General features: G+C 41.3%; 2 protein-coding genes across 4 annotated transcripts in view; both read left to right on the forward strand.

Annotated features, from left to right (window-relative positions):
- Positions 1 to 909: 909 nt before the first annotated feature.
- Positions 910 to 52,615, forward strand: phgdh (phosphoglycerate dehydrogenase). 2 transcript variants are annotated; one of them, XM_048534380.2, is made up of 13 exons: positions 910 to 1,042; positions 1,659 to 1,761; positions 8,066 to 8,217; positions 9,024 to 9,089; positions 13,733 to 13,787; positions 17,311 to 17,409; positions 22,316 to 22,448; positions 32,158 to 32,306; positions 39,562 to 39,714; positions 40,039 to 40,177; positions 40,848 to 40,975; positions 43,976 to 44,201; positions 51,845 to 52,615. In XM_048534380.2, the coding sequence occupies exons 2-13, from the start codon at positions 1,729 to 1,731 to the stop codon at positions 51,997 to 51,999; spliced, it is 1,488 nt and encodes a 495-aa protein (XP_048390337.1). In that variant the 5' UTR covers positions 910 to 1,042; positions 1,659 to 1,728; the 3' UTR covers positions 52,000 to 52,615. The 2 variants fall into 2 exon arrangements, with proteins under 2 accessions (XP_048390337.1, XP_048390336.1); XM_048534379.2 differs by lacking the exon at positions 910 to 1,042 and having other exon boundaries at positions 1,569 to 1,761.
- A 17,739-nt stretch (positions 52,616 to 70,354) lies between these two features.
- klhl23 (kelch-like family member 23) overlaps positions 70,355 to 72,089 on the forward strand; it is a 13,681-nt gene continuing 11,946 nt past the window's right edge. For both annotated transcript variants that reach the window (XR_007247958.2, XM_048534857.2), the window contains exon 1: positions 70,355 to 71,701. Coding sequence is in view for 1 of the 2 variants with exons in the window: in XM_048534857.2 (XP_048390814.1) it covers positions 70,432 to 71,701 (1,270 nt within the window). In the remaining variant the exon portion in view is untranslated. The remainder of the gene's footprint in view (positions 71,702 to 72,089) is intronic.

Genomic DNA, 72,089 nt, shown 5'->3' on the forward strand with positions numbered 1-72,089 from the left:
GCTTTGTGGGAGGATGATAAATCTTTGGAATTTTGTGCCACAGAGTGCTGTCCTGGGTGGGTTATTAAGTACAATCAAGGCTGGGACAGACATTTTTAATCTTGAAGGAATCAAATGTTGTGTGGATAAAGCAGGAAAGTGGAGTTCAGGATTGTCATAACAGATGATGGATCAATCATGACTTCATGAAATGGCAGAGGCGCTGAATGCCTACTTCTGCCTCTTTGTTTTATGGTCTGATAGTATTCTTCGAAAGATTGAATGACCTCCTTCAGTACCAGATATGACTTTATGCTGAACTCTTAGTAATAATAAATCTGAATCAGCATCCATAACAGAAATTTTAGACATAAGATTTATTTTAATCATGACGAAATTTTCAACTTTTATCCTGATGGACAGCAAAGAACTTGAAGTGGTAATTTTTCTTCAGAATTGAAGGCACCCAGCCAAAAATTGTCCATCAAGTTAACGATCAATAGAATGGGAAGTGGCCTGTCTTCAGAAACCTATTACAAGTTTTCCATCAGCGCAAATGCAAGCTGAGCAAATTCGAATAGTTTTAATTTATGCAAGATTATCGCCATGATGCAGTTCACTTTATGAACTGGTTTTAAAGCATGCTGTACATTGGAGATTATTTATTACATCCACGGTGCAACATATGCTTTTTGTTACGCAAATCATTAAATAAATCAGGAAGGAATTTGGAAAACTGGCCACAGTTTAGGACTAATGTTATTACGTAGGGGATTATACACACAGATCTTTTGTTGTCTGTTTTCTACCACTAAATATTCAACTTGCAGACAAGTAGTTGCACAGAACTTCAGTTCCAGTCGACACAGCGAATGCTGCTGGTTAATGCGGTTGAAGCGTATGCCTGTACTTTGTCTGAAAAGCCTTGAATACGTAAATTATGCACTATTCTTGCATTGGGAGGGACAATCCCTTACTACTTTAGTTTCTTTTGTTTTTTTTTTAATACTTAAAAGTATTCATTGTAGATGATACGCTTGATATTCCACTCTACTCCATAAGGGTACGTTTATGTTACTAAAATTTCTGCAAATGGCTTAACCAGAACGTCTGCAAAAATTCGCGGCTACAATTTTTTTAAATGCAGAACTGCGTCGTAACGTTGCATTGTTAAGTATGGCCTGTCCTTGCACAAACATTCAAATAAAGTAGAACGAGATTCCGTATGAGGTTAATCGCTTCAGTATTTTACACGTTTGGTATTACTGCGTAGAGAATCTGCTTTATTGAACTTGCAGTATCAAGTTCTTCTCGAATAATTAAGAATAAAAAAACTCGTTATTCTTACATCACTTTCACAAAACGTTGATGGATGAAAATGCGTTAACCGAGGAAATATTTCATTTTCACTATCCCTAATCATTCCGAAATATTGCCCACTCGTTTTACAAACAACTTTCGAGGTATTAACATATTCAGTCCGATTTGCTGATTTACGTGTACGAGCTTTTTATTTAAGGGGAGGAAGATTTGATACAATTGCCAGAGGGTGGGGTTAGGCAGCGTATTAAAAATCAGAAGGGTAGGCACGTGCTCAGTTCAGCTTCGGCGAACTCGAAGTTTGAAAGGAACTAGTCGGGAAGAAAGATGGCTTTATCCGTCTGTAATTTCCTCATCAGTGAACGCGTAGATGCCAGCTGCAAGAAGATTCTAGAAGAAAATGGCATCAAAGTGGTCCAGAGGGAAACAATGACCAAGAATGAGCTCCTGGCTGAAATTAAGGTAGGATTCAAAGTTCTAAAAAAATTGTTAGAGTCTTTATGGTGAAGTCTGTCAGGTATTTGCAGTCAGGATGATGTGTGTAAACAGCGTGATTTCAATTGAGGGGCGGGATATTACGATAGATTTGGCTCTTGATACGGCTCAATTGATTGAAAGTTAATAGTACAGGAGAATACCATCTCTTTCATCCTCAGTTATGACAATAATAAATAAAGTCAGCTTGAGCTGGGTTGTGGGAGTAGCCAGCAACGTTGAATCTTCGGAACAGTTGCTCCTAAACATTGTTTGTTGATTTTTTTTCTATATTTTGTCATTATGTGTGAACTGCAGTTGTATTATACCTGATATCGCGGCGCCGTCTCCTGGATCACCAACCCACCATCACCCTCCTCTTTTTCTGATGCAACATTGCCGAAAGGTTTCCGAGCCCAAACCAACAGAGATCACTCGGGCTGGCGTCGAACCGTAAAGATACGATGTGCGTTAGCCACAGTTCGCCAAGATTTTTCCAAAAGTAATTTAAGAATCCCCTGCCCTCGAATGCCTCGAATTTTGAAATGGCTTCAGCGAGGTTTTACTATGAACGGGGGAAATTTTTAGTTTATTCCCTCGATCTTAATTTGATTATTGTTCATCATTTGAATCCAAATCAAAGCAAAACCTTGACCCCCATGTTTGAAACTTCAAGTTGATAGATTTTTCTCGCAAAAATACAGTCCACAGTTACAAAAGTTATCACATTGAAGACTGTGTGCATTTCTCATTCCATTTTCGAAAAATGGAGTACTAATATAACTTACACATGTTGCATAACTTACTGTCGATCCCACAAGGAACAATGGTAGTAAAATGTGAGGCTGGGTGAACAGGTCCAGCAGCGTCTCGAGCCTGGACCCTCCATCAGAGAGGGGATGGGTGAGCGTTCTGGAATAAATAGGGAGTGAGGGGGAGGCGGACCAAAGATGGAGAGAAAAGAAGATAGGTGGAGAGGAGAGTATAGGTGGGGAGGTAGGGAGGGGATAGGTCAGTCCAGGGAAGACGGACAGGTCAAGGAGGTGGGATGGGGTTAGCAGGTAGGAGATGGAGGTGTGGCTTGGAGTGGGAGGAAGGGATGGGTGAGAGGAAGAACTGGTTAGGGAGGCAGAGACAGGTTGGACTGGTTTTGGGATGGAGTGGGTGGAGGGGAAGAGCTGGGCTGGTTGTGTGGTGCAGTGGGGGGAGGGGGCAAACTGGGCAGGTTTTGGGATGCGGTGGAGGAAGGGGAGATTTTGAAGCTGGTGAAGTCCACATTGATACCATTGGGCTGCAGGGTTCCCAAGCGGAATATGAGTTGCTGTTCCTGCAACCTTCGGGTGGCATCATTGTGGCACTGCAGGAGGCCCATGATGGACATGTCATCTAAAGAATGGGAGGGGGAGTGGAAATAGTTTGCAACTGGGAGGTGCAGTTATTTATTGCGAACTGAGCGGAGGTGTTCTGCAAAGCGGTCCCCAAGCGTCCGCTTGGTTTCCCCAATGTAGAGGAAGCCACACTGGGTACAGTGGATGCAGTATACCACATTGGCAGATGTGCAGGTGAACCTCTGCTTAATGTGGAAAGTGATCTTGGGGCCTGGGATAGGGGTGAGGGAGGAGGTGTGGCGGCAAGTGTTGCATTTCCTGCAGTTGCAGGGGAAGGTGCAGGGTGTGGTGGGGTTGGAGGGCAGTGTGGAGCGAACAAGGGAGTCACAGAGAGAGTGGTCTCTCCGGAAAGCAGACGGGTGGGGATGGAAAAATGTCTTGGGTGGCGGGGTCAGATTGTAGATGGCGGAAGTGTCGGAGGATGATGCGTTGTATCCGGAGGTTGGTGGGGTGGTGTGTGAGAACGAGGGGGATCCTCTTTGGGCGGTTGTGGCGGGGGCGGGGTGTGAGGGATGTGTTGCGGGAAATGCGGGAGACGCGGTCAAGGGCTTTCTCGACCACTGTGGCGGGGGGGGGAAGTTGCGGTCCTTGAAAAATTTGGACAACTGGGATGTGTGGGAGTGGAATGCCTCATCGTGGGAGCAGATGCGGCGGAGGCGGAGGAATTGGGAAGAGGGGATGGAATTTTTGCAGGAGGGTGGGTGGGAGGAGGTGTATTCTAGGTAGCTGTGGGAGTCGGTGGGCTTGAAATGGACATCAGTTACAAGCTGGTTGCCTGAAATGGAGACTGAGGAGTCCAGGAAGGTGAGGGATGTGCTGGAGATCAGTCGGTGGGCTTGAAATGGACATCAGTTACAAGCTTGGGGACTGCTTTGTAGAACACCTCCACTCGGTTCACAATAAACAACTACACCTCCCAGTCGCAAGCCATTTCCACTCCCCCTCCCATTCTTTAGATGACATGTCCATCATGGGCCTCCTGCAGTGCCACAATGATGCCACCCGAAGGTTGCAGGGACAGCAACTCATATTCCGCTTGGGAACCCTGCAGCCCAATGGTATCAATGTGGACTTCACCAGCTTCAAAATCTCCCCTTCCCCCACCGCATCCCAAAACCAGCCCAGTTCGTCCCCTCCCCCCACTGCACCACACAATCAGCCCAGCTCTTCCCCTCCACCCACTGCATCCCAAAACCAGTCCAACCTGTCTCTGCCTCCCTAACCTGTTCTTCCTCTCACCCATCCCTTCCTCCCACTCCAAGCCGCACCTCCATCTCTTACCTACTAACCTCATCCCACCACCTTGACCTGTCCGTCTTCCCTGGACTGACCTATCCCCTCCCTACCTCCCCACCTATACTCTCCTCTCCACCTATCTTCTCTTCTCTCCATCTTCGGTCCGCCTCCCTCTCTCTCCCTATTTATTCCAGAACCCTCACCCCATCCCCTCTCTGATGAAGGGTCCAGGCCCGAAACGTCAGCTTTTGTGCTCCTGAGATGCTGCTGGACGTGCTCTGTTCATCCAGCCTCACATTTTATTATCTTGGATTCTCCAGCATCTGCAGTTCCCATTATCACTCACGCCACAAGGAACAATGCCTGCTTTCCTTTCATGTTTCAGACTATAAACTTTATTCTCTTTCTTTAAAATGCTGTTTTACCTTTGTTTGCACTATATGGCTTGATAAAGTGAGCCGGTGAATTTATACTGAAAAAAATTGCTCATGTTTACGAGGGTTAAATTATTTTTTACCCTCTTACAAAAAGAAAACAAGTTCTCCACCTCCTTGCCAGAAGTTATTGAAGGGTCACCCTACTGTTTCTCACTTTCTTCCTTGTTAGCTTTTTTCCATTTTCTTTCCATTTCTATTTTTAAACTCATTTAACTTCTGGCTAACTGAGCAATGAATAGATACGTTGTAATGTTCTCTGTTCAAATGGGTATAATACATACTGGGTGGCCCGATGGCTAGCAGTATTTTGGCTAGTAATGGTTAGTACTACTACCTCACAGCACCAGGGACCTGGGCTTGATTCCAGCCTTGAATGATTGCTTGTGTGGAACCTAAGAACTGGGAGCAGGCGTTGGCCATCTGGCCCTACAAGCCTGCTCTGCCATTCAGTAAAATCATGGTTGATCATTTTGTGGCCTCAGGTCCACTTACATGCACTCTCACCATAACCCTTAATTCCTTTGCTTTTAAAAAATTATCTGCCTTAACTATAAAAACATTCGATGAGGAAGCCTCAACTACTTCAATAAGCAGTGAATTCCACAGAATCACATCCGTTTAGCTGAAGTTCCCCTCGATTTCAGTCGGAAATCTGCACCCCCTAATTTTTGAGGCTATGCCGTCTTGTACTAGTTTCACTCCCCAGTGGAAACATCTTCCTTGCTTCTGTCATTTCTATTCCCCTCATAATTGTATGTTTCTGTAAGAGTTCCCCCTCATTCTTCTAAATTCCAATGTGTATAATCCCAGTTTACTTGGTCTGTCCTTTATAAGCCAACCTACTCAAGTCCGCGATCAACCTCGTGAATCTGTGCAACCCCTCCAGTGCCAGTACATCCTTTCTAAAGTAAGGAGACCAAGACTGCATGTAGTACTCCAGGTGTGGCCTCACCAGCACTTTATGCAGCTGTTATATAACCTCCCTGCTTTTAAACTCGATCCCTCTAGCAATGAAGCAATAACAAAATTCCATTTGCTGCCTTAATCACCTGTTGCCCCTGCAAACCAACCTTTTGCAGTTCATGCACTTGGACACCCAGGTCCCTCTGTACGGCATCATGCTGCAATTTTTTACTGTTCAAATAATCCTTTTTTACTATTATTCCGACCGAAATGGATGACTTCACAACATTGTACTCCATCGGCCAGACCTTTGCCGCTCAAACTATGTAATATCCTCCTGCAAGCTTTGAGTCCTGTGCACGCTTTGCCCTACCACTCAAATTAGTGCCAGCCACAAACTTTGATAACTACCGGAAGCAGAGCTGGGCAAAGCAGTTGCAGATGGAATTCAACCTGGAAAAGTGTGAAGTGATTCATTTTGGAAGGTCGAATTTGTATGCAGAATACAGGGTTAATGGCAGGATTCTTGGCAGTGTGGAGAAATGGAGGGATCTTGGTGCCCATGCCCAAATATCCCTCAAAGTTGCTACCCGAGTTGATAGGGTTGATGAGAAGGCATATGGTGTGTTGGCTTTCGATGGCAGGGGAATTGAGTTTTAAGAGCCGCGAGGTTATGCTGCAGCTCTATAAAACCCCGGTTAGACCACACTTGGAATATTGTGTTCACTTCTTGTCACCTCATTATAGGAAAGATGTGGAAGCTTCAGAGACGGTGCAGAGGAGATTTACCAGGATGCTGCCTGGACTGGAAGACAGGTCTTATGAGTAAAGGTTGAGGGAGCTAAGGCTGTTTTCGTTGGAGCAAAGAATGATGAGAGGTGATTTGATAGAGGTGTACAAGATGATGAGAGGCATGGATACAGTGGATAGCCAGAGTCTTTTTCCCCAGGGTGGAAATGACTACAACAGGGGGGCTTAATTTTAAGGTGATTGCAGGAAAGTATAGGCGAGATGGCAGAGGTAGGTTCTTTGCAGAGTGGTGAGTGCGTGGAATGCGCTGCCAGCAGTGGTAGTGGAGTCAGCTGCATCGGTGCATTTAAGCGACCCTTTGATAGGCACGTGGATGATAGTAAGATGTAGGATATACAGGGTAGTTTGATCTTAGAGTAGGATAATAGGTTGGCACAACATTGTGGGCCGAAGGGCCTGTAATGTACTATACCATTCTAAGTTCTTTGTACAGGTGGTCACCAACTCCAAATCATCAATGTAAATTGTAAACAATTGTGGCCCCAACACTGATCCCTGAGGCACACCACTAGTCACTGATCACCAACCAGAAAAGCACTCATTTATCCCTCTTCTTTGCTTCTTGTTAGTTAACCAATCCTATCCATGCTAATATATTACCTGTAATGCCTTGCTCCTTTATCTTCTGCAGTAGCCTTTTGTTCGACACTTTGTCGAATGCCATTTGGAAATCTAGATAGACCCCTTCCACTGTGCCCCCTTTGCCCACTGCACTTGCTAATGTCTTCAGAATTCCAGTAAATTAGTTAAACATGACCTGCCCTTCATGAACGCATGCAACGTCTGCCCAATGGGACAATGTATAGATGTCTTGCTATTTCTTCCTAAATAGATTCAAGCATTTTCCCCACTATAGGAGTTACGTTAACCGGCCTATTATTTGCTCTATAATCTTTTGTCTACCTGCTTTTCTAAACAGTGGCGTCGCATTTGCTGCGGAGTTTGCACGTTTTTCCTGGGTCTGCACTCTGGTATCCTCCCACAGTCCAAAGATGTGCAGGTTAAATGGATTAGCCTGACTAAATGTGGGGTTACAGGGAAAATGAGAGTCTGGGTGGGATGCTGTTCTGATGCTTGGTGCTGACTTAGTGGGCTGCACTGTAGGGATTCCATGATTCTTTGTCTGGAGTGGTTAGGGCTTGAAAGTGTCTGTGTAGGTTTCCACTGGGAGCTCCAGGCTCCTCCCACAATCTAAAGGTGAGTGGGCTAGGTGGATTAACCGTGCTAAATTGCCCATAGAGTCCAGCTATGTGCGGGTTAGGTAGACTAGCTGTGCAAAATGTAGGTTTATAGGCTAGGGGGTGGATCGGATGGGATGCTGTTTGGAGGGATAGTGTGAACTCGATGGGCCGAATGGCCTGCTCCACCCCCCATTGTAGGGATTCTGATTCTAAGTATATATCTTAAATTATTATAGAAATATGTGATAATTATGATGTACAATTTTTTTTATTTTGTCAACTTGCAGGAAAAAGGCAGATTCAGATAAGAGTTCTAATGAATTTCTATTGTCATTAGGACTATGATGGACTTATTATCCGTTCTGGAACAAAGGTTACTGCTGATGTCATAAATGCTGCAAAGAATCTGAAGATAATTGGCAGAGCTGGTACTGGAGTAGATAATGTGGATGTGGAAACATCAACAAGAAATGGAATCATTGTCATGAAGTAGGAATGATTACAGCAAGTCTAAAATTTTAAAATGTACTGAGCAAGAGATTTGCATAACATTGCTCTAAAAGCTTTGATATAGTATGCAAAAATTCATTTTGTTTATAGCATCTATTCCTGATATCCTTTATTATTTAAACTAGAAAGAGTATTAAGAATCACTTGTATATTTATTTTACTTCTTTCCATGTCATAATTGGAAATGTTTTATTACAATTGTACAAAAAGGCATTTTCACACTCAAGAACTTATGCAAGCATAATACACACGTCAGTTTTATTTTGTATCACAATCTGATTTTTTTTTACCCAAAACTTCATTAGAAGGAGAATATGTTGAGGGATTTTTTTATTTTGGAATGGGGAGCAGAGTTTTGGAGCTCCATGTGTAAAGCCTGTGAATGTAAATCATGGCAATTTACTAAATGTATGTTAGTCTTCACATGCCGATCTATTTCTACATTTGTAGAAAGTTTTTCCTCTTGGCTGTCAATTCTGGATCAGGTGTCCGAGAATGCATTTAATATTTTCACAGATTTAAGGAATACTTTTGCATCGTAGATTTTGATTTTTGTAGTATTTGCACATGAAATAAATGCAAAGTTGTTGATTATTTGGATTAAAATCACCATGTGGAGCAATACTTCTCAATTCTAAAGTATTAAAGTAAATGAAGTAGAAATAGATAAATGCATTTCTAATTTATATTCTCTGAACAAGTTAACCCATGCTGTTCTTAGATGGAAGTCTACTTCTGCAACCCTCAAAAGATTAGCAACTTAATTAATTTATTTTTCTTCAAAGCACACCGAATGGAAACACAATTAGTGCTGCAGAAATGACTTGTGCAATGATCATGTGCCTGGCCAGGTAAGGTTTGCAGACAGTTGTATATTCTGACTAAATTATTGATCCTAGGCATCATTAAGTTACAAAAATAATCCTTGTTTTCAGGCACATCTAAAACCGCAGATTACAAATCAGTTCATGATGTGTATGGCTTGATGTCAGTATCATTGATAATCACCTGAGTTTTGATATATTGAATAGTAACTGTGTAGCAAAGTTATTAGTGATTAAATCAAAGGATGGCAATTTATACCATAGGAACAAAGGTGTGTGCAGTTGGTTGGCAAGTTGATTCTGGCTGAGGAGTTGTAATGGAGAAAACAACGGGAAGAACTATAATAGGCTGCGCGCATTTTTAGTAATCCATAAAAGCAGAAGGTTTGAGTTTATTTTTGTTTGCCGAGCATAATTCCCTGTGTATGAATCTTTGCTGCATTTCTAGTAAATATAAATGATCCAATTACCTGTTTGAGTAATTACTTGAAGTTGGTTTAGTATAGCTGTAAGCACACCCAGAATTGTTCAGCAAGTGTTGCCCAATCTCAAAATCAAGTGATCATTTTGTTCTAAGTTTTGGAAATATGGGGCTGGTTGAATATGGCCTGTACTGTTTTTCTGCCTGGTCATTGAATCAAACACCATGTGTCACTATCAGCCAGTCATTCGGACATATAGCCTCTGTACTTGATTAGATTAGATTCCCTATAGTGTGGAAACAGGCCTTTCAGCCCAACAAGTCCACACCGCCCTTTGATGCATCCCACCCACACCATCCCCCTATAACCCACATACCCCTGATCACTATAGGCAATTTAGCATGGCCAATCCACCTAGCCTGCAGATCTTTGGACTGTGGGAGGAAACCAGAGCACCCAGAGGAAACACATGCAGACACTGGGAGAATGTGCAAACTTCACACAGACAGTTGCCTGATGCTGGAATTGAACCCGGGTCCATGGTGCTGTGAGGCTGCAGTGCTAACCACTGAGCGACCGTGCTGCCCATATCAGTGAACTACTCTGAAGCTTAGGAACCTGTAGCTCTTTGACTGAGGCATTGTCATGGAGGGAGCAACAATTGGAATTAATTTCCCAACCAGTCACTGCCTCCTTTTTCCTGTGGTATAAGTTGTTGTAATGATTTGAAATTTTTGGATCCATCCTGATGAATGCAAGATGTGAAACTTCAAGTTCTATCATGTTTTGAATGACCTATCGCTGGGTTTTCTGAGGTCAATATCTTATGCAATAATGTATTGAAATTAAGAACTTAGTACTCAAATTTTATATCAGGAACTCAATGAGTGCATTTACTAGAGTTTACAAATCTCACTTCTGTCTTCATCTCTTATGCCTGTTAGGTTTTGTCTTTTGCGGGATGCTATCCAGATAACTGTCAGCCCCAAACTCACCCAAGTGCTAATTTCACAAAGACTTAAAATTCATGTCGAATTGAACTGCAATCATATTTGTCTAGATTTAGTTCAGATGATTGATTTTGGAGTTCCGTGTACTTGATAGATGATTAATATTTAGGGTTGGACAATGTTTATACAGATTGTGTGGTTTTTATTGGTAACATTAGGAATAGGGTGTGATAAGGTCATTGTTATTTTCTGCCCTATCCTCTGAATAGCCCAACTTCTCTCATGTAATTGTGGAGATGAATGGTTGACAATAAGGCCCAATTCTTCCACAGTAATAATTGAGTTCACAGTTTCTCTAGTATTATTCCGCAGATGGCACTTTCTAAACCCACAATCGCTTCCATTTAGAAGGACAACAGCAGCAGATATATGGGAACACTACCACCTTCAAATTCCCCTCCAAACCACGTGCCACCCTGACTTGGAAACATATCAGCGTTCCCGCACTGTTGCCGGGTCAAAATCCTGGAATTTCCTCCCTAATGGCATTGTGGGTCAACCCATAGCACGTTAACTGCTGCACTTCAAGAAACCAGCTCACCATCACCTTCTCAAGGGCAACTAGGGACGGGCAATAAACTCTAGTCAGCCAGTGACGTCCACATCGCACAAAATGAATGAATTTTTCCAAAAAGTGTTATCCATGTTCATTGGGTGCAATGACTGATATCTGCAGTAAAAGATATTCTTCTCTTTGGTAATGAGAATTGTTCTGACATGTATCACGTTCTAGCAGTTCCTATATGAATTGGTGGTCATCCACACATATTCAAAGACAAGCTAATACAAGTTAATTAACTTGTATTTTGTGTTCTTAGCACCAGTTTTCAACAGGCTAACAAAGAATTTATTGGGCCTCAAGCCTGTTTTGTGACTCAGTGAGATTATGGCTGATCTTTATTTTAGCTCAGTTTTGCCATCCTGACTTTACTCTTCAATGTCCTTGGCAAATTAGTTTCCCTGGAATGTCAGTTATATTCTCTTCCTCTTGTGAAGACTGAGATGCTTGTACTTATTTCAAGTTTGGCATTTCTTCATTTTTATTTGCAATATTGCTTTTATTGGTTTTTTTTTAAAGAAATCCATACTTGCCCTTTTCCTTCGAATATAATTAGATGAACCTTCTGTGTTAACCTTGATATCCCTCACAAAGTTCCACTGAATTTGTGCACTTGTTGCCTTCCTTAATTCTTTATATTTCTTCCAATTCCCAGTGTCTGTACCACTTTTCATACTTGTTTGCCATTTAGTTTTATGTCTCACTAGTTGTGTCAAGCATGATTATTTCGGTAAGTGAATGTCCTGCCCCTGAACGGATGTTTTCTGGACCCATATTAGCTAAATTCTTTGAACACTTTCCATTGTTCTGCTGTAATTGTCGGTGTCTTGTCCTATTCAAATCTTGCCAAATTCTGGAAACCTGGGAGTCACACCATATTTCTCTTTTTCATACCCAACAATAAATCTGAATTTGTTATCATACATTTTTCCCCTCATTGTTAGATTATTAACTAAATTTGGCTTATTAATAATTATTATTAAATCAACATGACTTGCCCACTACTTGGTTCTTGAACACAGTGGTTTAGAAAACTTCCGAATTACTGGTGAGCTACCCTACTATTTCCAATCTATACAAAATATTAAGGCCTCCCAACAAATTCATTTTTGTGGAAGTATCTGCCCTTCTAGGTGTAAAGTTCTATCATATTTAGTCAAAGAAAATAGAGTATGCTTGCCTGTGTCTTTTGCTGTATGACTTTGGAAAAAAAACTTGTAACGCCGACTGAATGAGAAGGCACCTTCCAAATTTCGCTTCAGTTCTGTCTTGGCCTCGAATGCCTATTAGATTTTGTGTTTCTTGTTGGATAACTATCTAGTTTTGTTCCCCTTACATTTTGTGGACAAGAAAAAGGCCCTGGAAGAAATGTATAGAAAGGCCCTTAAAATCAGTACAGGTTCAGAGAGTTGGGAACTTTCAGCCCTGAGGAACAAAAACTTCAGTTATACTTGATTCCATCCATGTGGATACTGCTTTGTCTGTAGATTATGGGGAAGTAGGACATCATACAAGTTTTGAAAAGAGTTGGATTAGATGGGAAAAAGTAATTATCTTGAGCTCTCAAACTCTAGAATAAGTTGCCAGTATGTGAGCTGAGTGTGGATATACCGCAACGTTTTAAAGACAACAGCGTGGAAATAGACCTTTTGGTCCAGCTGGTCCGTATCGATTATAATCCCAAACTAAAGCAGTCCCACCTGCCTGTGCTTGGGCCATATCCCTCCAAACAATTCTCATTCATGTGCTTATCTAAATGTCTTTTAAATGCTGTAACTGTACCTGCATCCATCACTTCCTTTGGATGTTCGTCCCACATACGAACCACGCTTCTTTTTTTTAGAACCCCTCAAACTTTTTCTCCTCTCAGCTTAAGTATACAACCCCCAGTTTTGAAATCTCCCACCCTAGGGAAAATACACTTGTCATTCACTTTATACCCCTCATTATTTTAGAAACCTCTAACCTCCTCCGCTGCAATGGAGAAATGCCCCAACCTATCCAGCCTCTCCTTTATCTCAAACCCTCCATTTCTGGCAACATCCTGATAAATCTTTTCTGAACCACTCCAGCTTAATAATATCATTCCTATAACAAGGTGACCAGAACTGGACACAGTATGCCAGAATAGCCTCACCGAAATCCTGTAGAACCTCAACTAACGTCCCAACATGAACTGGTTTGATTGAAGGGTCTGTTTCCATGCTGTATGACTCTATGACACTAAGTAACTGGAGTGGAGAGCACTCCACTTTTTGAGTGGGAGGTATCATCACGAATTATAGCAATTGGGCTTGTTGACAGTGATAGTGGTACTGGTACTGTTACCATGATCACTTGGGGCTTGTTTGGTTGCCTGGGGTGCTGAGAGAGAAATTACCTAGAATTTTTCCATGAGGATTTTCCGTCCTTTGACTTTCTCAGGAGAATCCACAGCAACATGCGTGCAAAGTGGTACAGATTTGATAGATGAGTTGATCTTGTCTGTCACTTTTGTATGTTTGTCTTGTTTCTAAACCTGTTTTCAGCAGTAGATATTAACCTCATGTATCCTGATCTAATTATCTTGTTATATCTTGGTTTACTGCTGACCAGAGTTTGATTTCAGTGAAAGTTAACAGTGCTGTGTTCTATTTTCAGCTGTGATGAAATGAATTACCATTTAGTTTATTATTGCAGGCAAATTCCACAGGGAGTTGCTTCCATGAGAGCTGGAAACTGGGAGAGAAAGAAGGTAAGATAGTAATGGATGATTCAAATACTCACAAGGAAATCAAGTAAAAATTTGTCCAGTGTACAGCAACAGCAAAATAATAACACATTCCTGGATGCTTCACAGGTGCATTATTAAACAGGATTTGACACCATTATCTGAAAAAACATTTTTGGAGCAAATGGCCATAAGTCATAATCAAGGACATAGGTTGTTTGGAGTGTCTAAAAGAATTAAAGAGAACTAGAAGCCAGGGAAGTTTAGGAGGGAATTCCAGAACTTGTACATATGAATCTGAAAATGTGGCCAGTTATTGTGGAACACTAAAATCAGGGATCCTCAAGATTCCTGACTTGGGGGAACATGGAGACTCTAGGGCTGGAGAAGATGAGAGGGAGGAGGGATGAGGCAGTAGACGAACTTGAAAGCAAGGATAAGAGTTTTATAATTCACGCATTTCACCAGAAGGTAATTGAGTACAGGCATAATGGATAAACTTAATTTGGCCTGAGTAAGTTCATGCATACAAATGATAACATTCTATTCAATTCTTTACTTTCCTAAGTTGAAGTTCTTTGCAGGAATAGAAAATTTGCATTGATTTCAAAAAGTCCTAAAGAAGATTATGGGTTTAATCCCCTTACAGGCACCTTTTACAGGAGAGACAGTAGTGAGTGGTATTTAGTAATGCCACAATAGCAGATGGTGAAATTTGAATTCAGTAAAATCTGAAATTAAAAGCTAGTCTAATGTGACCGTGTAACCACTGTTGGTTGTTGTTTTAAATGCAAAATATACTTCACTAATGTCCTTTTGAGGGAAGTAAATCTGTCATCCTGGTCTGGTCTGCATGTGCCTACAGACCCATAGCAATATGGTTGACTCTTAGCTGCAAGCCTATTGACCCATTCATTTATATCAAAGCCTGAAGAAAGTAATGAAATTCCCAGCAACACCCTGTGCACTGGCAGCAATGATAAATGCAGCTCTTTTGCTTCTGCAAGGTTCTCTTACATTGCATCTGGAAGCTTGTGGCAAAACTGGGAGAACTCTGCCACAGCCTAGTGTAGCCTTTGTCATGGATTCATACCTTACATTGTCCCAAAAAACACCCATCACCTTCCCTGTATATGTCCTGTCCCACTGGCAGAACAGACCACCAGAGGCAATGGCATAATGATATATGGTTGGAATAGTCAATACAGTGTGGAGCTGGAGGAACACAGCAGGTCAGACAGCATCAGAGGACCAGGAGAGTTGACTCTCCTGTTGAAGGGTCTAGGCCCGAAATGTCGACTCTCCTCTGCTGCCCGAACCTGCTGCACTCCTCCAGCTCCACACTGTGTCGACTTTGACTCTAGCATCTGCAGTTCTTGCTCTCTGTGACTTATAACCCCTGCTGTGAAGCCTCTTCCAAGGAAGCCCGCCTTGAAGTTCTCCTCCTCTCTCTGGAAAGACCTCAGTGAATCTCTTCCCCCCACTGCAACCCACTAGTGATCTCCACCACCCTGAAGGTCCTTGACCACGTGCTGAAACAGACCTGGTACCACAGCCACCTCCTTTCTCAGTACCTGTGTATGCAGCTGGAACATCCCCAATGGACTCCAGACAATGTTCAGACCACCCCAATTTGGTCCAAACTGACAACTGCTACCTACAGAACATTCAGAGCCGCCAAAAAATGGCTTTCTCTACTGATCCTCAGTTCCATGTTCACACCCAGGTACAGGCATCTCCTCCCTCTACAGTTCACCTTACCACGGCTCAGACCCTCTGTCTGTCAGGCCTGCAAGGAACCTCCTCTGTTTCTCATTCTGCACAGGATCCATGCTCTTGGCCAACATTCTTTTTGTTTTCTCCTCCCTATTAGACATTAAGGACCATGAGTACACCAAACTCTCTTGTGCTTACCACCAAACACAGACTTCCTCTGCCACACCAGACCCCGGCTCTATCCAGGACCTTGTCTCAGCTTGTCTAGCATCATTAACCCTGTGGTCACCTTGGCGTCTTACACTGATGCCCTCGACCATGTCACTTCCTCTGGTGATTTTCACTACCACCGATGCCATTGATGTTAGTTTTACTTCCACTGGACCATCCCCATACACACACCCACTCCTGAGAGTCTCCACCCCTACTGTTGGCCACAGCCCCACGCTCTGCACCGTCATCCTCCCCTGAGGGTGGTTAATCTGTGGAACGCATTGCTGCAGAGGGTTTTGGAGGTGAAGTCATTGAATGTATTTAAGACAGTGACAAGTTTTTGATTGATAAGGTTTACGAAGGAAAAGGCTGAAGAATAGGGTTGAGAAACATACCAGCCATGATCAAATGCCACAGCAAAATAAAAAGGCCTAATCCTGACTAAATCTTATGGTTGGTCTGAGGTCTCCATGAATTAGTGATTAATTTCTGAAGTTCTGTTTGAGAAACTGAGGGGGAAAAGTCATTAGGCGGTTTAAAAAGTAACTTTTCCTTCTGTTGTGTTAGCACTTTGATCTGTAATTTGTAAAAATATTGACTATATGAAAATGGTATGTAATTGGCAGTCATAGAGCCATGGAAACGTACAGTACAAAAGCAGACCCTTCAGCCCAACTCGTCCATGCCAACCAAGTTTCCTAAACTGAACTAGTCCTATTTGCCTGTGTTTGGCCCCTATCTTTCTAAACTTTTCCAATCCATGTACCTGTCCAAATTTCTTCTAAATGCTGTAATTGTACTTACCTCTACGACTTCCTCTGGCAGCTTGTTCCATATATGCACCATCCTGCATGTTTTTTAAAAAAAAAGTGCCCTTCAGGTCCCTTTTAAATTCTTCCTCTTTCACCTTAAATCTATGCCCTCTAGTTTTGCACTCTCTATCCTGAGGAGAAGACCTCAGTTATTCACCTTATCTGTGCCCCTCATGATTTTGATTATCTCTGACCATATAAAGATTTACAATCAAATACCCACGGCATAATTGATACAGAAAGGTAATTCACTGCAGGAATGGACCTGTTGGGAAACCAGTGGTTGGGGTATACCAGTGGGGCAATTAGAAGTCAGGGTTCATGTGATAAAGCCTCTGGGAATGCATCGAACCAGAATTGCCAACTTTTATTACCTGCATTCGGTGAGGGCGTATAGAGTGAAAAGATGAATGGTCGACAAGCTCATTTTGCTACGACATAATGTGGACTAGAAAGTTCTAAGTCCATAGTACTCGACCTTATTATACATCACACTTTGCAACAGCGGTTTAAGGTGGAGGTTGGAATAAAATCCCATTGACAATTCAGTAGCCTTGCTGAAATGTGAGCATTTTGCTGAAGTCAGTTAAGAAATGGCTCAGCTGTAATGTCCCCTGCGCTGCACAGTCTAATAGCATGCCGTGGCTCAACATGTAGAGGTCCTGATAGATGGCTGCTATGAAGTATCTGTATACAAGTCATCTTCTTTAGAAGAACAAGTAGAAGACGGGAAAAATAAATACAGCAGGAGTTGTGTTCGACATTTCTCCTGTTGACTCAATTATATATCGGTTTTGATTTTACAGTTCATGGGCATGGAGTTGTTTGGGAAAGTCCTTGGAATTGTAGGACTTGGAAGAATTGGCAAAGAAGTAGCAATCAGAATGCAATCATTTGGAATGAAGGTAATGCTGCTGTATGATAAGGTGCAAGTCTAATTATCCACATTCCTAAATCAATAAAACACAGCGATGAAAAATGCTAGAACATTTGGTCTGAACTTATTTGCTTTCCTGTGCCTCGGTACATTACAGTGAAAGGTTTCGTGATGGAAATTTGCAGAATTGATCATTTTACATGCTTACACCCTATCATGAGATAAGAGAATGTTAAATATGCTAAAATTTATAAAAGTAAGCAATTTTGTCATGAGATAGAATATCAAACACTGTCATCCATTAAAACTGATTTTAAGTAAGACATCTATCTAATTTTTATTCCTGCTGTGAAAATGGAAAGGAATATTTTCACTTTCACAGTCACACCTAAGTGGGATGTAAACTAGGGAGCAATGCTTGATTGATTGCTAAATTAACATCCTGATTGATCATATGAAAACTTATTGATCTGATTTGCCTGTATTGATAATAACTATTAATTTCCACTGGTGTGTAGTCTTTGCTTATTTGCATTACAATAAGCTTCTGAAATACTTGCAAGATATCTGGAAAAAGGCACGACCCTTGGAAGTATGTGGCTTTTAGAAGAGAGTTGATCTGAGCTGTAACTGAAGCATTGGCTTACCACAGATCCTCAGATTTCCTCCAAGTTGAGCCCAAATTGAATTAATAAAGAGATTCAAGGTTTTAGAGTAGATTTGTACCTTGGGTTGTGGATGCTGTGGTTGGCTGGCTCGCCGAGCTGGTTTGCTGTTCCGCCGATGTTTCATTACCCTGCTGGGTGACATCATCAGTGCAGCTTCCGATGAAGCGCTGTTATGTTTTCCTGCCTGTGTTTTAAACTCTGGTGTCCGTTGAGCTGGATTACCTCACTTCCATGTTCCTTTGCAATGGAGGGTGTAAGGGGTCTAGATCTGTGTTTATTGATGGCCTCAAGTAGAGAACCAGACTTCTAGGAATTCCTGAACTTGTCTCTGCTTTGCCTGTCCCAAGATTGTGGTGTTGTCCCAATCCATTTGGTGGTTTTCCTTATCCATGTGAATGGAGATGAGTGAGTATTGGTCGTGTCTTTTTGTTGCTAGTTGATGTTCATGTACTCCTGTGGTTAATTTTCTTCCTGTTTGCCACAGTCTCTGCAGGGAATCTTGTATATGACATTGGCCCTGTCCATAGTGAGTAGTGGGTCTTTGGTTCGGATGAGCAGTTGGCGTGGGGTTGATGTGATTTTCTGTGCTACTCTGCCCAGTGGTTGCGGGTGTCTTATGGTCAGTTCAGATGTGCTCCTGTTGTAAGGTAGTGTGGTCAGTGCGTTGGGGCATGTAGTATCTTCCTGGTGTCGTTCATGTAATAGGCATCTTCTGACCCAGTTTCTTGGATATCTGTTGTATTTGAATACTTGGAAGATGTACTCTTCTTTTTGTAGTTCTGTGCTGCTGCAGTGTGTTGTCCATTTAAATGATATTCTCTCGCAACTTTGTGTGTGTTAGGGTGGTTGCTGTTGAAATTCAGTACTTGATCAGTGTGTGGCTTTCCTATGTACCTTTTGTTAGGAATTCCTCATTGGTTCTGCGCTCTGCCATGACGTCCAGGAATGGGAGCTGTTTGCTCTTTTCCTCTTCCTTGGTGAATCCGATCCCAGTAAGGGTGTTGTTTATTAGCACGTCTGTCTCCTCTAGTTTGGTCTGTTTAGTCATGACAAAGGTGTCATCCATGTAGCATATCCGTAGTTTTGGTTGGATTAGTGGAACGGCCATGCTTTCAATTCTCTGCATCACCATTGCAGCTATTGGCCCAGAGATGGGTGATCCCGTGGGTGTCCCTTTGATCTGTTCATATAGTTGGCTGTTAACGGTGAAGTGGGTGGTGAGGCATATGTCCATTTGCTTCATGTTGTCTGTGCAGATAGTGTCACTAGGGTCTTGTTCTTGTTTCAGTAGTGTTGCCTGTACTTCTCTGAGAAACATTGGCATCACTGCCTGGGACAGGTGAAAGAGACAAGCACGGGAATTCCTAGAGGCCTGGCTCTCCTCTAAGAAAGCCATCAGTTAAACACACAGAGCTAGACCCCATATACACTCCATTGTGAAGGAAAACAGGAAGTGAGGTTATCTAGCTCAACAGACACTAGAGTTTAGATGACAGGCAGGAAAACACAACAGCGCTTCATTGGATAATAAAGTGTGGAGCTGGATGAACACAGCAGGCCAAGCAGCATCTCAGGAGCACAAAAGCTGATGTTTCGGGCCTAGACCCTTCATCAGAGATGGGGCTGGGGTGAGGGTTCTGGAATAAATAGGGAGAGAGGGGGAGGCGGACCGAAGATGGAGAGAAAAGAAGATAGGTGGAGAGGAGAGTATAGGTGGGGAGGTAGGGAGGGGGTAGGTCAGTCCGGGGAAGACGGACAAGTCAAGGAGGTGGGATGAGGTTAGTAGGTAGGAAATGGAGGTGTGGCTTGGGAGGAATGGATGGGTGAGAGGAAGAACAGGTTAGGGAGGCAGAGACAGGCTGGGCTGGTTTTGGGATGCAGTGGGGGGAGGGGAAGAGCTGGGCTAGTTTTGGGATGGGGGAAGGGGAGACTTTGAAGCTGGTGAAGTCCACTTTGATACCATTGGGCTGCAGCGTTCCCAAGTGGAATATGAATTGCTGTTCCTGCAACCTTTGGGTGGCATCATTGTGGCACTGCAGGAGGCCCATGATGGACATGTCATCTAAAGAATGGGAGGGGGAGTTGAAATGGTTCGCTACTGGGAGGTGCAGTTGTTTATTGCGAACCGAACGGAGGTGTTCTGCAAAGCGGTCCCCAAGCCTCTGCTTGGTTTCCTCAATGTCGAGGAAGCCACACCAGGTACAATGGATACGGTATACCACATTGGCAGATGTGCAGGTGAACCTCTGCTTAAATTGGAAAGTCATCTTGGGGCCTGGGATGGGGATGAGGGAGGAGGTGTGGGGGCAAGTGTAGCATTTCCTGCGGTTGCAGGGGAAGGTGCCGGGTGTGGTGGGGTTGGAGGGCAGTGTGGCGTGAACAAGGGAGTCACGGAGGGAGTGGTCTCTCCGGAAAGCAGACAAGGGTGGGGATGGAAAAATGTCTTGGGCGGTGGGGTCGGATTGTAGATGGCCGAAGTGACGGAGGATGATGTGTTGTATCCGGAGGTTGGTGGGGTGGTGTGTGAGAACGAGGGGGATCCTCTTTGGGTGGTTGTGGCGGGGGTGGGGTGTGAGGGATGTGTTGTGGGAAATGCGGGAGACGCAGTCAAGGGCATTCTTGACCACTGTGGGGGGAAAGTTGTGGTCCTTGAAGAACTTGGACATCTGGGATGTGCGGGAGTGGAATGCCTCATCATGGGGGTGGAGGAATTGGGACTAGGGGGATGGAATTTTTGCAGGAAGGTGGGTGGGAGGAGGTGTATTCTAGGTAGCTGTGGGAGTCGGTGGGCTTGAAATGGACATCAGTTACAAGCTGGTTGCCTGAGATGGAAACAGAGGTCCAGGAAGGTGAGGGATGTGCTGGAGATGGCCCAGGTGAACTGAAGGTTGGGGTGGAAGGTGTTGAAGTGAATGAACTGTTCGCCCTTCATTGGCGACTGCACTGATGATGTTATCCAGCAGGGCAATGAAACATATGCGGAACAATGAACCAGCTCGGTGAGCCCTCCAACCATAATATAAAGAGATCATGACGTGTGTGTTTGTGGTTTGAATAGACGCGTACTAAACTTCTACTTGTACAAATTTTATGTATGTAGGTTTTAGAAGTTTGTGCTATTATCCACACTGCAACTGAAATTTAAACTGATTTCTAAAACGCAGTTGTTGGTCTTTATTTTTCTCAGTAGAATGTGAACAATGCTACCATTGAAATGTTGATAGTGGGCATTCAATAATGCTTTTAATCTGTGGTGTGATAAAGTAAAATGAAGAATTGATTAATATTAAAAACATTAATTCAATTTTTGAGCTGTGAACGAAGGGTTCTCCAAAACAATGATATGTCAATAATTTTATATTGACAAACCTATCTTTTCCTGTTGATACAAATTCCCAGTGGTTGAACTTGCAACCAAAATGAGAGTCCTGTTTGTACCACCAAGTACAGATGGATTACTGACTCAGTAGTTCAAAAAGTAGTAATAGACAGACACAAAACAGGCTTGCATTAGGATACTGCCTTCCACACCCGACAGTAGTACTGACTGCTGCATTTCTCTTCTTCGCTTCCCACCACCTTCTCTACTCCCCACACTGGCATGCACACACACACACCCTACTACCTTTCCCTTCCCTCCCCATTCCTTTTCCCTTCCATGCAAGTAAAGTCCAGTTTTTGCATTTTTTTTTGCATCCCTACAGTAAATAACATAACCAGACTCTGTACTTTCTTTGTATTTCTGTATACAAGGGTTACATTTTAGAGCCGTTAGTGTTTATCAATTTAGAGTTTATCAAGAATTTCATACTTAAGGAATTTTTGAAGTTTATTCATTATACTTAGTTCCAGTGCGAATAGCTCATGAATGTCTTGTGCTGTCTCTGTCACGTGCTCATGCACTGATTCTCTCATTTTACTGTATTGAGCCTTTAATAAGCTGAGCTGTTGCCTGAAGCCAATCTCCTCAGTCCTTGTACTTCTCACCACATAACCATCTTAACCCAATTATTACTGACTTTCAGTTCCTCTGTCTACTTAGGTATGATTCCCATCATCATCCTCTCCTGTTCTGTCCTATCTTAGTCATAAAGCCTTGAACTTTCTCTGCCATACAAATGTTGTATAGTGAATGGGAATCATCTTGTCATTCAGAGGTGTATATAGCTGCCTAATCTCTGTTGAACCCATATGAATTTCAATTCTGAGATATGTTGAAATTGTGAATTAAATCAAAATCAAAGCATTTTGTAACTATTATTTCAGACCATAGGTTATGATCCAATAATTCCTGCTGAAGTTGCTGCTACGTTTGGAGTAGAATTCCTGGCTCTGGAACGCCTGTGGCCACAATGTGACTTCATCACTGTCCATACTCCTTTAATGCCATCTACCAAGGGTAAATAAATGTTCGGTCTTTCAGATGGCTGTGTGTTGATTTTTCAAGGCACTTTTGTGTGATTATGAAGGTGATTAATTCAGGTGGCAAATAACTTTAAATCATGAACTACCCACCTTCGAGGAGACCTTCTTATCAGCCGCAGTAGTAACACAAGTACAAGGGAGGTCTCTGAATAATTATTTTAATCAATTTAGGTTTTGAACAAAAAGTGATCTGGTTGAATTTTTCCAACCCCTTCAAACATCACAAGATTTAAAATGAAAGAGGAAAAACTGAAAAGAAATAAGTTGAGTAAATTTTCAAGGTGATGTGCATAGTAAGTCAGTCAACCCCCTACAATGGGTATAAGGCAGATTAATGGTTTTGCAAAGGCTTTATTGCCAAATTATTAATAATCTTTTATAGATTTTAGACCGTATGTGTTGCTTTTTTTTTATTCTAAATATCCTGCTTGTAGCCTGCTAAACCTAGTTTTCTTTACATGTGGGCAAGTCAAGTTTTAAAGACCGGAGCCCATTGTGCAGGTATATCACATTTGAAATCAATAAAGAACAAGGAGAAAACTGATCCTGAGCAGTGATGATAACACTTGACTAAATCCTAGTCTAGTAAGCGTTAAAAGACTGTAATGAAGGAAGGACTGCTGTTCTTCATTAGTAAAGATATAGAATGAGAGAAGTTCATTCATAATTGTGCACCTGGAATTTAGAAAATTAATAAATTCAAAACTGCTCTGCTCATATTAACATCCATAAATACAAATGAGGTATAATAATTTCGACAACAAGAAGTCAAAGACCAGGAAGATATTGGTCACTTTTTTTTTCTTGTCTTATCCACGGGATATGGTCATCGATAGCTAAGCCTGGATTTTTTGGGCCTAGAGAAAGTGATGGTGAGTTGCCTTCTTGAACTGCTGCAATCCATTTGGTGTAAGTACACTCTTAATGCTGTTAGGAATGGGTTTCCATGTTTTTGACTCAGTAATAATGAAGAAATGGCAGAATGGCTAGAAGCCAGGTTGGTGTACAGCTTGCAGGGGACATGCAGTTGGTGATATTTCCATGCATCTGCTAACTTTGTCCTTCCAGATGGTTGAGGTTGCAATATTGGAAGGTGCTGTCAGAGAAGCCTTGTTGCATTGCTGCAGTGCAATTTGTAGATGGTGCACCTTATTTCCACTGTGTGGTGGTAGTATAGGGTGTGAATATGGAAGAGGATATATAGGGCACCAGTGAAGTATGCTGTTTTGGCCTGGATCATATCAAGCTTCTAGTGTTGTATTCCATCACACTGGTGACTTATTCCTTGTAGGTGGTGCACAAGCAGTAGGGAATTAGGAATCAGAGCCTCTGATCTGTTCTTGTAGCCACAGTATTTATATGTCTGGTCCAGTACAATTTCTAGTTGATGTTAATGTCCTTGGTGTTGCGTGGGCATGCTATAGAAGAAGGAGCAATGGTTAAATTGCCTCTTGTTGGAGGTGGTCAGTGACCACTGTCTCATCAGCTTCATTATCCAAGGAAGTGCTGAGCATTTTTGCAGTCAATTGTGAACATCCTCACTTCTGACTCTGATGGAATTGATGAAAGATTTGAAGATAGTTGAACCCAAAACACTACCCTGATTTTGCCTGTGCAGTGGATCTGAGCTATGAGGAAAGAGTGAGTAGGTGGTGGTGTTTTTGGACCAGTGGAGTTTGAGAGGGGAATCTGAGAGTAAGGCAATCAGTAACCAGTCGGGGGCGTGGGGGATGGATTTAAAGTAAGCGGTGCAGCGTTGAGAAGGGTTGAAGAAAAATTCTCATCCAGAGGGGTTGAAGTCTGGAATTCACTGCCTGAAAGAATGTATTAGTCAGAAACGTTCAAAGCATTTGAGCAGTGTTTAGTTACTCACTTGTATTGTCACAACCTCTGGGCCAAAAGCTGGGAAGTAAGATTAAGGTCTTTGACTGTCATGGATACTGTAGGCCATTTGGCCTCCTCAAATGCTGTAACTAATATTGAGTCAACCACAACTGTCTTCCTTTCTTGTTTGGTATGACTTCAATCAACTAAGGAGCGGAAGTAATGTCATTTGGCCTGTAGAGCCTGTTCAATAATTAATTCAATCAGTTCATTGAATTGTTAATTCAACCCTGGTCAGTCAATAAAAACATGACTGACTTGTGTTTCAAATTTCACATTTCCATCTACATCTCCTGAGAAGTCTATTTGTGTGACAAGATCCTGGGTTTAAGGTTTCCTCTCAAATCAATTTTGTTTATTTTCACTGTTCTTACAGAATTGATAGTATTATAAGAGTCATTGTAGCTCAGCAAGTCGTCTTCACCTCTGAAGATTCATGTTCATTCCCCAATGGATTTAGGCTTGTAATCTAGGTTATCTCAAGTGGACTGCTGTGGGAGTTGAGTAATGTCCTGGCCATCAAGGCCATGTTTGACCTGGGGGGTGTGAAAATAGGGACATGGGCAAGTCTCCGGTTAGAGCCGTACCTAACGCAAAGGAACGTGGTTGTCGTTGTTATTAATCATCTTGGCTCCAGGACATCTCTGAAGGAGTTCCTCAGGGTAGATATTTTCCAACCAACGTGTTCAGTGATGTTATATGACCCCTCTGGAGCAGGTGGAACTTGAACCTGGGCCTCCTAGCTCAGAGTTAATGACACTACCACTGAACCACAAGAGCCCTGAGTTCTTCAAGGTAATGTCCTAGGCCCAACCATCTTGAGCTGCTTCATCAATCACCTTTCTGTGCTGAGTGAACACTGTTCAGCACTAATTGTGACCTCTGACATGAAGCAGGCCATGACCAAATGCCAAAAGGCCTGGACAATATGCAGTTTTGGGCTGACAAGTGGAGAGTACCATTCACACCAAACAAGTGCCCAGAAATGACCATCTTCAACAAAGTAGAATCTAACCATTGCCCCTTAAAATTCAATGGTATTCCCACCCCACTAAATCTCCAACTCAAATCAGTGTCCTCAGTGTTATCATTGACTAAAAACTGAACTGGACTAACCATGTAAATACTGTGGCCATGTGCAGGTCAGAGGCTTGGTATCCTGCAATGAGTGACTCACTGATTCCCTAAAGCCTGTCCACCATCTACAAGACAACCCCCTTGTCTGGATAAATGCAGCACCAACAAGGCTCAGTCCAACACCCAGCAGCCTGCTTGATAGGAAACACTTCGAGTGTTGTTTTGGTTGACAATCAAAACTCAGCGGCAGTATATGGCATCTACAAGAGTGCCGAAAATACTAGAGTATTACAAAATACATAGTAATAGAACACTTGGGAAGCATTGAGAATAGGACAAAGTCATCCTGTGTTTAAGAAAGGAAAATCATGCTTAATAAATTTATTGGAGATTTTGAGAATGCAAATAGTAGAATAGACAAGGGAGAACCTGCGGCTGTGATGTTTGTTTTTTTTTCACCAGGGACACAGCCTGAAGATATAGGGCACACTCAAAGCAGAGTTCACCTGTGGAATTCTTTATGCCAAAAAGCTGTGGAGGCCAAGTCACTGTATTTGAGCAGGAGATAGATAAACTTTTAAATTTTTACAGTGTCTGGTTGTGAGGAGAAGGTGGGAATACGGCATTGCAAGAGAGGATCAGCCTTGATTCTGCTGAATAGCATATTGGCTGACTGTTGCTCCTAGTTTTTAAGATGCAGAAATTCACCAAAGCTCTCTTGACAGCATTTTCCAAACCCACAGCCACTCTCATTTAAAAGAACAAGGATAGTAGAAACACCTGAATATTATCACATGCATGTTCCTCTCCAAGCCCCACAGAATCTGGACTTGAAAATATATTGCTGTTAATTCAGTATCACTGGGTCAAAATCTTTTGGAACTCCCTCCCTAACAGTATTGTGTGCCTGCTTACACTGAATGAACTTAAAAGTTCGAGAAGGGAACTCACTATCATCTTCTCAAAGGCAAACTAGAGTGGAAAATAAATGCTAGCTCAGATCAAAACACGCTTATCTCATAAATTAATAAATTCCCTCAGATAGATGTTAGGGATTCCATGGCATGAATTGGACAACTTTTGGTTTGCTTCTGCAAAAGTCCTGAGGATATGATAACTACATATAATAAATTGATTTAGCTGTATAACATGTGAAGATAGTGCAGGGATCTTGGGACTGTGCTGCTCTAGAAAAAAGAAGAGGGAAGATTTGATACTTTAAGAATCATGTGGAGTCTACACCGAAAAGACAGGGAGAAATCTCCTGCACATAAAAGAATCAGGAGCCATTGGGCACAGTTTGTGTTTTGCAAAAAAAGTTGCAGTGTGAGATAATCACTTTTTCAGTGTCAAAATTGCTCTAATGGCCGATTATAGATACATTGGGCTGACTGGCCTCCTGTATTATTGATTCCCCTGCCTAGAAAGAAGGTATGTACCATCAGATGTAATTTCACAAATGCTTTGTAGAACTGAAGCAAAACATTCTCCCTTTATGTTCAATTCCTCTTTTGATAAAGGATAACAACCTATTAACTGCCTTGATTGTGCATGTTAACTTTATGACCCATGCAGCAGAACACCTAAATTTCTTTGCCTCTGAGAATTTCATTTAAAATAATTCTCTGCATTTCTGTTTTTCCTGCCAAAGTAAACAATTTCATACTTTCTAATATGATATTCCATCTGCCAAATATTTGTCCACTCTCAATCAGTCTATATCTATCTACAACTTCTTCACAACGTACTTTCTTAAGCATCTTGCTAGAGTCTGTGAATTTAGCTGCCATGCCTTCTCTCCCCTCATCTAAGTCATGAATATAAATTGTAAATGTTAAGACTCAGCATAGGCTCCAGCACAGATTCCTGTGCATTCCACCCATCACCTGCCAATCCGACAAAGACCCTTTGTGTACTCTGCATCAGCCAACCAATCTTCTATTCGTGCTAATAATTTATGCCCTAAATCACAAGCTTCTATTTTCCACAATATTCTTTGTGGCATCTGTTAAAAATACCTTCTGGAAATCCAACTGTAGTATGTCTACAGGATTTTTTATCCACAGTGCATGCTACTCTTCAAAGACCTTGAATAAATTGGTTTAGAATGATATCTGTTTGCCAAAACAATGGCAGCTATCCTGAGGAAGGGTCACCGGACCCAAAATGTTAACTGTTTTCTTCTCCACAGATGTTGCCAGACCTGCTGAAATTTTCCAGCAAGTTTGTTTTATTTTTGTTTCTCCAATGGTGACTATTTCAGGTTATCTAGAGCTTTTGTCAGTGTAGAGCTATAATCTCTTTAATGGTCATTCCAAAAGCTTCACCAATGACAGATGTCAAGCTGACTGGTCCATTTGTTTTTCTGTTTTCTACCACTTTTCCATCTCGAATAGAGAATTTTCCTGACAATTTCCACTAACTCCAGTTTTTTTCCCCTCTGGTTCCTAGATGCTGTACTTAGTCAAATGTACCTCAGTGTTGAAGGCTAGAGAACTTTTGTCCATGTTTTGACCAAGATTGTAATGAAGTCTGGACATAAGTCTTTGAGGAGTGCTAACTGAGTGCCAGTGCACAGGTTTTGATAAGCAGGTGTTTTTGATGGAATGTTCAGTATCCCTTCCATCACTCATTTATCAGACTAAAAGCTAATCTTGTATCTTAGTCACAATTGCTGGTGAATATTTAAATCTGATAAATACTTCAGTTTGGTAGAAAGTTGAATTGTTGACAAAGAAATTTGTGCAAAGTTAAGCATTCTAGAAGGAAGTTCAGCAATGGAGATATTTTTGTGAATAGAGGGAATAGTGAGGTCAGGAATGCTAATAGTAACAAATTGCCTTTGTATAGCATTTTAACATTGAACAGTGTTCTTAAGCACTTCAAAAGCCGGAAGTAACATACATCTAGAACCAAAGAGATACAAGTGGTATGACTGATATTCTGTTGAAAGAGGTGATTTTTTTAAGGGTGATTTTTGAAGGAGAAAGCATTGGAAGGGTCTAGAAATGGATAGGTTATGGAACAAGTTGATTATGGTAGTCGTTAGATTTGGAGGCAAAAATGAAAGAAAGCTATGGAATCTTATAGATCTGGAAAAGATTTAAAATTTAAAGACCGGATTTAAACATAAATTAGACTTTTAAATTTGAGGCACTGAAAAAACCAAGAGGCAAGAATGGATTAGGGATAGTCAACATGGCTTTGTGCTTGGGGAAATCATGTATCACTAACTTGATTGAATTTTTTTTGAAGAAATAACACAGAGGATTGATGAGAGCAGGGTGATGGACATGATCAATATAGACATTAGTAAGGTTCTTCATGGTAGACTTGCTAGCAAGGTTAGATCACATGGAATACAGGAGAACTAGCTATTTGGATACTGAACTGACTTGAAGGTAGAAGATAGGTGGTGGAGGGTTGCTTTTCAGTTTGTGGGGCCTTTGATTAGGCATGTACTACAAGGATCAGTGTAGGGATCACCGCTTTTCATCATTTATATAAATGATTTGGATGTGAACGTACAAAGTTTGGTTAGTTTGCAGATGATACCAAAATAGGAGGTGAAGCGGAGAGTGAAGGTTACCTCCGAGTACAACGGGGCCTTGATCAGATGGGCCAGTGGGACGCGGAGTGGCAGATAGACTTTAATTTGGATATACATGAGGTACTGCATTTTGGAAAGGGAAATCAGAGCAGGACTTAAATATTTAATGGTAAGGTCCTGGGAAGTGTTGCTGAACAAAGATACCTTAGAGTGCAGCTCCATAGTTTCATGCAAGTGGAGCCTTAAGTAGGTAGGATAGTGAAGAAGGCATTTGATATGCTTGCCTTTCTTGGTCAGTGCATTGAGTTTAGGAGCTGGGAGATCATGTTGTGGCTGTACAGGACATCGGTTTGGCTACTTTTTTGGAGTATTGCATGCAATTCTGGTCTCCCTCCTATAGGAAGGATGTTGCAAAACTTGAAAGGGTTCTGAAAAGATTTACAAGCGTGTTGGCAAGTTTAGAGGGTTTGAGCTCTTGAGAGGCTGAATAGACTGGGGCTATTGTCCCTGGACTGTTGTAGACTGAGGGGTGACCTTTATAGAGGTTTATAAAATTGAGGGGCATGGACAGGGTAAATAGACACAGCCTTTTCCCTCGGGCAGGGGATTCCAAAACTAGAGGCCATATGTTTGAGGTGAGAAGAGAGAGATTTAAGAGACATAAGGGGCAACTTTTTCACACAGGGCGTCCCACTGGCCCATCTGATCAAGGCCCCGTTGTACTCGGAGGTAACCTTCACTCTCCGCTTCACCTCCTATTTTGGTATCATCTGCAATGTGTTTGGAATAAGTTGCCAGAAGAAGTGATGGGGGGGTGGTATAATCATAACATTTAAAGGCATCTGGCTGGGTGCATGAACAGGGAGAGTTTAAAGGGATATGGGCCAAATGCTGGCAAATGGGACTAGATTAATTTTGGATAATAAAATGTGAGGCTGGATGAACATTATCTTGGAATCTCCAGCATCTGCAGTTCCCATTATCTCAGATTAATTTTGGATATTGGTCCAACTTGTCCATGCTGACCAGAAGGGTCTGTTTCTATGCTGTGCTGCTCTGACTTAATTGTCACAAGTATAAGAGTGATGGCTGAGCAGAACTTGGAGTGACATAGAATACAAGCAGGAAGGTGTTGCAAGAAGTGAAGTTTATGGATGATGGAAGAATATTGAAGTCCTCATGTTTAGGGTTGTGTAGGTATGGATGAGGATTTGATATCAGGTGGGCAACAAAAAAGTACAGAGTATAGGGGCCCAAATTGTAGATGTTTAGTGTTGGGTCAGTTTTAATATAAAAGCTGGAGTAGACATTAAACCAGCCCCCACCTGTTGGTTCAAAAATATCAATGCTGATAAACTTAACCATTAACTGAATGTAAATGTTCCTCTGAGAAACCGAAATAATTTAAATTTTCTTTGGCTGAATAGGAAGGTTAGAACACTCTCTCAAATCGTTTTCATCCATCACCCTTGTGCTCACCGACATAACATTGGCCCTCAGTAAAAGGATGACTCCTTTTAAAATTCTCATTTTGAGATCAGATCCTCTTGTTGTCGTGCATTTGTAGAAAATAGCTGTGACAGCTCCGCTGAGAGCAAAGCTGTGCAAATAACTCAATGGGTAGGGATATTGTGTGTTTGGGGGAAGTGGAATGAAGAAGAGTTGTATTCAAAATGGGGGAAGGTGTTCATGCCTGAAGTTGTTAAATTCAAATGTTGAGTCCTGAAAGCTATTCAGTGCTTCAGCATAAGATGAGCTGCTGTTCCTTCAGCTTGCATTAGGTTTCACGAGAGCATTGCCTAGGACAGAAACATTAATGTCAGAGCAACATGGTGTACTGAAATAGCAAGCAACAAGAAGGTCATTGTTATGGACCAGAATGTAAGTGTTCCTGCAAAATGTAACCCAGCTGTGTACGATCATGCCAATGTAGACATTGTGAGCACTGTATACAGTAGATTAGATTTGTAGGGCTACCTATTTTCTACTGTTAATACCTTAACAGCTATTCTGCATCTGTCTCTACTACCATTAGCATGAGCTTTGGGCAGCCTCATCATCTGTCTCACTTGCTTCTCCTCTCCCGTTTGTCAATAGCATGAAATCGACAATTCCCAGTGACCTTCAATTCAGAAGTGCTGTATGGGACTCAACATGTTAAATGCTTCTCACTCCACAAGCTGTCAAACCTGCTGAGTTTCACCGGCACTTTTTTAATTTCATGTTGCCAGAATTTGTCACACTTTGTAAATATGCTGGCAAATAAAAACAGTGTATACCTAACTATTTAAGTAATTGCTAACTTTTTTATGAAACTGAAAATGCCAGCCAAAAGACTTCAAATTTAGAGCTTTTCGTTGTTTCCTGCAATTTTCATCTTAGTCAGTTTGACTGTAGGGTCTAGTAATATCTTGGGGTAATTGTCAATTTATCTGGATTTTGTGCATTGCTAAATGATGTAAATATAATCTTTGTTTAGCTGATGCAATGAGCATTTTCCATCAAATTTGAGCAATGTTTAAAAGACGTGACATAAGTTGCGTTGTTTTTCAGCTCTTCCTAGTCAATTTCTTCCCTTGGCATTAAAACCTTGTTTTGAGTATTGTTCCGTGGGCACCTCCATATGCGTAATTCATTGAACAGCTGCTACAGTGAGTGTCAGTAGATTGTGGGCAGCCAGATTCTGTCCTTTCCTCATCCATTCTTCTACTTTCAGCATGGGTCATGGGATAGTGATCCAGATCAGCCATCGGAGCTGAATTTTTCCTTCCTTAACCCAGGTGACTTCAGGCCAATTGGTGTCCCTACTTCCCCTTCAGCTGATATTGATTTATTCAGCTAATCTCAAAGATGATCATGGTATATCTGGTACTGTGACTAACTGGATAAATTTTGGTGAATTAAGTTGTATTGTTTTGAGAAATATTTTCAAATAAGCTGAATGATCAAATAATTTGATAGAAATCAACAGTTTGGAAGCAGACACTGCAAGTATGAGGGAGCAGAAGGATACAGATTCTTGGAAAACAGACAACAGGTTTGGATAGAGGATCTGGATCGGCGCGGGCTTAGAGGGCCGAAGGGCCTGCTCCTGTACTGTAATTTTCTTTGTTCTATGACAAAAATACCTAATTATTTTGCAATACACTTTCATATTATTCATGATATTTAGGTTTGTTGAATGATGAAAACTTTTCCAAATGTAAAAAGGGAGTCAAAGTGATCAATTGTGCTCGAGGAGGTATCATTGATGAGGAAGCATTACTTCGGGCATTGGAATCTGGACAGTGTGGTGGTGCAGGACTGGATGTATTTGAAGAGGTACAAAGGCAATTCAATATATAATTTCTTTCATTACAATTGTTGAAGTGTATATTGCTTGAATTTTGTTTCTCTCCTGCACCCAGTAATGTATAACAATTTTCAAACTTTAAATTTATTTATTGTAATTGCATTTATATTGCTTTACATCAACTTAATGCTTCTGTGAATTTCTTTTTGAAGTGTACTTACTCTTGTTATGTAGTTCTGGTTAACTTTGTTGCGTGTTTTTCTTGTGCAAAGATGTTTTTGGATATTGAGTGAAATAGGGATAATGCAAAAAGGTGAAGTTAAGGTAGAGGATCTGCTATAATCTCATTGAACATCAAAACAGCTTTTGGAGGATCATATGGCCTACTCCAACTTTTATCTTGTTTGTAGCCTTACATACCATTTAACCAAGATAATAAAATGTGAGGCTGGATGAACGCAGCAGGCCAAGCAGCATCTCAGGAGCACAAAAGCTGACGTTTCGGGCCTAGACCCTTCATCAGAGAGGATGAAGGGTCTAGGCCCGAAACGTCAGCTTTTGTGCTCCTGAGATGCTGCTTGGCCTGCTGTGTTCATCCAGCCTCACATTTTATTATCTTGGAATTCTCCAGCATCTGCAGTTCCCATTATCTCTGATACCATTTAACCATTTCCTTCTCTTACTGGAGGAATGTCAAGTTGAATATCAGCATTTCTGCTTGTACTACATAAGCTTGACTAATTTTCCTGAGCAATTGCTGTTCACACATGTAGAGAATCCAAAGGGACACACCTGCTGGGGTTGGAAGATGAAGGTGCCTCAGGAAGAGCATTAGTGCAGCATTTAGAAAATGAGAAAAGTGAACTAAGTGCTTTAAGATCTGATAGGAGCCTTCATGTAGGGCCAATTTCAAACTGAGACATAAAATGTCAGTATCTATGGCTTAAGGGGAATTGTTCTCCTTCAGGGCCCTTTCCCTACAATTAGGATGCCAGTGTTAACTCCATTGAAACAAAAACAAATTGCTGCAAAACCTCAGATCTAGCAGCATCTATGGGGAGAAAGCACAGTTAATGTTTCTGGTCTAGTGACCCTTCTTCAGAACCCATCTTCAGCAAATTCTGCATTCCTTTCTGATTTCCAGCATTCGCATTGTTTTTCCCCCCCAACTTCAGCGAAAGCAACCTGTACCACACTTACGAATAATTATACCTGGGTTCTTTCTGAATTGTATGGTTCAGCTAGCGATGAGGCAAATGTGCCAGAAACAACTAATAAAAAAAAAATTAAATGCACAGAAGCAGCAGTTTGAATATAATAACAAGCAATTTGCTATCGATATCAAAGTTAGTGAAATCTTGCTACCTAACTGTCATTGATTATTTACTTTATCTCACACATTCCGAACTTAAAATGTAGAAGTGTTTTTTGTTTTAGCCTTTGTCAGAACTTGATTTAAAATGGACGATGTAAACACGCTATGATAACTGTGGGAACCTGGAATGTATCCAAACCGATCTGATGTGTTGAGTTCCATTATAAAAGGTTATGTAAATATGTCCACAACAACTATAATTTGTCCCAGATAATTTCTAAGCCCTTGCAGCAGCTGTTTTGGAATACAACTGTGCCATAATATACTTTATTCTTGGGGTCAGGATATTTATCCCTGGTGAAATTTGAAATTTATGTACTGTATCAAATTAAGAAAAGAGAATTAATTGTTATGTTGGAATCTGGTATGTTTTCAGGTCTGTTTTTGAAAAGCTAAGGCTACAAAAGTGAAGCCACAGGTAGATAGTTCATTGATACTCTGGCCCTGAGTGTTGTTTTGCTTCCAAAATAGTCTCTGCAGCATGTGCACATGATTCTGGTGTGAACCACTCCAGATGCCGTTACGATGACGGCTTTAGTGAATGTTCAGTCAGCATCTGTTGAAAGCATACAGAACTTAAGATTATAATGCTAGTAGCATGTAATGCTGATTTGAAACCTGTGCTGCCTCTTGAGAAGTTCAGTGCTCAGATCAGAATCAGAACCAGGGCACTACTTAGTTTGCTGGTGACATTTAGAGAAAGTCAGAATGTATGAAACCTTATGGAATGAGCAGAGTGAACATTCATAGTCGGAAAGTTTCAGTGCAAGTCTGGATGGTTCAGCATTAATATGTGCTTACTTGGGTGGCACTGGAATGTCTGGAGAGGCAGCTAGTGTTGACACAAGCAGGGGATGAATGCTCTGCCCATTTGAAGAGAGTCATTGAAGAAGGTAACAATGCAATCAGAAAAACCAGTTTTTAAACTTGCTGAAATGGGATTGTTTTTCTTTTGAAAACTTGTATTCCAGAGAGTGCTTTTCACAGGAGAAGATGCTACAAAAAATGGCCTTACAGTTTGGTTTTGTGGGAATGCTGCAGGAGATTCAATTTTTAAACACTTAATGGCATACAGGTCCAAGAGCAAGGATGTTGAGGCATTACGCCAAGGAGCATCTGCAGGACATTTAGCAAGCTAATAAGAAAGCTTGAATTACAGACCCACTGCTCCAGGAATGGTTCTGTCCATATATCATCCCCACCTTCTGAAGGGGTTCTGAAGAAGAGCCATACCAGACACTCAATGTTACCTCGCTTCTCTATCCACTGATGCTGCCAGACTCCTGCTCTGAGTTTCTCTGGCAGTCTGCATTTTTGTCATCCCTGCAAGAAGGGCATATTGTGAGAAAGCTTAAACGTACCTTCAAGATATTGCATTGGTTGAATAATTGCCTAGGTCATCTGATCAGCCTTAATGAAGTCTATGAAAATGTGAATGTGAAGGTGCTTTTCCTGCCACACAACACCATCTCCTCATTGAGAGATAGTAAGAACTGTCTGCTGGAGTCACATAATAAAGTGCGGAGCTGGAGGAATACAGCAGGCCAGGCAGCATCAGAGGAGCAGGAAAGTTGACGTTTTGGGTCGGGACCCTTCAGAAATTCCCGAAATGTCAACTTTCCTGCTCCTCTGATGCTACCTGGCCTGCTGTGCTCCTGCAGCTTCACACTGTTAGCAATTTCATCATTGCTCATGAATCAGAGTATCAGCAGCCTTCAAGGCCCAGTAACTTCACTGTACTTTGTTTAAACTCAGCAAGGCAAAAAATAGTGTGCCATCACTGAGGGAATTTTGACGTGGCCACAATATCCTCAACAGCATGGACAATATTGCTAACGATTGGAGTAAAATCACATCAATATGCCTGAACAGTGTGCGGCAGAAATTGTGGTCCAAGTTTGTCAGTGGCTACAAAAAGCCTTTGTGTTGCCCCTGAAGTTCAAATTAAAATCTTGACCTTGCCAAGAGAAGCTGGCTTTGATGAAGCTGATGTGAGGAATTCTTTGCATTCCATGGACAGGAATTGTTAAACGAGATCTCAGTGCAGTTCAGGAATTAACATGCTAAAGAGGAAGGCATGTGCTGAAACACCACCCATGCAAGTTTTGTCGAAGAGACAACTGTCAACACCTTTCCAATCGTTCGTGAGATTATGAATGTGCTCAAGTTCTGAACAAATTGCCACAGGGCTATCACTTGTGATGAAGATTTATATACACTATTATTGTTGCTTGGGAAATTGGTTCTAAAGTGGAGGAAAATTGATAATGGCTTGGCTTAGTTCTGAGGAAGGGTCGCCGGACCTGAAACATTAACCGATTTCTCTTTACTGCTGCCAGACCTGTTGAGCTTTTCCAGCAACTTCTGTGTTTCTTTTAGAATTGACTTGTTTGGTTTCAGGCAGCCAGAAAATCATGGCGAATTTCAAACAAAAAGGTACTTTCAGGAAGTCATGTGACTTTAGATAAAGGAACAGCAAGCAACAAGGGAAGATAATTCCAGGATATTTGTTGACTTTAATTTTTACAAGCCAAAGAGCAAGAAGGAAGCTTAGATATGGGTACATTTAGAGAGAAGTTGTATTTCTCACTATTCTTCTTTTATCAGTCCGACCGTTCTAATGTTGCTTTAAAGAAAACCATAAACACAAGGCTACAGAGGTGATAGAGAGGAAGACAACCTCTAAAGCTATGGAGGATAAGGTTAAGGAACGTATGTAGCAAGTGAGCTGAGTTACTAGCTAATTTAAGGGCCTTCGCAGAAAATATCATCAATTGAATGCAGAAATTGCTGACAGCTCTGCCAGCTGAACAAGGAATTATAGTGTGGAGATGACCCTTCAATGAGGTTTGAGTAATGTTGCTTTGATAAAAGGATCAAATCTTTCTGATATTTGTAACAAGATTGTTTTGAATAGTTTGTGTTTTCATTTTACAGAATAAACCTTTTTATTCTTTTTGTTTAAAGTACATCAACAGCTTTTTGTAAATGTACTCAGTGACTGACCTCCGTGGTAAACAATAGGTAAAATCAAGGCCAGGTCACACCCTGGGATTCGACTTGTCTCGTATTCCCATCAGTTGGGATCATAACACATCTTGTCAAGTCACCCATAATATCTTCTATTCAATTTTTCTCACATTTCACGTATAGACTTCAACCATTCATCTGGTAGTACTGAACTTCAGCGCTGATAAAACACATTCTGTCAGTGTTTTGACTTCCAGTCATCAAGACAATTTTACAAGAAATATCAAAGTAAAAGGAAAACAACATTTTATCCTGCGCAATAACTAAGTTCTAAAATGTGAGGCTGGATGAACACAGCAGGCCCAGCAGCATCTCAGGAGCACAAAAGCTGATGTTTCGGGCCTAGACCCTTCATCAGAGAGGAAGGGTCAAGGCCCGAAACGTCAGCTTTTGTGCTCCTGAGATGCTGCTGGGCCTGCTGTGTTCATCCAGCCTCACACTTTATTATCTTGGATTCTCCAGCATCTGCAGTTCCCATTATCACCAATAACTAAGTTCTGATTTATTGGCAAGTGGGCTCTGATTGGTAGAAGTGTTTCAATAAGGAATGCACCAGTTGTTGATGACTGACAGTTTTTTTTTTGCCAAACTTTGTCTAAATTTTAATCAAGAGATTACCTTTGATTAGGCCTGGCATTGCCTTGAGAAATGAACCAGAGAATGGCTGTCACCTATTTTGGTAAGTTGAAACAGGCACGATGTGCATATGATCTTTTTGTCTGTAAGGAATAGAGACCTGTGTTAATATGTAGTTGCCAGCATTTACAAGTGCTCCAAACTCAGGCTGACTGACAATCCTAAGTTAGTTGTTGGCATAATTCTTCACACACCTGGAATTATGTAGCCCATGATGTTATTTTGTTTGCAGAATCTGATCTAATCTGAGTTTTGCAAGCTTAGGCTGGTTGGGAACTGTCAGCACCTTACTTGCAAAGAGACAGGACAATATACTGTTTGATACAATCTGCCAGTCTTTGGGATATACAGCTTACATATCTAGCAACAAAGTTCATATACCATATTATTTATTTGTGACTTGATTGCTTGAAGGACCATCCTGTTAGTGGCGCTTCTTCTATTGAGCAGAACTTTTATCGTATGCAGTCTTTGCAGGGTGGGGGATTGTCTTATTTTTAAGGAACGTAGTCAGAATACTGTTTTCAAACACAAAATAGTGAATATTGGATTTTTTTGTATTTTAAATACACGTATGAAATGCCTTCTTTTGGCTTCTACTAATCAGAGTTCACTTGCCAACCGGTCACCACATTAACTTAGCAATACTATACACTTTATAAAGAATAATCTAGATATAATTAATTTCTAGACATTTTCTTAAAATAATAAAAGCATAATACTGCAGATTCTGGAAATCTGAAATAAACACAATGCTAGAGAAACCCAGCAGGTCTGGCAGCACCTGTGGAAGAGGAAGTCAAGAACCAGGATCTTGTCACACCAGTAGGATCACATCCATCAGAAAACAAACTTCTGGGGAGGCCTTCTCTGTGGGGTGGAGATCTGAAAGAACTAAGTGCCTTTCAGGAATTTAGGTGGCCACCGTAAGGCTTTTCACAATTGCCTTCACCAAAGGTGTTAATCCTTCCTGTGCAATGCTGCAAACTAATCAAAGGCTAGTGGCTCGTCATTGCCATTAATTCAGATTGAAGCGGTGACAGCTGGTGGACGTGCACCTACTATAGGTCCAGGTTCATTATGGAATCACAGGCCCATGAGGAGTGAAGACTGAACAGTTTTTAGGGGAGAGGATTGCCTGTGCCATTCTGCTTGAAAGGGGCTAATTTGGAGATAATATATGGTGTTGATTTTCCCAATTATTTTAGTGTCTAAATTCTTCATTTGTAAATTGAAGATCATTCTGTCATGTCAGCATGACGTGTTTGTAAGCAAACTAACATCCTTTTAAAGGGATAGAAACAGGTTTGAGGAAGATGCTTTGCAGAAGCTTTTGATCACATTTGTGCTGTCACTTTGTCCCAAACAAGCATTAATTTAAAGTCTTCAAATTGAAGACAATAGCTAGGTGGTGTTTCTGAATTGGAGAGTGCAACATCTGCTTAAATGCTGTGGATGAAGATACAATTAGTTATTCCTTGTTGCATAAAAATTTTATCAAATCTTGTCTCCCCTGCATCTCACAGCAAATTACTTCTTCATTTGTCTTAGTATCTTTTTAGTATTAGTGGTGATGCCAGTGTTCTCTCTAATTGTGTGGCTGTGCAGCTGTTCTGAGTGTGTCAGTGCCATTCACAGCATTGACTTCCAGATGTAGCTTCTGCACATGGATCTGAGATCCAAGCAGATGAAAATACAATTGGCTGGAACACAGGTTGTCACCAATAGTTGCATTTTTCTGGGGAAAGCTGCATTTTTTTCTCTGCTCCAAACTACTGTGTATCTTTAGCAGTTAACCTGTGTAGAGGATCACATCTTGAAAAAATAGGCAAGAAGTTTCCTGTATGCTGCTTGAAACCAACAAAAGGCATTTTGTAAACATTAACTTGGTGCATATTTGCCATAGAACTGAATGAAAAGAAAAGGCAAAGTTTTATATATAAAACAGCTTTTAAAAAAATTCTATAGATATTGCATGACTTAAATTGCATCCAAGAAAAATGTTTACAATATGCTAAAACTGAGAATTGCTGGCAACATTCGATGTTATTTTATTCTAAATTACGTGTTCCCATTGTTATCTGAATTAAGGTTGTAAATGTTTGTTTTCAGTTGCAGTGAATACTGCTTTGCTTTCTGTAGCACAGATAACAATTTTCAGTGGTTTTTAACCATCAAAAATGCAAATCAAGAATCCTGCAGTTCTCATTTTAAAGTTTGGTATTTTATGTTCTTGCTGTCAGGAACCACCCAAGAATCTTTCTCTAGTGAAACATCCAAATGTAGTCAGTTGTCCACATCTAGGTGCCAGCACCTATGAAGCCCAAAGACGCTGTGGAAAGGACATTGCAACTCAAATTGTGGACATGGTCACGGGCAAGTCATTAGTTGGAGTGGTATGTAGCATTGCTGCTATGTTATTTAAGCACTTTAATCAGGAAAATTATCTTGTAAAACTGAATGGAAAACATGCAAATGTCTTGCAATAAATGTCATTCAATAAAAGTATTTACATCAAGAGCAGCATAAAGGTTTACAGGTTTATTTTATCTGTAAGCAAAGCAACTACATAGAGAAAGTTATTGCAAACAGTTGGAAGTATTATAAAATATTTGAACTTTATTCTGAAACTTAATGTTTTAGCCTTTTGTTTTATCTTGTGAGTTGGTATTACTTTATTTTTAATGTTAGAATTGACATTTTTCTGTGTCCTTTGTTAGATTAATGCCCAGGCTCTTAGCCATGCTATTACCCCTGAAACCAAACCCTGGATCCAGCTTGGGGAAGCACTAGGTTTGGTGGCAAAAGCATGTACTGGACAAGGAGATGGTAAAATCAAAGCACAAGTTACAACACTAGGTAAGAGACATGATTTGGAACAATATTGTCAGAAACCCCTTTTTCGATAAGAACTTTGCACCCTTTTAGCCGAACTATGTGGTCATGGTTGATGTTAGTGTAATGACATTAGTGTTAAAAGGGAGTTGATCTATGAAATGACCTAGCTATAAGTAGTCCTTTAAGTCTGACTTGTACTTTTCTGACTCCTAACCTGAATCCAGAATATAAGCACACTGATTTTGGGATCCAGGATGCCAAATGTGGTGTTCCCCTAAAAAAATTTTGTACTGGTCATAGCTGACCCTAAACTTTGCTGTATCTGAAGCAATCACCTACTGTTAAATTTGCCCAGTAACAACAAGTTTTCGGTTTAAAAAAAACAGTGCAGATTCCTGGATGATTGGTTTTCTAATTTGTATTGTGCGGAATAATCCGATATATTTTCCCTTACAGACTTCCTCTTTTGCTATCTTGACTCCACTTCCAGGGCTTGGCAAAAGAAAACTAATATGAGGCCTTTGGCTGTTTGACTTGCAAATTTAAGTTAAATACTAACATTGTTGACATTGGAGCAGAAAGATAATTGGCTGTACCCAAATTGAGAGTCACAGCAGAAGGCATAAAAACAAAACAATGACTTTTAAAAGAATATGATTATTATTATGGTTTTTTTCCTGTAACCTTTAAGGCTCATTCTTGAAGAATGCTGGGAACTGTGTTGCCACAGCTGTGGTAGTAGGATTGCTTAAAGGAGACTTCGAAAACCATGTCAATCTCATCAATGCATCCCTGTTCGCAAAAGAAGCAGGACTGGATGTAAGTTGGATATTTCATCCTTCTCATGAAAATAATGCCTGTTCTCTTACCTGTTTTTAATTAAAGTTGTTAGAAGTTCATAATAAGAACCTTTTGCATTTACCGTCCATTTGGCAATGAATTGTGTGTTCTTGGTCAGAAAAGCTATTTTCTAAACATCATACTGAACTAGTAGAATTTTTGTATGTTTCTGGAGTGCATCTTCACACACCAGTTTACTGAAGTACCAGTTGCTACTTGAAAACTTAGATACACTGACCTTTCATGATGTGTGCTATTTGCTTGGATTTGCCATGATCTAGCACATGATGCAGATTAAAAGAAAACAAATTACTTAAGATGCTGGAGATTTGAAACGGAGTGCTGGCAAATACAACTGATTTGGTGACTGGACTCCATGTTTAGCTGATATTAAAATGTGAGGCTGGATGAACACAGCAGGCCCAGCAGCATCTCAGGAGCACAAAAGCTCCTGAGATGCTGCTGGGCCTGCTGTGTTCATCCAGCCTCACATTTTATTATCTTTGGATTCTCCAGCATCTGCAGTTCCCATTATCACTCATCCATGTTTAGCTGTTTTTCTTTTCTCTCTACTGATGCTGCCAGACCTGCTGAATTTCTCCAGCACTTTCTGGTTTTGATTTTTTTAATGCAACTTAAAGAGCAGGCTCTCCTGTGCCAGCAACTACTTAACACTGACATGCATCAAACTTGACAAATTGAAGAGGAGCTTTTCTTGTTGCTTCTAAGGTAGATTTATGTCCACATTTTGGCTTAATTTTCTAACAAGTTGGTGTAGAAGGCATTTTAACCAGTGGTTCAGGTTGTATTCTGAATAGAATCATCAAAAAATACATAGCACTTTGACAACTAGCCAAATGCGCATGCTCCATGCCTTTTGCTAAAGCATGATGTATTGCTACTATCGTAGTTGCTATGTGTGGCAATAAACATTTTATGCACTGCAAGCAAAGGTGTTGACCAATTGTGTTCACAATCTAACCATTTAACCTCACTGAATGGAAACTTGGAGAACCTTGGATATTTGTTTGGATGAATTCCTCTTTCCAGTGTGTGTCCTTTTTTCTGAGCTTGCAGAAACAGCTATATTTGCACATCAGGGAATGGGTGGGTTGCCTAAAATTTAAAGCATCTTTCCATGCAAGCTGTTGTTTTCAAAGTATAACTTTGTTATTTCCTCTCTCGTTCTCCAATTGCCTTAGGTTCTCAGAGGTCAGCAGCAATATCTAGACTCTGCGTCATCCATTCATACAGTAGAAAGTACATTTCAAACATCCAGGCTTCTACTGCAATCTCACTTAGTGAAGCAGAGAACATAACTGAAAAGAAACAAGTGATGGTGAACTGGAAAATATGCAGTCCATTGGCTAAAGGTTCAGCTTGAAGTTTCCAGAAACTCTCAAGCCCAAGATTAGATTTTAGAGGGCTAGGTTACAAATGTGTTCTGTGGTAAAGCATCAGCACATGTTTGCAATATGCAGAGTTTTGGGATAACTGTAGAAGAGTCCAAGGCCACAAGTGTGCATTACTGTATTTTTTCCTATCCACTTTGCAGCCCATTGTTTATTTCCTCTCCAGAATGATGTGTATTATCAGGTGAAGGTATTGAGTGTATCTGCAAATAATGGTTACTTTGTCTTACAATGCTGGCTGATGATTAACTTGAGTAAAACCATTTTGTATTTATGTAGCACTTTTGATATCAGGACTGGAGGCCACATATCTTGGTCAGAAGGATAGGTTTAAGGAGCATCTTAAAGAAGGAAAGAAAGACTGAGAAGCCAAGAGCTTTAGTGAAGTAGCTGAAGGCACGGCCGTTAATGGTAGGACAGTTAGGCAGACAAGTGATTAATTCCTTTATATAATCATCTTGTGTGTGTCTCATTTGAATTGTCTGCCTTCTCCTACTTGTTTCATGGCAATGTTGCTTATAGGATAAAATAAGGCTGTGATAACGGAATAAATAATATTGGGCGTTTTAACAAGTTTCATTCTGTTTCTTCTGACTGAGTAGATGGGCTTCTGACATGGGAGTCATTAGAGAAAATAAGGAAGAACAGAACATTAAATTACACAACAGTAGCTCAACCTGCAAGGTAATACAGTTGTGGTTCATTATAAGTTATGAAAGAGCCATTGCATCTTTCATTTAGGCTTTAGCAAGTTGTAGTGTATAACACCTCATTATCTCTGTAGGTGGGTCAGATGATTTGTTGGATTATAAGTGCTCAAGTCAGTTCACAAACCACTATTTTCACTTGCTGTACAACATTAGTAGCACTTTGGCATCAAATTTCATCACCTGTGCTAAATACAAAGAAATGTTTCATTACATTACATAAAACTGCCTGCTATACACATGGAGATATTTAAATTTCTGCTTTTGGTTTTGAAATGCATCAAACCTGAAATATTCAGAAGAGAAAATAACTTGAAGTTATTTAGTCTTTAATGTAATTTGTACTTGAAGCTTCTGCTCATCTTACTAAGTAGAAAACTCACTTGCTGTCTGAAGGGTCTAGGCCCGAAACGTCAGCTTTTGTGCTCCTGAGATGCTGCTTGGCCTGCTGTGTTCATCCAACTTCACACTTTGTTATCTCAGGAAACTCACTTGAATTGGGATAAAATCCCACTGGACCTTATGCCAATTCTAGGGTGACATTAAAGTGCTGCTGCATTGTTGGAGGTGTGGTCTTTTGAATGCAGTACTGAAACAAGGGTTCTGTTCATCTGCTGGACAGAAAAGATCTTGTGGAAGAATTTGAGTAAGAACAGTGCTTTTCTGGTGCCCCTTGCCAACCTTCCCAATTATGTATCACTACCAAAATGAGTTTACCTTTGACTTTTGTGTAACTTGCTGCTTGGGGGATCTTTGCAAATTGGCTCCTTTTTTGTTTGCCTACAAAATAGGGATCATAATTGATCATAAAAAATTTCATGATGTTAATCAGCATGTTACGTATGTGATCTTCCTTGCAGATAACTACTAAGCACAGCGATTCAACTCCAGAATTTTCAACTGATGAATGTGCACTTGAAATTTCAACTTCTGGTGCCTCCCATAAACTTGTGGGCTCTGTACAAGCAGGCGTTCCTGTGCTACTGGAAATTGATGGAGCAGTGTTTGGAAAAGTAGTTCCCCTCAAGGGAAACCTATTGATTTACAAATCTGCACAAAATCTTCACAATTTGGCTTCTGTTGTGGGTAAGTAATGCAGCTACTACTTATACGGAATTTCTCTTATTGCCTTTTGACATTTCAGCATTTACATTTATCCACGTTTGTTTTCATTCATTCCTCTTAACATTGATTAATTCACAAGTTTTCTTATGATGCAAGATTAGGTTAGATTGAGTAGTGGGGATGATGCAAAGAGGCTTCAAGATGATTTCGACTAGTTGAGTAAATGTCTGGCTGATGCATTATAACCTGAGTAATTGTGAATTTTCCGACTTCAGGAAGAAGAAATCATGGCAGAAAATTATTTAGATTGGGAAATGTTGATCCATAAAGGGATCCGGAAGTTCTTGTACTAAAGTCACTGAAAACAAATTTGCAGATGTGGCAAGCAGTCAGGAAGAGAAGTGATATTTTGGGCTTCTTTATTGCAAGAGGACTGGAGTACAAAGAGCAAAGAAATCTTTGTAGGTACAGGACCTTTGGTGAGATCAAACCTGGAATATTGTATGCAGTATTTTGGCCTCCTTTTACATTAGTGTGCAGTGATGGTTCACCAGGCTGATTGCTGTGATGACGGCATTGTCATATGAAGAGACGTTGCTTTGACGAGGCCTGTATTCACTGGAGTTTATAAGAGTGAGAGGAGATGTCACTGAAATGTATGTAATTCTGTCAGATTTGGACAGACTGGGTGCAGGTATGATGTTCTCCCTGACTTGGGTGCTTTAGAACAAGATGCCACATTCTTAGGATGTAGAGGGTAAGCCCATTTAGGACTGAGATGAGGAGAAATTTTTTCAGTCACAGGGTGGTAACCCTGTGGAATTCTGTATCACATTAGGCTGTGGAGACCATGTGAGTGAATACGTATTTAAGAAGAAAGCAAAAATTCTAGACACTAAAGGTGTCAAGGGGTTTGAGGAGAGCATGGAAATGGCACTGAGATGGTGCTGCAGAATCAATAGGCTAAATGACCTATTCCTGCCCTTATTTTCTACACTTCAGTGTTAACGTATGGCAGTATAATAAAAACATTTGCTCCATTAGAGTTCAATTTCAACTATCCTGCCTAAGTAGAAACAGAGTACTGAAAGTATTCAGGTCAGGCACCATTTTCCACGACTGGCTTAAGTGAAAGTTTTTCACTTGCTCACTAATGACCATTGATCTGAAACATATACCTTGTTTCTTTCTCATAGGTGTTGCCGGAACCTGGTATTACTAGTGTTAATTCTGAAACTTGCAGGTGCTAGAAATTTGCGTTTATATTATCCTTGTTGGAGTCACAAGTGGAGTATGTTGAGGGCTGAATCAGCATTATGTTAAAATGCTGGACGCTTGGCGATTTGGACAGAGACTAGCAAAGTTGAATTGGTTATGATATTCTCTGGCATGAACAATGTTCAGTGTTTTCAGCACGTGTTCATTCAGGGCTATTTTCAGGTTCACAGTTGACCTGCTTTATATGCTGCTACATTGCTGTTCTTCGAAAATTTGGGACATAATCACTTTTTACACTTATGTTTTTTAAAAGTCTAATCTTTGCATTTCTGGGCCCACATCTGAAGCTGGGGCCTTCAGAAGTAGTCATAGAGATATACAGCATTGAAATGGACCCTGCAGTCCAAGTCCTCCATGCCAACCATTTATCTTAAATTAATCTAGTCCCATTAGCCAGCATCTGGCCCAAATACCTCCAAACCCTCCTATCCAAAAACCCGTGTAGATGCCTTTTTAAATGTTCTGTTTGTACCAGCCTCTCCCACCACCTCTGGCAGCTCATTGCAAATGTGCACCACCCTTTGTGTGGAAAAAGTTGCCCCTTAGGCCCCTTTTTAAATCTTTTCCCTCTCTTCTTAAACCAATGCCCTCTAGTTTTGGACTTCCCTACCCTGAGGGAAGACCTTGACGATTCATCCTATCCATGCCCCTCATGATGTTATAAACTTTAAGCTCCAGGGAAAATATCCCCAGCATATTCAGCCTCCTCCTAATCGCTCAAACCCTCCAATCCTGGCAACATCTTTATAAATCTTTTCTAAACCCTTTTCAAGTTTCAGTATATCCTTCCTGTAGCAGGGAGACCAGAATTGAATTCAGTATTCCTCACGAATGTCCTTCCTCTAAAGATAGGGAGAGGAAAGGCAATGAAGGGATTAGAAGACAAGAATGAGAATGTTAAAATGAATGTTTTGGTAAACTGGGAGCCAGCAACCATCTGTGTGATGAAATAGTAAGGCATGATGCGACTGTTTTTTTGGATGAGGAGCAGGCCATGGGATGTGAAGGATGGACAGCTAACCATGATTGCATTGCAATGTTTGAGCCTTGAGGTGATGAACACTTGGAAAGTCTTTCAGAAGCAAATGGAGAACTTCAAACAAGTGATGTTACAAAAGCAGAAGGAGCGATTCTTTGTGGAGATAATTATGGGTTCAGTAGATCAAGACTGCATCAAAGAAAACTCCAAGATGCAAACGGTCTAGTTTAGCTTAAGGCAGGGGTATGAAATCAATGGTTAGGAAGCATAGCAAAAAGAGATGTGCAACATATCTATAATGCAACTGAGTCCTCAGTGTAGGACAGTCCGGTGAAGGCAAGCCATGCCTCTTTTTTTAGAGCAGTAACTGCCATAAGCAATAAGTTAAAACGTTTATTAACATAAATGGCGCAGAACAACAGTAGGACATTTAATCAGCTTTGCAGCATATTCATGACTGAAAGAGAGTCACTTAAGTGGATAGAGGAATGGCTGATGAGGTAAGTAAATAAGGTGTAGGGGGCGACACAGTTCGTAGATAGCACATTGGACATGGCAGCAGGGTAGTTAGGGTGGCAGGGTGAATGAGTGAGTGGTTGAGAGGTGATGCTAGGGAGTTGTTGGGTCAGGGATGGAGGTATTCAGGAGCCTATCTGGAACCAAACAGAGCAGGTCAGTCAAGAGCAGCGAGGGGAGGCAGCAGATGTCTGGTCCAGGACATTTTGGAGTGCACGACCCAGTAAAGCCAGGTCTGGAGCAGTTGGGGGATATCTGTATGGAATTAGGGAAGATTTGGGCAGTTTTCCCCTTTTGAAAGTCAGAACTGTTCACTCATTTTACTGTCTGAAATGGACACTGTCTTTTAACCAGTTCAGTCAAAAAATACACATCTTGCAAATTTCCATATGTTCCAATTAGAACTGTTTAGACTTGGAGGTTCAATTTCAGCTTTCTCAGGTAGTGAGTCTCATTTAGCTTCCTTGGGGTTTCAGTATTATGTATTTGATATTATATTACTATTCCCTATTCCATGGATTTCATAATTTTACTTCGGTAAAATATTTGACCAAACTTCCCTGAAAGAGAGGTGCCTGTTATGGCCTGGCATTTATTCCCCTCTTTTTATCCACTCCCCATTTTTAAAAAAAATCATTTATAATTGAGCTATGTATGATTTAAATAGGACCCTGTGCTTCTAAAAAAGAAAGTCATGAACTCGACGTTTGCTCCAGTCCTTGAGCTAATGATCTAAGCCAGAAGTTCAATGTCGTACTGTATTTTTGGAAATGCCATATCTTGGATGTTAATTTGAGCCTATATCTATCGTCAGGGGAATTTAAAAGATACCATAGCCAAGTTTTGATGAGCAGAATTCTCTGACCTAGCGAACACAATCTTTCAACTGACCCCACTAAAATAGATCAACAGATCATTCCATTCGCTTACTGTTTTGTTGGAACTTGTCCACTATCTGACTGTGGCATTTCAGACAACAGCATAGATCAAAAAGTAAATCATTGGCTGTACAATACTTAAGGATATCTTGAGCATATGAAAGGCACAGTGTGAGTACGATACTTCTGGACATACTACAGTTTTTCACCACTTGTAATGCATTACATAACACCAGTGTATAATTGGCTGATATCCATATGAACACATTGTATAAATTTTAACATACCACAGGGCAAAAAGTCGAGTTCAAAATTATAATTTTATGAGAACACAAGAAAAGGAAAAGGTTGTTCAGTCCCTTGATCCTGTTCCACCATTCAGAGATCATGGCTGATCTGTGGCCTAATTCCATATACCTGCATTTGGCCCTTATCCCTTAATACTACTACTTAATTAAATTGTATCTACCTTGTATTTAAAGTTAACAACTAAGCCTGCATCCACTGCTGTTTGTGGAAGAGAGTTCCAAGCGTCTACCGCCCTTTGTTTGTAAAAGTACTTCCTAACATGTCTCTGAAGGGTATCTTTCCTCCTCTCTCTCTCTCTCTCTCTCTCTCTCTCTCTCTCTCTCTCTCTCTCTCTCTCTCTCTCTCCCCCCCTCCCTCTCTCTCTCTCTCTCTCTCTCTCTCTCTGTCTCTCTCTCTCTCTCTCTCTCTCTCTCTCTCTCTCTCTCTCTCTCTCTCTGTCTCTCTCTTCCCCCCCCCCCCCCCCCCAGTTCTAGAATCCCCAACCAATGGAAATAGTTTATCTACTGTATCTTGTCTGATATCGAGTGCAAGTCTGATAAAGCATCTTGGTAGTCAGCACTCTCCTGGATGAGATGTTAAAGTGCAGGTTGGACATAAAAATTTCATGACACTGTCTGTAAGAAGCACAGAAAACTTGATTTCTTGGTTATTACCTTTTCCATCATTCAACATCATTAAACATTTTAACTGAACATTTTGTTTATTGGTGTTTGCAAGACTGTTGTGCACAGATTGGCAGTTGCATTCCACGACATTAGAATAGTAGACCACATTTTAGCAGTACAATGGTAATGCACTATAATGATCAGAATCTTACAATTGCTTCATGACTGCAACTACCTAAAAAAGGAGATTTTAAAACTTGTTTCAGGTAAGGTTGTGTGCTAACCCCCATACTACCATCAACTAACTGACAGTGGCTGTTCACCTCACGAGCTATCAACTGCCTCATGGTGAGAGTATTAAATTATAACCAGATCGGAAACTCTTTAACCTCTCTGTGCCATACCTAAATTAACCACTTTAGTGATATATAAAAGCAGCAGTTTGCTGCTGACTGTAATGTCATTACTCACACTGCATTTTGCAGAACAATCTCAGTCTTCAGTCTTGCATACTTGAACTTCAGCCCACCCTTGAATGTCTAAAACTTGTCCACAAGCTGCATGCTTTGACTCCAAATGCCTTAGTAATACCATAGAGAAGGCAAATGAAGTCAGTCCTGCCTACTGGATACCGCTATCTGTAGTATGCCATGCATCATGTTCCCAATGATATACGCATTGCAATTTGGTCTATTCAGTCACTTAGAGCCAATGTAGGAACATGCAGCCTTCAGTAGACATCCTTTGAATCAAGGGACAACCAGTCATAACCGTGGCTGTGAAGTTCCTGGGAACATCCTGAGGAAATGAAAGATGTTATGTGAATTGAGATTTTTTTAAAGTTATTTTCAGAATATTTTCCACTTATCCATTACAGTTTTCTGTTAATGTTCAGCCAATGCAGACAATATTTTTGTGGACGCACAGGCCTTTTTGTCTCAAATGAGAAACTTTGTTGAGCACTTTGAAAGTTTAAGAAAGCTACATAAACTGGATTACCTTCATTTAATCGCTAAGGTGCCTTTTCAGAGTTCTATTAAGTTGGTAGGGAATGATTTGGTATTTATAAACAAGCTAACTGTTCTCTATAATAACAAAGTGTGAAGCTGGAGAATCTGAAGAAGGGTCCTGACCCTAAACATCAGCTTTCCTGTTCCTGTGCTGCTGCCTGGCCTGCTGTGTTCCTCCAGCTCCACAATTTGTTATCTCTGAATTCCAGCATCTGTAGTTAGAACATAGAACATAGAACAGTACAGCACAGAACAGGCCCTTCAGCCCACAATGTTGTGCCGACCATTGATCCTCATGTATGCACCCTCAAATGTCTGTGACCGTATACATGTCCAGCAGTCTCTTAAATGACCCCAATGACCTTGCTTCCACAACTGCTGCTGGCAACGCATTCCATGCTCTCACAACTCTCTGCGTAAAGAACCTGCCTCTGACATCCCCTCGATACTTTCCACCAACCAGCTTAAAACTATGACCCCTCGTGCTAGCCATTTCTGCCCTGGGAAATAGTCTCTGGCTATCGACTCTATCTATGCCTCTCATTATCTTGTATACCTCAATTAGGTCCCCTCTCCTCCTCCTTTTCTCCAATGAAAAGAGACCGAGCTCAGTCAACCTCTCTTCATAAGATAAGCCCTCCAGTCCAGGCAGCATCCTGGTAAACCTCCTCTGAACCCTCTCCAAAGCATCCACATCTTTCCTATAATAGGGCGCCCAGAACTGGACGCAGTATTCCAAGTGCGGTCTAACCAAAGTTTTATAGAGCTGCAACAAGATCTCACGACTCTTAAACTCAATCCCCCTGTTAATGAAAGCCAAAACACCATATGCTTTCTTAACAACCCTGTCCACTTGGGTGGCCATTTTAAGGAATCTATGTATCTGCACACCAAGATCCCTCTGTTCCTCCACGCTGCCAAGAATCCTATCGTTAATCCTGTACTCAGCTTTCAAATTCGACCTTCCAAAATGCATCACCTCGCATTTATCCAGGTTGAACTCCATCTGCCACCTCTCAGCCCATCTCTGCATCCTGTCAATGTCCCGCTGCAGCCTACAACAGCCCTCTACACTGTCAACGACACCTCCGACCTTTGTGTCGTCTGCAAACTTGCTGACCCATCCTTCAATCCCCTCATCCAAGTCATTAATAAAAATTACAAACAGTAGAGGCCCAAGGACAGAGCCCTGTGGAACCCCACTCACCACTGACTTCCAGGCAGAATATTTTCCTTCTACTACCACTCGCTGTCTTCTGTTGGCCAGCCAATTCTGTATCCAAGCAGCTAAGTTCCCCTGTATCCCATTCCTCCTGACCTTCTGAATGAGCCTACCATGGGGAACCTTATCAAATGCCTTACTGAAATCCATATACACCACATTCACAGCTCGACCCTCATCAACTTTTCTAGTCACATCCTCAAAAAACTCTAAGGTTTGTAAGGCATGACCTACCCCTCGAAAGTGATGTTGAGTTCCACATTCTAACCACTCTCTGGATAAAGGCAATCCTCTGAATTCCTCAGTGCATTTTGAAATGTATTTATATATTTATAGCCATGATGTGGAAGTGACTGTGTTGAGCTGGGGTCGACAAGGTCAGAAGTCACACTATACCTGACGAAGCAGCAGGGATCCAAAAGCTTGTGATAACCTGGTGTTGTGTGACTTCTGAGCTTGTATTTATAGCCCCTAGTTTTGGTTCCCCTCATAAGTAAAAAGATTCTTGCTGTTTGACTGTTCTCGAACCCTCCTCTTGTCACATAATCCTGAAACATTTTCCTGATTTTATATTTGTAAATGCTAATCTGTCTCCAAAAAAAATCCATTGCTATCTGAAAAGTCTGTTTCCTTTTTGCAAATTTTTTTTGTATATTTTCCTTCTTTTAAAATCCTTTCTTAAAGTCATGTGCCTGCTGCATTTCCATTGAATTGCTCTTTTGTATGATCTCACTTGTATTCACGAATAGTTTTTTAAAAGTTCAATGATCCACTTAATACCATCTTGGACTAATTGTATCATTTGCCATGGATTTGATAACTGCTTCAGGTGAAAATAAGTCTTCTGCCTCTTTTTTTTTTCTTCAGGTGTGCTTGCTTCAGCTGGAAATCAGATTGAGTCATACAGTGGTTCAGCTGTTTTGGATGGAGAACAGTGGAATATTATGAACATTGCTGCATTATTGATGGATCTCAGTCCTCTTCAGCCATATATGAAAGAGGTGATACAGCTGGCAATATGAGTGATCAAATTAATATTATATTCTAAAAACCTGCACCACGGTTTAGAAATAAGTTTGATCAAAAAGTAGCCAATAATTTTACATTACTGAACTTGCAATTCAACAAATTGCCTTTCCTTCAAATCTTTTAAAAGAATTACCTTGTTATCAAATAGTAATAATTTGAGTACTAGTCATAAAGTTATCAACTCATATCAAAAAACTAACAATCATTGTACAGACTGTACACTGTTTATTCACCAACTTTGCCTATTGTCAGCAACAGCATAAAATTAGTTTTTGTTGCAAAGTCTGTCATTACAGTAATAAATATTCTAAACATGGTTACATCACACTATTAGGAATGAATAGTTTCAGCATCCAATCAGAGTTTTGTGGTGCAAGAGATGGCCATGCCCTGTACAGGCTCTTCAAATGAGCATGGTTGCTGAGTGCTAATCTCCTAATGCTTCCCCATATCCTTGTTCATTATTTTTATTCAAATAAGCATCTAATGCCTTCCTGAATGCCTCGATTAAGCCTGCCTCCATCACACCTGCAGGCAGTTCATTCCATCAGTTTGCATTTTATCCATTCTAATCTTCTGAATTCTTTTAAATAAATTTGGTAAACTTAATGAATTTCTGGTAATTTTGGTGTTACATTTCATGCATTTTCACAACACCTGACTATGGCAACTCATGTCATTCAATATTGTTGGAGACAATGTGAAGGAGGTTTTTAGTATCAAATACTAAAAGCTTAGTTTTTTAAGGTTTTTGGCTGAGCGATAGCACTTCCACATCCTAATCAGAAGGTTATTGATTGAAGCCTTGTTCTGAATTTGAGCACAAATTTCAGTTGTCATTCTAGTACTGAATGAGAGTTGCGATCTGTTAGGTGTGTTGTAGCATATCCCAGGGTACAAGAAGAAGGAGGTTCTGCTGTATAAGCCAACACTTGTCTACCAATAAATGTTCTATTTGGTCATTTTCTTAATTTCTATTTGTGAGAGTGTGACATGCAAATTGGCTGGCTGTTACATTTCCCTACAATGATTACACTTCATTAAATGACTTTTATTAAGAAATTAAGTATTCTGGAAAATCCTAAAGCTGAGAAGTGATTGGCGTTTTATTTTTTTTTGTTTTTGTTTTTTTTTTGCTTGCCCAGTGGCAGGATGAGGGACATCTCTGACTGGCCTGAAAGGATAGTGGAGAGGCAGAGAGATGATCCAGTGGTTCATGTCAGAACAAACCATATGGGCAAGACCAGGAAAGAGGACCTGTTTAAGGAATATCAGGAACTAGGAATTAAATTTAAAGAATGGGTCCTCAAGGGTTGTCGTCTCTGGATTACTACCTGAGCCATGTGTGAATTGGCATAGGCACACAAGAAAACAGGAAGTTAAACACATGGTTAAAAGAGTGGTGCAGGAAAGAGGGGTCCCTTTTCATGAGACACTGACAGCAGTATTGGAACAGGAAGGCTCTGTACCATTGGGGCAATCTCCACCTGAACTGAGCAGGGCCAATATTCTAGCAATTAGGGTAAATTGGATGGTCAACAAGACTTTAAACTGGAAAGTGGAGGATTGGGGAGAGGTGGAGGAGGGAAGGGTAAAACTCCAAGAAATATAATGACCAATGGGAAACATAGCAGTGGGTTAACATTTGTGGGGATGGATTCAACTGCATGGAGAAGTATGGAAAATAAAATGAAAAGAAAGGAAGCTTTGGGAGCAGTTAAAGTCTCCAGAACACACAATAGGACAGTGTTTGGTAAGGATTAGGAATCAAACTTCAAGCACACTGGATAAAGGGATGACCATGTGAAAAGGGATGATAAATACAGGACTGAAGATGTATCTGAATGCACGCAGTACATGAAATAAAGTAAGTGAGCTTGTGGCGTTGTCCAAAATTGTAAGGTTGAGGTGGTGGGTATCACAGATGTGGCTGCAAGGGATCAAGCCTTGGAGCTAAAAATCCAAGCATATACATCCTCTTGAAAAGATGGGCAGAGAAGGTGGGGTTGCTTTATTAGTAAGAAATAAAATTAAATCAATATCAAGAAACAATTATAGGGTCATTTGATTTAGAATTTGTGTGGGCAGAATTGAGGAACCACAGAGGTTTAAAAAACAATCGCAATGGAAGTTATACATAGGCTTCCAAACAGTAGGCAGCATGTGGGACACAAGATACACACCTTTTCTATCTCCTGGTGTAAGGAAGGCATGATTACAGTGATCATGGGGGTTTCAATATGCAAGTGCACTGGGAAATTCAGGTTGGTAGTGGAGTGCAAGGAAGGGAATTTGTGGAATGCCTACAAGATGGCTTTTTGGAGCAGCTTGTGCCGGAGCCCACTAGGGAAAAGGCATTTTTGGATTTAGTGATTGTGCAATGAGGCAGACCTGACAAGGGAGCTTAAGGTGAAGGAAACCTTCGGAGGCAATGACCATAGCATGATAGAATTTACTCTGCAATTTGGAAGGGAGAATGTGGAATCAGATGTAACAGTATTGCAGTTGATTAAAGGCAGCTACAGAGGCATGAGGGAGGAGCTGACAGAATTGACTTGGTGAGGAGCCGAGCAGGAAAGACAGTGTAACAGCAATGGCTGGAGTTTCTGGGAGTAATTCGGGAGGCTAAACAAACAGCAAAAATTCATCCCTAGGAGAAAGAAACATATTAAAGGGAGGATGAGGCAACCATGGCTGACCAGGCAAGTCAGGGATAGCATGAGAACAAAAGAGAAAATATATAATGTGGTTGAAGGGCAGGGGGGAACCTGCAAATACCAACAGAGGGCAATAAAAAAAGGGGGAAAAAATTAAATATGAGCACAAACTAGCCAGTAATGTAAAAGAAGATTGCAAGAGTTTCTTTAGCTATATAAAGGGCAAAAGAGGGGCAAAAGTGAACCTTGGGCCACTGAAAAATGGCGCTATAGAAGTAATAATGATGATAAAAGAAATGGCAGAGGAACTGAACAAGTGTTTTGTGTCAGTCTTCACTGTTGAAGACGCATGTGACATCCCAAAAGTTCAAGAGAGCTGGAAGGGGGAAAGGGATGAGTATGGTGGCCATCATCAAGGAAATGGTGCTAGAAAAACTAAAAGATATGATAGTGGATAAATTACTTGGACCAAATGGACTACACCCCAGAGATCTGAACGAAATGGCTGAAGAGATAGTAGAGGCAGTCGTGGTGATCGTCCAGGAATCACTGAAGTCAGGGACAGTCCCAAAGGATTGGAAAATGGCTAATGTAATCCCCCCCCCCATTTAAAAAAGGAGTAAGGCAAAAGTTAGGAAATTACAGACTGATTAGCCTAACCTTAATCGTTGGTAAAGTTATGGAGTCCATTGTGATGGATGAGATTTCTGAATATTTGGAAGCGCATGGTAAAATAGGGCAAAGTCAGCATGGCGTCATTGAGGTGAGGTCATGCCTGACAAATCTGCTGGAAGTCTTTGAGGGGGTAATGAGCAGGGTAGACCAAGGAGAGCCAATGGATGTTATCTACAGAAGGTCTTTGACAAGGTGCAGCACAGGCACCTGCTGAGTAAGATAAGGGCCCATGGTGTTAGAGGCAAGGTACTAGCATTGATAGAATATTGGCTGTCTGGCAGAAAGCAGAACCTGGAGATAAAAGGGTCCTTCTCAGGATGGCAGCCTGTGAGTAGTGTTGTGCAAAGATTGGTGTCGGGACCACAGCTTTTCATTTTATACATTAATGATCAAGATGAAGGAATGGAGGGCATTCTGGCTAAGTTTGCATGTGATACAAAGATAGGTAGAGGGACACGTAGTTTTGAGGCGGTGGGGGGGGGGGGGCTGCAGAAAGTTTTGATTAGGAGATTGGGCAAAAAAATGACAGATGGAATACAATGTAGGAAAGTGTGAAGTCATACACTTGGGTAGGAAGAATGGGGGTGTAGACTATTTTCAATGTGGAGAAAATTCAGAAATCTGAAGTGACCTGGTCCAGAATTCTCTTCAGGTAAACTTGCAGGTTGAGTTGGTAGTCAAATACAATGTTGGCATTTATTTTGAGAGGACTAGAATATAAAAGCAGGGACATACTTCTGAGGCTCTATAAGGCACCACCTTTAGAGTATTGTGAGCAATTTTGGGCCTCATTCTTCAGGAAAGATATATTGGTCCTGGAGTGGGTCGAGAGGAGGTTCACAAGCATGATCCCAGGAATGAATGGCGTAACATTTGAGGAATGTTTGAGGACTCTAGGTTTTTACTCCATGGAATTTAGAAGAATCAGGGGGCATCTAATTGAAACTTAGAGAATACTGAATGGCTTGGATAGATTGAACGTTGGGAAGATGTTTCCATTAGCAGGAGACACCAGGACCCAAGGGCACAGCTTTAGAGTAAAGGGAAGACCCTTTAGAATAGAGATGAGAAGAAACCTCTTCAGCCAGAGAATGGTGAATCAATGGAATTCATTGTCACAGAAAATTGTGGAGGGCAGGTCATGGATTATATTTAAGACAGACTTAATTTCTTGATTGTCAAGGGAATTAAAGGCTACGTGGAGAAAGCAGGAGAAAGGTTTCTCGACCCCAATCAGCTGTGATTGAATGGCGGAGCAGACTTGATGCACTGAATGCCTTAATTTCTGCTCCTATGTCTTATGGCCGCCTTTTTCAAAAATATGCTACTTAAATGCCTTTTGCACAGAGAACTTAGACAAGACGTGTATTAAGCTCTTTATGGCCCTGTAAATTATTCTGTCAGATGGGAGTCTGTGGGTTGTGGACCCTAAGACAGCATCAGTGGCAAATGGCCATCGCATTCGTGTTGGATTAGGAGAAAGGGGCTTTTGCCTCCAACAGGTTAATGCTGCATAATAAAAGGAAGGTGATTGCTTATGCAAGGCAATTCTTGCTGATGATGACATTGGTGTTTCTAAGGAAGACAGGGAAAAGTTATTAGATGAAATTAATGAAAACCCAAGATCTTCTGATCTGATGTGCAAGTTGAAAATGAGCCCATATTGACCAGGTTTGCATTGGAGATGGTGTGGCATGGCCAGAAAAGAAGAACATAAATGCTGGGTCAATGTACTGGGGTTGTTGATTCCAATGTTAATCTGAAGGTGGCTTTTGTGTTAGAGAATAGGGGGTACAATGGAATTCCTGGTTGAATTGCATTTGGAAACCTAGAAGTCAACTGAGCAGGTCAGAAACAAAAATTGCTGGCAAAAATCAGTAGCATCTGTGGAGAGAAAGTAGAGTTAATGTATTGAATCCAATGACCCTTCTTCAGAACTGGGTAGTAGCTGTGTAGCAGAATACCAATGTTCTGTTCATAAAAATGAGCCCAAACTTCCAGTCGCTTGCTACGTCAACACACTGTGTTCCCTGGTCAATATTTGTATCAGCCTGCTGCAGCACTCCAATGAGGTTCAGTACAAGCCAGAGGAACAGCATTTCACCTTCCACTTGGGGACCCTGCAGCCCTTAGGAGTCAATTTTGAGCTAATTAATATTAGAACCAGGACAATACCTTCCATGTCCTTTATCCAGTCCCAGACCTTGTCAGGACACAGGCTGCTTTCTGCACAACCAACCCAATTTCACGTACTAATAATCCCCATTTTCCCCTATTTTCCTTCCCTGGCTTCCTATCAACAATCCGTTTGTCTGCCTAACTTACTTTGTTAGGCTCTATCTCCACCTATCTGCTTATCCTTTTCCTCCACGCTGTCATCAGCATAAATACCACTTATTCCTAGTTGCTATCAGTTTGGGATGAACAATCACTTAACTTGAAATGCTGACTTTACTTTCCACAGATGCTGATGGACCTGTTGAGTTTCTCCAGCAATTTGTTATTGTTTCAGATCTTCAACAATGGCAGTTCTTTGCTTTCTGTCTCTGTGGCTCAATTGATTAGCATGTTTGGCTGTTAGCCGGAAAGTCGGTGGTTAGAAACCACCCAGGGACAAAGGACATCCTTAATTGCACCACCTAGCTGTTGTTCCTGTCGTTCAGTGTGTAACACCCTCAGGTCAAGAGGCTGAACGTTGTTGGTTCAAGCCCCACGTGAGCATGGCAGGTTTCCTTCCCTAAAGGACAGCATTAACTGAGGTGGAGGGTGGCTCAGTAGTTAGCACTGCTGCCTGACAGTGCTAGGGACCTAGGCTCAATTCTACCATTGGGCAATCGTCTGTGTGGAGTTTGCACATTCTCCCTGCGTCTGTGTGGGTTTTCGCTAGTTATCTGGTTTCCTCCCACTGACCAGAAGATGTACAAATTATACGGATTGCCCATGCTAAATTGGCCAGTGTTTAGGGATGTGTAGATTAGCTGCATTAGCCATGGGAAATACAGAAATAGGGTCAGGGGCTGGGTGGGATGTGCTTCAGAGGGCTGATGTGGACTTGTTGGGCTGAATGGCCTGTTTCCACATTTTCTGGATTCTTACATGAGCAGACTCTGTTGATTGAACTTCTTTTGTATCGATTGATTTCCACTTCAAAACTTTATCTTCAAGCTGCACAGTGGCTATGCAGACCTTGTGCAATGAGATTTAAGTTAAATTTATAAGGACAGCCCAAAAATGGAAATTGAAAAAGTTCCAGATGAATAGTGAGTGTGAAATAGGAGCAGTACACATATTAATGATGCTTCTAACTGGAATTACTTCTGGGTGCAGAGTGGGGAGGAGCAATATACTTTTTTTTCCTTGCAATGGGAAGAGGAAAGCTCCTATTGTCACCAAGCAGGTGTGTTTGGAGATAACTGAGGAAGTGCCATGACTTCACATATGCCTATCTAAACACCAGATCACCCGGGAGTTTTATATATCACTGGGGCTGTTCTTAACGTCAATACACAGCTGATGAGCAACCAGGAGCAGGGTGCTTTGACCTGGATGGTGAAAAGTTTCCTGAGTGTTGGTGGAGCTGCACTCATCCAGGAAAGGAAAGAAAATTCCTTCACACTGATGATTTGTGCCTTGTAAATGGTTTGGGGAGGCCTCTGTCTTGTTCTAATAGCCACAATATTTATATGGTTAATCCTGTTCAGCTTCTGGTCAATTGTAACCTCCCAGGTGATTGATCAGATGTTTTGTGCATTCAGGGTTGATAACGGCAATGGCAATGCTATTGAGCATCAAGGTTAAATGGTTAAATTGTGTCTTGCTGGAGATGGTCATGGCCTGGCACTTAGTTTACTTGCCACTTAACTACCCATGTCTCAATTTTGTACCAGGTTTTGATATGTTTGAACATGGATTATTTCCATATCTGTGGAGTTGTGCGATTGTCCCACAGTAGATCATCAGCAAACTTCCCCCACTTATGACCTCATGGTGGAGGGTATGTTTTTGATAAATGTATTGAAGATGATTAATCCTGGGACATTACTCTGCAGTATGGCGTGGGGCTGAGATGATTGACTTCCAATAACCATAACCATTTTCTTTGGTGCTAGTATAGCTCCACCTAAGGAAAAATTTTCCCTCCGATTCCCATTGACTTCAAATGTGTTTGGATTCCATGATGCCATGCTCAGTCAAATGGTACCAATGGTACAAGAGCAGTCACTCACATTTCTTATGTTCTCTGGCTGAACCAAGGGTGTAAAGAGGTCAAAGCCAAGCAGCCCTGGGAAAATTTAAGCTAACCATCAGTTAGTCAGGCTACTGCTGTGGAGGTCCCATTGCAAACCACTTCACACATCATGCACAACATTAGGTGGAAGAGAGAACTGCAGAAGAAAGTCAAAGAGCTCATTTATTTATCTTAGGAGGAATCTGCCTTATCTTCTACTTTTGAAGACCAATTAGAATATACACTAAATGGTGCTATATTCAGTGACATTCACACCTGCTAAAGAATAATAAATATGTGGATGAAGAAGAATGGCAAGAGCAATATGTTGTGGAACTCATTGCCAGCTTGTGAGATGGCCCAATAATGATAAGATTCAACTGGATTGAAATATGTAAATTAAATATTCTGGTCCACTTCCACCATCAAACTATTCAGCTCTAAATAGAGTCATAGAGATGCACAGCATGGAAACAGACCCTTTGGACCAACTTGTCCATGCTGACCAGTACTAGATAATCTAGTTCCATTTGCGAGCATTTCACCCATATCCGTCTAAACTTTCCTTATTGTAATACCCACCCAGATGCCTTTTAAATGTTGTAATTGTACCAGCATCAACTTCCGGCAGCTTGTTTGGGCGGCACGGTGGCTCAGTGGTTATCACTGCAGCCTCACAGCACCAGGGACCCGGGTTCGATTCCAGCCTCCTCAGGTGACTGTGTGGAGTTTGCACATTCTCCCCGTGTCTGCGTGGGCTTCCTCCAGGTGCTCCAGTTTCCTCCCACAGTCCAAAGATGTGCAGGCTAGGTGGATTGGCCATGCTAAATTGCCCATAGTGTTCAGGGGTGTGTGGGTTATAGGGGGATGGGTCTGGGTGGGACCTTTCAAGGGGCGGTGTGGACTTGATGGGCCGAAGGGCTTGTTTCCACACTGTAGGTAATCTAATCTATACATGCACCACCCTCTGTGTGGAAAAAGTTGCCCCTTTCACCTTAAGCCCATGCCCTCTAGTTTTTGACTCCCACACCCCTGGGAAAAGTCCTTGTCTATTTACTTTATCTATGCCTCTCAAGATTTTATAAATCTCTATAAGGTCATCCCTCAGCCTCTGATGCTCCAGAGAACATATCCACAGCCTATTCAGCTTCTCCCTATAGCTCAAATCCTCCAATCCTGGCAACATCCTTATAAATCTTTACTGAATCCTTTCAATTCCCACAATATCCTTCCTACAGCAGGGAGACCAGAATTGCAAGTAGTATTCCAACAGCAGCCTAACCAATGTCTTGTACAGCTACAACATGACGTCTTAACTCCTATACTCAATGCACTGACCAATAAAGACAAGCATGCCAAACGCCTTCTTCAATACCCTGTCTACATGTGAGTCCACTTTCAAGGAACTATGAACCTGCATTCCAAGGTCTCTTTGTTCAGCAATGCTCCCCAGGACCTTACCATTAAGTGTATAAGTCCTGCCTTGATTTGTCTTTCCAAAGTGCAGCATGTCACATTTATCTAAATTAAACTCTATCTGCCACTCCTTGATCTATTGGCCCATCTGATCAAGAGATCCTTTGCAGTCCATCACACCTCCAATTTTAGCGTCATCTGCAAACTTACTAACCATACCTCCATATTCCCATCCAAATCATTTATGTAAATGACAAAAAGCAGTGGACCCAGCACCAATCCTTGTGACACACTACTGGTCACAGGCCTCCACCATTACCCTATGTCTTCTTCGTTTGAGCCAGTTCTGTATCCAAATGGCTAGAAATGATCAGACTGCTGCTAAATGAGGAACTGTAGTTACATTTACTGGTATAGCAGTTGGATGAGTCAATTGTGACAGCCAGAAAATGGAAGAAGGCCCTTTGGTTCATCCTCCAGGCTCTGGGTGAAAACATTTTCTGTCAAATCTCCTCTAAACCTCCTATCCCTTAATCTCAAACATATGCCTTTGGTTATTGACCTTTCTACTAAGGGAAAAGCTTCTTCCTTTCTACTTCCGGCGCACTCCATAATTTTGAACATCCCCTCAGCCTTCTCTGTTCTCTGGAAAACAATCTTCTGCTCATAACTGATAACCTCCCGCTCTAGTAACATCCTGGTTAACCTTCTCTCCACCTCTTCAGTGCAATCATTTTACGTTGTGTGAACCAGAACTACATATAAACTGCATCTGTTGCCTAACAAGTATATTATACAGCTCTATCTTAACCTTTCTGTTCTTGTCTTCAGTGACTAATAAAGGCAAGAATCCAAAATGCCTTCTTAACTACCTTACCTGTTCTCCTGTCTTCAACTATCTGTGAGTATGTACACCTAGGTCTATCTGATTCCCTGTCCTTCCTGGGCCCTTCCATTCAATGCGTATTTCCTTTGCCTTAGTCTCCCCAAAGTGTTATCAGCTCTCACTGTTGAGGATGAAGTTTCATTTGAAACTGCTCATTTGATAAGCCCGTGTATATCATCCTGTAGTGAAGGCTTTCCTCCTTGCTATTTAGCAAACTACCAATTTTCGTGCCATTTTCAAACTTACTGATCAAACATCCTACAGTATGCAATTATGCCATTACGTTCTCTTTATTTCTGCACCCCGTTTAGAACTTTATCCAGTATATTACCTTCCACATGTTTCTGGCCAAAACATATCATGTTACATTTTTTTTGCATTACATTTCATCTGCCTCATATCTGCTCATTCTACCAGCCTCTGTCCTCTTGCAGTCTATTTCCATCCTTATCATAATTTACGACATTTCCATGTTTTATATCTTCTACAAATTTTGAAATTGTGCCCTGTACAAACAAGTTGAGGTCATTAAAAGAAACAGGCGCCAGCTGTAAGGAATTGTTCAGGTAAATAATATTGCCACATTAGAGGAAGGCAGAAATGTTGAGGGAGAAAGGAATTAAGGGACACCTTGATAGGAAGAAAGACAATCATAGACGAATTGAATCAAAGGGGCGATTTCAGTGGAATAAGTAACTACCGCAACAAGTTTTGAACGTAAACATGCAAATTATCGAGCAGAACAACTAATTCAAAGAAAATTTGGTGTTTTTTTTCCCGCAGTAATCTCCACATACAGCTCCGTTCCCCCCACCCCACCTACTCCACCACCCACCCCCAACACATCACAAATTAAGGGCGTGTTTAGTAATTATTCTGTAAGGTTTACCTCAGAGCACATAGCGGATTTTATATCTGGGAGTCTTGAACACATCATCCATGAGAAGCAACGAACCTGTTCGCAGTATAAACTCTACAGCTTGAAGAACTCACTTTTGATTCACTGTCAAAATGAACAAGGAACTGCGCAGGACGAAACAAATAAAAATAGGCAGATGCTGCTTCCTGAATAAATCCATTTAACTTTGCCGTGGAACTGTCATAGTAGTGAACGTTGCTGCCATTAATTTTCATTAAACTTTCATTCATATATTCAAAAATGTCTACTTCAAAGGAATTAATTCTTGAAGACTATCCAGCCGTTACTAAAATAAAATTATTTTGAATTTATAAAGCCGGATTGATGAATATTTACAAAATGGCATGCCTTTTTTGAATTTGGGGTTCGAAGAACCAGGCACGTAAGAATTGATAGGAATGAGTCTTAAAGAATGTGCGAAAACTATACTCCACAAAACTCTGAGGAAACCAACTCGAGCTCCATTTCATCAGCGTAGAGTTTGCAGAAAATGTTATGTAACAAATAGGATTTCCCAGCCCATGTTGTTGTGCAATGTTTTCTCGTGAAATATGCCTTGTAATATGTCATCAAGATCTCCCAAAAAAAAGCAGATTTATTCCTAGAGATTTTATATATACATATTCTTAGCTTGAGTGGAGCTGGTGCTTGTCCTCGCTGAACCGTAGCAGCTGATCAAGTCACTGTCTCCTATTCCAAAATAGGACTGCAACCCTCGAGTTCACTGGATTAAACAGGCCCCAACTGCTACCCAGCGTCTCCACAACTATTTAATGTATTCCATTCGGCCTGTGCAGTGTCTACAACTTTTGGAAATTGTTATCTCTGTGCTGGTGGCCATAATCCTTTGAAAGGTATATTTTATTATTTCTAGTGCCTGGTTGCTGTTTGACGATCAGCCCATTTCTGTACGTCTTGGATAATTTGCATTTCCAGCTTCGTGGTTATTTATAAACAACTGATTTTGTTTTCTTCCTTGACTGAACAACGGCAACAGTATGTCTCTGAACTGAAATGATTATTTTTAAAAATATGCAGTAACGGTCAGTTTTCTAATCAGGACATTCAGGAAGCAAGTGTAACTATAATATCGATTGATCAGTGTAATTAGATATTTAAGGAGCATGTTCAGTAACAAACACCAGCAGTTATGCTAGGGAACAAAGTATCTTCACTCGTCGTTGGCAGAAACGAAGCTCCTCACTGAAGAAAGCATTATTTAAAGCAGATAACTGAAAATTTCGCGAAACGTGGACCTTTCATTTGTGCTTGTTATTTAGAATATCTTATTACCCAAATATATAAGAATTGAACACAATTCTTTCAAACAACATCCAAAACAAACACGCGTGCTGCGAATGTAAAACTGTTGTTTGAGGTCAGGTTTAATACATGGTTGCTAATTCAGACTGACTATTGTATTGAAAATGAAGTACAGAATATCCAAGCCACAACAACACAACATCCACTTAGTTGACGATTGCGTTTTCGTGTGGTCTCAGTAACGGGAGGTATCATCGGAGATCGGAACAGTTGTCGTTTTGAACGCTCAAAGGTATATTTTCCGTTGGTGATTATGGGTTTGGTCCTTCCCATATCTCCCAAACCTCAGTGTGTTTTCTAATATGGGTTTTCCCTTTAATGTTGGATGACACTGGTGCTTTTAACCTCAGAAGCGGACAAGGACATATTGACCTGCTCCAGGCGAAGCTACTTCCGGCAATAGTGACAATTTCAGACATCGGATGAAGAAGGTGGAATACCTGACGGGCAGGTGTTAACTTCCATTCCAATTGGGTTAATATCACTACTATTCTGCATTGCCTTCCTGCTATGGTCCCTGTGACAGATTGGTAAGAAAATAGGATTATATTAGTACACTCCCCTGTAATTCTTTACCAGTTGTGTCAGGGTCATACCATGAAGGAGCAAGTCATGCGGACCCTCACAGCTGTTCACCCATTTTATAAGATTATGGTTGATCTAATTGTAACCCCAAATAAGCATTCCTACCTACCCTCAATAATCTTTCACTCCTTTGCTTAACAATAATTTATCCAACTCATTTTTAAAAATATACAATTACTTATTCTGATCAATTCCATCATTCTCCTGACTTGTGCCCTGTGGTCTTTAGGCAGGCAAATTACTCACAATCCTTTGGCATGAGATCATCAGAGCACAATAACTGGAGCCCAGGGCTCTAAGGGGCATGTTGTGTTCAGGGTTTTGGAAGGTGTCATCAAACAGTGCTATCAAGCAGCACCTGCTCAGTGACGCCCAGTTTGGGTTCTGCCAAGGCCACTCAGCTCCTGAAAACATTACAGCCTTGGTTCAAACATGGACAAAAGAGCTGAATTCCAGAGGTGAGGTGACAGTGACAGCCCTTACCAGCAAAGCTGCATTTGACTGAGCATGGCATCAAGGAACCCTTGCAAAACTGGAATCAATGGATATCGGGGGAAAACACTCTGGTGGTTGAAGTCATAACTGACACACAGGAAGATGATTGTGGTTGTTGGCGGTCAATCATCTCAGCTCCAGGACATCTCTGCAGGAGTTCCTCACGTTAGTGTTCTATGCCCATCCATCTTCAGCTGCTTCATCAATGACCTTCCTTCCATCATATGGTCAGAAGTGGGGATGTTTGCCAATGATTGCACAATGTTCAGCACCATTCGCAACTCCTCAGATACTGAAGCGGTCCATGTTCAAATGCAACAAGATCTGGACAATAATCAAGTGTGAAGCTGGATGAACACAGCAGGCCAAGCAGCATCTCAGGAGCACAAAAGCTGATGTTTTGGGCCTAGACCCTTCATCAGATCTGGACAATATGCAGGCTTGGGCTGACAAATGGCATGTGATATTTGCACCACACAAATACCAAACTATGACTATCACCAATAAGAGACAAACTAACCACCACCCCTTGACATTCAATGGTGTCACCATGACTGAATCCCCCACTATCAATGTCTTGGGTATTATCATTGACCAGAAATTCAACTGGACTCACCACACAAACACAGTGGGTGCACGAGTAGGCCAAATGCTAGGAATACTGCAGTGAGTAACTCACCTCCTGGCTTCCCAAAGCCTGTCCACCATCTACAAGGTACAAGTTAAAAGTGTGATGGAATACCTTCCATTTACCTGGATGAGAACAGCCCCAACAACACTCAAGAAGCTTGACACCATCCAGGACAAAGCAGCCGGCTTGATTGGCACTACATCCACAAACGTTCACTCATCCACCACCGATGTTCAGTTGCAGCGGTGTGTACTATCTACAAGATGCACTGCAGAAATTCACCAACGATCCTGAGACAGCACCTTCCAAACCCACGACCACTTCCGTATAGAAACACAAGGGCATCTGGGAACACCAACACCTCCAAGCTTTCCTCCAAGCCACTCACGATCCTGACTTGGAAATAAATCACTGTTCCTTCACTGTGGCTGGGTTGAAATCCTGGAATTTCCTCCTGAAAACATTGTGGGTCAACCCAGAGCAGGAGGACTGTAGCAGTTCAAGAAGGCAGCTCACTACCATCTTGTCAATGGCAACTAGGTATGGGCAAGAAATGCTGGCCAGCCAGCGATGTCCACAGTGGAATGTCTTATCGTGGGAGCAGATGCGGCGGAGGCGGAGGAATTGGGAATAGGGGATGGAATTTTTGCAGGAGGTTGGGTGAGAGGAGGTGTATTCTAGGTAGCTGTGGGAGTCGGTGGGCTTGAAATGGACATCAGTTACAAGCTGGTTGCCTGAGATGGAGACTGAGAGGTCCAGGAAGGAGAGGGATGTGCTGGAGATGGCCCAGGTGAACTGAAGGTTGGGGTGGAAGGTGTTGGTGAAGTAGATGAACTGTTCGAGCTCCTCTGGTACAGCTCCACTGTACCCGGTGTGGCTTCCTCTACATTTGGGAAACCAAGCGGAGGCTTGGAGACCGCTTTGCAGAACACCTCCGCTCAGTTCGCAACAAACAACTGCACCTCCCAGTCGCAAACCATTTCCACTCCCCCTCCCATTCTTTAGATGACATGTCCACCATGGGCCTCCTGCAGTGCCACAATGATGCCACCTGAAGGTTGCAGGAACAGCAACTCATATTCCGCCTGGGAACCCTGCAGCCTAATGGTATCAATGTGGACTTCACCAGTTTCAAAATCTCCCCTTCCCCAACTGCATCCCTAAACCAGCCCAGTTCGTCCCCTCCCCCCACTGCACCACACAACCAGCCCAGCTCTTCCCCCCCACCCACTGCATCCCAAAACCAGTCCAACCTGTCTCTGCCTCCCTAACCGGTTCTTCCTCTCACCCATCCCTTCCTCCCACCCCAAGCTGCACCCCCATCTACCTACTAACCTCATCCCACCTCCTTGACCTGTCCGTCTTCCCTGGACTGACCTATCCCCTCCCTACCTCCCCACCTATCCTCTCTCCACCTATCTTCTTTACTCTCCATCTTCGGTCCGCCTCCCCCTCTGTCCCTATTTATTCCAGTTCCCTCTCCCCGTCCCCCTCTCTGATGAAGGGTCTAGGCCCGAAACATCAGCTTTTGTGCTCCTGAGATGCTGCTTGGCCTGCTGTGTTCATCCAGCCTCACATTTTATTATCTTGGAATTCTCCAGCATCTGCAGTTCCCATTATCTCTGATATCTTAAAGATTTCCTTTTTCCTCCTGTGTTCATGCCATAGAGCTGTACAGCATGGTAACAGACCCTTCGGTCCAACTTGTCCATGCTGACCAGATATCCTAAATTAAACTAGCCCCATTTGCCAGTATTTGACCCATAGACCTCTAAACCCTTCCTATTCATGCATCCAGATGCCTCTTAAATGTTGTAATTGTAACAGCCTCCATCACTTCCTCTGGCAGTTTATTCCATGCACGCATTACGCCCTGCATGAAAATGTTGCTCCTTAAGTCCCTTTTAAATTGTTCTCCACTCACCTTAAACCTATGCCCTCTAGTTTTGGACACTGCTACTCCAGTAAAAAGACCTTGACTATTCACCCTAATCATGCCACTCATGATTTTATAAACTTCTGTAATGTCACTCCTCAGCCTCTGACGCTCCAAGGAAAATATCCTCGGCCTATTCAGCCTCTTCTTATTGATCAAGCCCTGCAATCCTGGCAACATCCTTGTAAATCTTTCTGAATCTTTTCAAGTTTCACAACATCCTTCCTATAGTAGGGAGACCAGAATCTGATGCAGTATTCCAAAAGTGGCCTAACTAATGTCCTACACAGCCACAATATGGCACCCCTCCAAGTCTGAAACTCAATGCACTGACCAGTAAGGGCAAGCATACCAAATGCTTTCTCTTCCCTGCATCTACCTGTGACACCTCATGTTTATCCTCAGCCCGTTGATCCATCTGATTTAGATCCCACTGTACTCTGAGGTAACCGTCTTTGCTGTCCACTACACTGCCAATTTTGGTATCATCTGCAAACTTTCTAAGCATACTTCCTATATTCACATCCAATTCAGTTATTTAAATGACAAAAATCAGTGGACTTTACTAAAGCCTTTGACAAGGTTCCGCATGGCAGACTGGTTAGTAAAGTTAGATCACATGGGATTCAGGTTGAGTTCACCAGTTGAATACCAAATTGTCTTGATGGTGGGAGACAGAGGATGGTGGTGGAGAGTTACATGGAACATGGAACAGTAACAACTGAGGGTTGTTTTTCAGAGTAGAGGCCTGTGACCAGTCATGTTCCTCAGGGATCGGGCCTGGGTCCACTGTTGTCTGTCATTTATATAAGTGATTTGGATGAGAATTTAGGAGGCATAGTTAGTAACTTTTGTAGATGACACCAAAATTGGTGGTATAGTGGACAGTGAAGAAGGCTATGTAAGATTACAAAGGGATTTTGATCAATTAGACCAGTGGGTTGAGGAGTGGCAAAGGGAGTTTAATTTGGTAAAGTGAACAATGGCAGGAATTATACAGTTAATGGTAGGGCTCTGGGTAGTGCTGTCAAACACAGTGAAGTAGGGATTCAGGCACATATTCTTGAAAGTTGCATCATAGGTAGACAGCTGGTTAAGAAGGTATTTAGCACACTTGCCTGCATTGCTCAGACCATTGAGTATGGGAGTTGGGAGGTCATGTTGCAGTTGTACAGGATATTGGTGAGGCCACTTTTGGAGAACAGTGCACTCTGCATTAGGAAAGATATTAGGGTTTGGAAAAGATTTAGAAGAATGTTGCCAGGACTGGAGGTTTTGAGGTGTAAGAATAGGCTGGATAGGCTGAGACTTTTTTCACTGGAATGTTGGAGGTTGAGGGGTAACCTTATAGAGGTTAGTAAAATCATGCGGGGCAGACATAAGATGAATAGCAAATATCTTTTCCTGAGGGTAGGGGTGTTCACATTTTTAAGGTGAGGGGAGAAAGATTTAAAAGGGGAAATTTTTTCACACAGAGGGTGGCTCATGTGTGGAATGTACTGCCAGAAAGTTGAAAGTCCACTGTAGGCATTGACAAGGCTTTGTAAATAAATGACCAACGTTAACTGCTTGTTTTGCTGTATATACCTGCTGAGATAGTGGGAACTGCAGATGCTGGAGAATCTGAGATAACAACGTATAGAGCTGGACGAACACAGCAGGTTAAGCAGCATCAGAAGAAGGGTCTAGGCCTGAAATGTCAGCCTTCCTGCTCTTCTGATGCTGCTTAGCCTGCAGTGTTCATCCAACGCTACACCTTGCTATCTCAAACACCTGCTGAGGCAGTTTTCTTAACATTGACTGGTTTGAAGATGTTTTTCAAATTAATTAATGGAATGTGTGTTTTGTTGGCTTGGCCAGCATTTATTGCCCATTTCTGGTTACCTTTGAGAAAGTTAGCTGCTTGTTTTGTTTGGTTCAGTTGGAGAAAAGCCTGTTATGAATTAACTAAGTTGGAGGAAAACCTGCTAAAAAGCTGCCAACTTGGTGGAAAACTCACTAAGAATGAGGTACCTTGCTGATCTCTCATTTCTGAAAGGAAAACCCTCTTCTTGAATTCAGGGTGAAACCACTTGTTCTTTAGAAAAAGTGATTGAAGAACAGCCCAAGGTTGTACTTCCTGAATAAGCTGATTTTGCAAGTTTTCAGAGATAACCATGCACGTTAAGTGACATGATCACATAAAAATCACAGCAACAGACTTTTGAAGATCCTACGCATTATTCTTCAGCCTTTCAGAATAACCCATTGACCAAAGTGTTTTGTTTCCCAGAAGGCCAATCTTTAAGAGCAATTTTTATTTCTTGTTTTTTCCTTATGTATGTGTTTTCAGTTTTGTTTTGAGGATATTTAGAGGGATAATCATTTATACTTCTATATTTATGACTGTCTACATTAATGAATTATTGCATCTTTATTGGGTAAGCTTTGTTTTATTAACAAACCCCTATTGTGCTTATTAAGAAACCTATTTGAAAGAGCTTTTGTTAAAACCTAATATGGATAATGTATTTATTTCGACATCTTGGTAACTGGGAAAAGTATTTTCATTTTATGTTGTCATCCTTTGTAGTAAGATAACACCAACAGTGAACTCCTCCGCAGTCCTGACAACATCACCTGGCAAATTAAATATCAACTGATTAAATACATTCACTGAAGACTATTAAACTATATGAGAATGACAACAGTAAATTTAATTTGTTTTACAGACATGGCTGTGAAAGAATGTGAACCTTATACTTACGAATTTAAGAATACAAATCATTCTGCTGAATTCCTTGATGCTTTTAAAGCATTCTATTGGAATGAATTATTCACTGACATTACTTTAGAAAGTTTCTCAGGACAGCTATTTCACTGTCACAAAGTTGCTCTTGCGGCTTGCAGCACTTATTTCAAAATAATGTTCACAGCAGATATGCGAGAAAAAGCCACTAGGATTATTAAACTTCCTAACATTGATGACAGCATTTTGGATGCACTAGTAAACTACGTATACACCTCAGAGGTAATAATAACCAAACAAAATGTCCAAAGCCTGTTGGAGATTGCTGACCAGCTACAATTTGTATCTATTAAAAAGGCATGTGAAAACTTTCTGGTCAGACATCTCGATATTGACAATTGTCTAGGAATGCATTCTTTTAGTGAATTCCATATTTGCAAAGATTTAGAGAGAGAGTCTCGTAGAATGATTCTCTCCAGATTTGAAGATGTTTCAAGACAAGATGAATTTTTAGATATCAGCAAGGATAAACTACTCTTCATTCTGTCCAGGGAGAACCTTTATGTGCGGAAAGAAGACATACTTTTGGAAGCCATTATTAAGTGGATTGCTTATGACATAAAAAATAGAATTGAATATTTGAAGGAGTTATTAAAATACATTAATACTGATTTGGATGAAGTTTACCTCAGAGCAGCACTCACGTTGCAAGGGCAATCCCTTCTTTCAAGTGATATTAAGATGCATTCTTTAAAATGTCATGTTCTTAAACCAAATGAAAATGATAATATGAATTCACAGACCTGCAAGAAGTCAACATGTGCTATGTATATAGTTGGTGGTTATTACTGGCATCCACTTTCAGAGATCCATATTTGGAATCCATTGACCAATTTATGGACACATGGTTCACTCATGCCTGATCACAGAAGAGAAAGTTACAGTGTTGCTGTTTTGGGACCAAACATTTATGTAACAGGTGGCTATAGTTCAGATAGCCTGGAGGCCCTGGACACAATGTGGATTTATAATTCAGAAATGGATAACTGGACAGAAGGGAACCCAATGCTGAATGCTCGTTACTATCACTGTTCAGTGGTGATGCATGGATGCATCTATGCAATGGGAGGCTACAGAGGTGGAGCTCCAACATGTGATGCCGAGTTTTATGATCCTTTGAAAAGAAAATGGATTCCGATTGTAAATATGTTGAAAGGTATGTGACAAATTTCAGTGCCAGTAAACAAGTAGAGATGTAAGCTCTCATTTGTTTCTGATTGAAATTAAACAAGATTCTGACACCATAGCCCAAGTCTACCCAATGATAATGCGGCTCTCCTGGATGGGATGTTTCTTTTATAAACTAAGTTGATTTCATGCTCTTTTGAAGTCAGTACAGCTCCATCTATCTTTAAGAATTTGGATAAGTGACTGTATAAATGATAACAGGTATACTTTTTTTTCAAAATAGAGGAAGAATCCTATACACGTGGTAGTAAATTCCCTGAAATTGATGTTGAGTCAATATTCTGACATCATCTGCCCTTTTTTTGGTTCCAAGAGAGCAGTTTCTGAGTCCAGAGCGAAGGTTCTTGAGTCTGGCA

The sequence above is a fragment of the Stegostoma tigrinum genome, chromosome 7 (assembly GCF_030684315.1).
Source record: "Stegostoma tigrinum isolate sSteTig4 chromosome 7, sSteTig4.hap1, whole genome shotgun sequence".
NCBI lineage: Eukaryota > Metazoa > Chordata > Chondrichthyes > Orectolobiformes > Stegostomatidae > Stegostoma > Stegostoma tigrinum.

Excerpts from the sequence above, each read along its gene's own strand:
- phgdh (XM_048534379.2), top strand. The coding sequence starts at position 1,627 with ATGGCTTTATCCGTCTGTAATTTCCTCATCAGTGAACGCGTAGATGCC. Across the intron at positions 32,307-39,561 it reads GACTGGATGTATTTGAAGAG|GAACCACCCAAGAATCTTTC; the intron begins GTACAAAGGCAA and ends TCTTGCTGTCAG. Across the intron at positions 44,202-51,844 it reads CAATTTGGCTTCTGTTGTGG|GTGTGCTTGCTTCAGCTGGA; the intron begins GTAAGTAATGCA and ends TTTTTTCTTCAG.